Source organism: Alexandromys fortis, unplaced genomic scaffold, assembly GCF_014885135.2.
Source record: "Alexandromys fortis isolate MF-2015 unplaced genomic scaffold, M_Fortis_MF-2015_v1.1 scaffold_2_1_26212458, whole genome shotgun sequence".
Lineage (NCBI taxonomy): Eukaryota > Metazoa > Chordata > Mammalia > Rodentia > Cricetidae > Alexandromys > Alexandromys fortis.
In genome coordinates, this window is record NW_026067930.1 from 1,264,029 (window position 1) to 1,325,581 (window position 61,553).

The following is a 61,553-nucleotide window of genomic DNA, read 5'->3' on the forward strand; positions in this document are numbered from 1 at the left end:
CCCCCCCCCCCCCCCCCGCTCCATCCCTCAGTCCTTCATCTCTGGATTCTACATCTCTGGATTCTACATCGTGTTTCCTTGGTTTCTCTGTACCACTTTTGTCAGTCATCAGTTCTCAGCATCGCTCTAATTACTTAACATGTCTCTTCTTTCCCGATAATGTGTTTCTAAATCACCACCTTCGTTCAAAAGACTTTACCTGCACCTTGCAAAAGATATGTGATATTTTCATTATTTGGTCCTCATTATTTAAAAATTTTCTTTATTGAGACTCTCAAAAATAAATTAAAAAGTTTGCTTTATAATTCCTGTGATAACGCAAGAGTTATTTGTGAGATGGTGTCTAGTTACTTTTTTTTTTTTTTTTAATGGAAACAGGATCTCGCTATGTAGCCCTGGCTAAAACCTAGAACTCACTGTATAGATCAGGCTGGCCTTGAACTCACAGAGATTCGCCTGTATGCCTCTGCCTCCCCAATGCTGGGATTAAAAGCGTGCACCACCACTGCCCTGATGGTGTCTAGTGTGTGATATGTCAGGTGGGACCTGGGCTGAACTGATGCTACCGAGAGACCCCTGAGTGTTGGAGCTTAAATAGAAGGAAGTCAAGCCTCCAAAGCAGGTATGCAGGGAAATGGGGCTGCCCCCGGAGTGCCTCAGAAGCCGGGCCTCTGGTCTGTTGTCCTCTCCTTCACTGAGTTGCTCTCCTCCTGCCACAGTTAAAGCACTGGCCGCTGCTGGGCTCGTGGCTTAACTAATGGGCTGGCCAGAAGGAGTCTGAGGGTAGTGGGCGGCAAGCAACGTTTTGACTCACACCTCGTTGTATTTCTTCAGCTTACCATGGGAAGTGTGTGCCCACACTCAGGTTGGCATTCCTGCTGATGAGGGAAGACAGGATGTGTGAACACAGCTATAGACATTGCTCTGCAGCTTTCCTTGGTAGAGGTTGGTAATAATATTAATGTAACTCGGCTGTTGCCTTTTGTTGGAGGTCAGTCAGTGGTACTGGTGTGTGTGTCTGTGTGTGTGCGTGTCTCTGTGTATGAGGGCCTCCCTACGCAGTTCTGGCTGGCCTAGGAACGCACTATGTAAAGCAGCAGACTGGCCTCAAACTCACAGCAATCTGCTAGGATTAAATGTGTGCCCCTCCCCCAGTTGGTATTGACCTGTTGTGACTGAACATCCTTGTGGCCCTGATAAATGCGCAGAGACAGCAGCCTGTGTGCTGCACCTGTGGCACGTTGGTCCATCAGTATCTGGGAAGTCATGTGATTTCCCCAAAGCTCAGGTGATTAGCGTGGCTCTACTTTGTGTCCTGAGTTGTAGCCTTTTGCTTTTCCCAGAGACTGGGAAGGAGAGGGCGGGGCTGAGTACTCCCTTTTAACAGCCGTAGGACACCTCTCCTTCCCTTTATGACCCCGGTAACTACTTAACCATAAAACAGTCCCTGAAGAAGACGAGGTTGGTTAGGAGGGTATCCTGTACCCTCAGGATGAGCACCATGAAGGCTCCCAGAGCAGAGGAGGAAGCTGGGGCAAGGAGCTCTTTTAAAGTCGCGGCTTTGAAACAAAGCTCCTTAGTTCATCGCAGGACCCCACGGCCACTCATCACTGACAGCCTGTTGCTGGGAGCTGTCTCCAGGGAGCTGCCTGGCTGGAATTCCTCGGGGGTTTCAATCTGTGTTCTCTGCAGAGCATGGGTGTGTCAGGACCCAGAGTCTGTGATAGCCTTTCTTGCCTGCAGCCAAAAGTACGAGCCTCCCCTCTTGGTTTTGTGGGTCCCCTCTTTCTCTCTCTCCCTCTCTCTCTTATGCATGTGTAGGTACATGCATGCATGATGTCTGGGTGAACAGGAATGTATAGGTACCCTTGAAGGTCAGAGGTCCCCTTCAGGCTTCCTTGGATATCTCTTCTCTCTCTCTCCCCACCCCTGTCGCCCCCAACCCCTATCCTTCTCCCCTCCTAGGACAGAGGTGTCTCTGCCTTCCAGAGCTGGAATCATCGCTGCACAGTACCACACCTGGCTTTCTCTGTGGGTGCTGAGGATCACAGCTCACGCTCACACTGCAGGTGATTTGATTGAGCGTTCCATCTCTCCAACCTTATTACTTTTCTTTGTTTACCTTATTATTTATTTCTTTTGAGTCAGAGTCTCATTATGTAACTCTGGCTGACCTAGAACTCATTCTATTATTAAATAGAATTCTGTGATGTTCTGTGATTAAACATGTGAGCCACCATGGCCATTTTCTAAGTCGGACTCCAACAACTCTCTAATGTAGTTGATCAGAATTATCTAAGGGGGCTGGAGAGATGGCTCAACAGTGAAAAGCATTGCTGCTCTTCCGGCGGTCCTGGGTTCAGTTCCCAGCACCCACACTCCAGCTCAAGGGGGCATGAGCCCCCCTTCTGACCTCCATGTGCACCAGGCACACACATGGTACACATATACATATGAACGAAACACTCATACATACAAAATAAATAAATCGCCAGACAGTGGTGGCACACGCCTTTAATCCCAACACTTGGGAGGCAGAGGCAGATGGATCTCTGTGAGTCTGAGGCCAGCCTGGACTACAGATCAAGTTCTATGACAGTAAAGGCTCTTATACAGTAAAACCCTGTCTCTAAAAACCAACAGCTAAATCTTTAAAAATAATTTAAAAAGAAGTAAAGCCATTTCCTTTCTGTTCGTATGCCTTTTTTCCATTTTAAAAGTATTCTCAGGGCTGGAGATGTGGCTCCGTTGGAAGAGTGCTTGTTTACTGTGCACAGGCCTTGAGTTTGGTTCCCAGCACCATAGAAAGCAGGTGTATGACTAGGGAGGTAGGAACAAGGGTAAAGCTCCTGCCTCACACACCTGGGTTCACACCCCAGAATCAACACGAAGCAGGCTACTGTAGATTTCTCTATAATCTCCAGCAAGATGGGAAGCAGCGGCAGGAGGAAGTTTGGGGCCAGCTGGCCTGGTGCATGCAAAACAGCAAAGGCCCCGTGTCAGATAAGGTTGAGGGTGAGGACACACACTTGAGGTTGTCCTCTGACCTCCATATGTGGGCTGTCACAGGCACATACCTGCACATCTTCACACACACACACACACACACACACACACACACACCCAGAACTTGGGAAACAGAATAAAAGTTAGTTATTCTCGAAGCCAGCATGGGCTATAGGTGACATTGTCTCAAAATAAACAAATAAATAGAAGTAGGCCACGTGTTGATGGATATTATAAGTCATTTTCCCTGGGTGAAGTTAGTCCACTTCCCTGCGAGTCTGCTATGGGACTCGACTCTGCAAACCTGCTGTGTGATTTTACTTCCTCCCCTCTTTCCTTCCCTGTGGGTTTATCATGTTTTCTCTTGGGAGTTTAGTAATGTATAGTCTTCTGTTTGTAGCTTGGCTGCCCCTGAGGCTGATTCATGTTCTTGTCTGTTTCTCCGTCTTCATTTTTTCACCTGTGTTAACACCTCATGTTCCCCTTAAGAGGAAGATGGCCGCCAAACCCAAGGCTCTTCCAAGGCTGGTCTGTGTGCACACTCATCTCTGCTGTTCGGTTGTTCTGTCTGTTTTCCCTCCAGTCTTACGGGGACCCACCCCCAGTCTCTCATGTCTGCCCTTTTCTCCTCTTGTCACCTCCACAATGCTCTCGCCCTCGGAGGACTTGGAGTCGGGGGGGTATTGTCGTTATCCTGACATTGCATTGAATGATGTCTGAATGGCTGTGTACAGACAGTGAAGGCTGGAGTTCTTTCCTGTCTGTGCCTCAGAACAACACTCTATTGTCTCTCACGCTCAGTGCCGCTGCTATGAAACCCTCCACGGAGCCTGCCCTGGCTTTCTTCCCTTGCCATCCGTGCCCACACAATTTCCCTTTTGTCCTTGATGCTTTTCAGCTTCACCGTGGCCTCAGGGTGCAGCTCCATCTTCCCTGACTCTCCCAAACCTTGTCCTGTGATTTCTCCTTTCTCCAGTGCTGGGAAGCAGGCTTCCATCTTCCACTACTCCCTGCCTCTGAGATGCCTCTCACCTGGACATTGGCTTCTTACTCTGTTCTTCTTTTTAAAAGCTTATATTTATCTTTTTTTATTTTGTGTTATTGTTGCTGGCATGCATGCGTGTGTGTGTGTGTGTGTGATAAGTGTACATGTGGGCACATGAGTCCCACAGCACAAATAGCTGCAGGTTGGAGCTTACGTTGTCAGGCTTGCAGGACAAATGCCTTCACCTGCTGAGCCATCCCGCTGGCTCTGGCTTTTCTCTGTTTTGTCTGACCCCCAGGCTCACTCAGCCCCTGTGGCCCCTGTGCCCAGCCTCTCCAGGTCTCACGCATCAGTTCTTTCTCCCGTGAGATGTTCTTTGGAGCTCTCCATGTTCTCTAAGCATGTTCACTCCTATTACTGCTGGTGTGTGTTAGGTTTGGGTCGCTCACAGTCTTAAATTCCTTACTCACTGTGGTGCCTCTCCACCCTGTGTCTGGCAGAGCAGGGAACCCAGCTGGTTATGCATGGCCTGAGGGTGCCTGGGTTCAAAGAGGTGAGCACAGATTATCAGGGCCCCTAGAGCCCCTTTTAGGCATACTCAGGCAGAAATAAAGGGGCGCCCTGGAATTTAGAGGGTAGGGGACTGGGGGTGGGCAGTCAGCTACGCCTGTTGTCACAGTTGGGCACCCACATGAGTGTGTCTGTGGTCACGACCTTCCCAAGGGAAGGTCAAGGACAGGCAAGGGGGCAGCAAGCACAGAGGCAAAGGTTCCTGGAGCTGTTTATCGCCTTAGTTACTTGCCTCCCCCACTACTTCCCTGGCTCTCATTAGTGGTCACTGGATCCACAGGGCCCTCTGGCTGCTAGAGCCGCTTGGTAGTTGAACTGGTGGGTGGTCACGTGGGCTCGGGTTGGTGGCCTCGGAACAAAGTGGAGGAAAGAACACCACACCAGGCAAAGGAAACTCTCTATAGGCTCAGGTGCACAGCCATCTTTGCGGAGGGATCGCCCTGGGAGGCTCCACCCACAAGGCTGTCAGACTGCAGCCTGAAAGATACAAACTTGTATGATAGCGGTGACCACTGGGAGAGGCTGTCAGGGGCATCAGGACCCGTGGGTTCCTGTGGTCAGCTCAGCTCATCAGCTGTGGGTCCAGCAGCCAAAAGACATGAGGATCCCCGGGGGCCTGAGTGGTTCTCTAACAGTGGAGGACTTGCTAGAGATGGGGCCCATACTCAGACTGTGTTGGCCGCAGTCCAGTCTCCGTGTTGAGAGATGAGCTCTCAGGAGGAAGTGTCACACACAACCTCCAATGTTTCCTTTGTTCATTGTCCCATGGTGCGCTGGAGAGTCCCACCCAAACTCAGGACTCAGGTGACAGCTGCTCATGGCTGAGCATGTGGCATAGCCACCTGTGGGGGGCTGGAGCTGGTGGTGCAGTAGAGCCTGGAGCTCCTCTGACACCCAGAGCTAGGAGGTTTCACACCGCAGAAACATGTTCCCACATGCCTGAGCCACGTCTAGATGGAGGTCAGACATAGCTGGCCATGCTGAGGCTGACAGGAAATCTATCCCCAACCCTGTGGCTTCGGGTGGTACCATGACCCTGGGCATCTCTGGGCATCCCTGGGCACCCCCAGGCATCCCTGGGCATCTCTCTCTTGGCTTTGGATGCATTACTCATTCTTCCTGCTCTTACACGATGTCTTCACCTCTGTGTCACCACCTGCACTCAGCAGTATTTTTATAAGGACCCCAGTCACGTTGGATCAATGGCATATCCTTCGTGAGAGCGACCTCAATTCAGCTAATTACAAAGACCCTGTTTCCAAATAAGGTCACATCTGGAGGTGCCTGAAGGTTGGGACTGCATATCTTTGAGGAGTGGTTTCAAAATCAAACCCATTTACCATCAACATGTAACAAATGGAGTTTGGTCCAGATCCCCTCGCGTTTAGTGGCCCTGGGGGGTTATGAGCCAAACCGGGTTATGTCTACGGTCTTGGGATGGGTATAATGTCCATGTCATACTATTGACCTGAGCTGTGTGGGCTGTGTGAGCTGTGATAACCATCTTTACCAACTCAGCGTGGCAGAGACACAGTGGTTATAGAGAGTGACCAGAGACTGTCAGAGGTCTAACCAGGAGCTGCAGATGAGCCAGGCACTGCAAGTAAAATCCAGGCGCTGGGTAGAAGCCCAGGCACTGCAGCTGGGCCAAGGTATTGTAGGTGATTCAAGACACTGCAGCTGAGCCAGGGCACTGCAGCTGAGCCAGGGCACTGCAGCTGAGCCAGGGCACTGCAGCTGGGTCAGGGCACTTGAGATGAGCCCAAAGATATCACTGAACAATCAACGTTCAGCTATCGCGTCTTCAGCAAATATTGAGTCTTGGGTCCAAATGAAAATGGCACATGTATACCTTCTAGAGCTTTTAAAAGTGACCACTTGTTTATATTTCCTCCCTGGTGTGGTCTGAATGTTGACTCCAGGTATCTGGGAACATGGTCTTAGGAGTGTCTTTGTAACGGTAATCTGTGGGGAACAGACGAAGTCCTGAGTGAATCTGTGTTATTGCCATGAGTACGGCCATGTTAAGGACTACCAGTACCTGAGACTCATGGGAACAACAAGGCCTTCTGCAGTGAGAGTGAATGTTGACAGTGTGTACAGAAACTATCAGCTGCAGCTTCCTTCTAGATGACAGCCCCCTGAGACTGCTCCCCTACACAGACCCCCTGCTGAGATGAGCTAACCCCACTCCTCCTTGTTCATGCTGTGTATAATCAATAGACTGTGTTTGCTGGTGCATCTCTATCAGAGCCTCACAGCGCACCCAATCCCAGCTTTCCTGTATGTGTGTGTGTCTGTTCTCTCTTCATTCCCCATAGCCCCGGTCAGGTCAGTGCCTAAGGGGTGCGGTTGCAGCAGCAACTAGGTAGCATGCAGTAAACTGTAGGCTTACTAAAGGACACTGGTGGAGGAGAATTGTGAGGATGTGGAGCAGAGACCAGAGCTGGGCTCTCTTGTCCAAGGAACTTTTGGATCCACTGGGAGTCAGAAGAAGGCAAAGAAGTGTTCCCCCCTCAGAGGTTTGAAGGGATTACAGCTAAGGATACCTTGATTTTGTGATTCTGGCCTCCAGAGCCATGGAAGAATGTAGTTCTGTTATTTTAGGGATCAAGGCTATGGCTTTTTGGCATCCAGAGTGAAGAAAGTGCATTTCCTTCCCCATAAGTGTATCACAAGCTGTCCTGGAACTCCCTCTGTAAGCCAGGCTGGCCTTGAACTCAGAGATCCACCTGCCTCTGCCTCCCAAGTGCTGGGAATAAAAGTGTGTGCCACCACTTCCCAGAGAATCATGGCTTCTAATGAGCCCTGCCGGGGTCTGTGGGTTGTCTCTGGTCTCTTTTACCAGCCAGGGTGCCCTGATAAGCCATGCAGGACATCTGCTAGCAATGTAGTGGTCTGGTGGACCCCAGGACCAGTTCCATCTGAATGCTGACTTCATTAGCCCTGCCAAGTTATACTCTGGGAGGTTTCCTACCTCACACAGCTGGAGGGAGGTTTCTTTTCTTCCCATCTGGTTTGTAGACATGACAAGAACTCCTCAGAAGCCTTCTTTTGAGTGGTCGGACTGAAGCTAAACTAAGAATGGTGGATGAGAAACACAGACAGGGGAAGCTCATATGTACCCCCCCTCCCCCGCCGCACACACTCATGCTTCATCTAAAGGTAGGGAATAAACCTTGTATGGAGCCCTTCAGTCATGCATGGGGAGTGTCTCCTCTGAGGTGTCAGCTCTCGGGCTGAGGCCTCCGAGTAGAGTCCAGAGGAGCAGCTCTCACAGTGTCCTGTGTCCTGCCTGAAAGGATCTGTGTGGAGTCCCTATTATTTCCAGGTAGGAGCCCAGCACATCCTTCTCCTGTTCCTGGCCTCTGTAGAGATGAACTAGACAGCTGGAAAGCTAGGTCAGGCCTCTCAAGCCACCTGTCATAAACTATTGGCTTTATAAAGCTGGGTGGGGACAGGCACCAGAACTCCAGTGTATAGAGAAATCAACACTGCAGGTGCCAGCAGGTCCAAGGGAGCTTGCCCATTGAGATGAGTGGTGGCCACCTCCTTGTCACCTGCTTTTGTTGTCCTTTATGACCGTTCTCTGGAGCCTCGGGGCATAGGCATCACCAGGTGATGGAGATGGCAATTCAAGTTGTTTAAGCTCAACATATTATCCCCAGCTGGGAGGATGAGCCCAGGATCCCAACAGAGGTCACCAGGCACATTCACCCAACCAGCCAGCAGCATTAAATGCAGTAGGTCTGGGCGGCCACCATGGGCAGCAGCCTGTGCTCAGAAAGATGGTCAGAGGAACAGAGAGGGCCTGGCGATGGTGGCACACACCTTTAATCTCAGCACTCAGGAGGCAGCAGCAGGTGGATCTTTGTGAGTTCGAGGCCAGCCTGGTCTACAGAGCAAGTTCCAGAACTGGTTTCATTTCATAGCTACTGGGACTTCCTGTCTCAAAAAACTAGAGGTGGAGGGGGGAGGGAGAGAGAGAGAGAGAGAGAGAGAGAGAGAGAGAGAGAGAGAGAGAGAGAGAGAGAGAGAGAGAGAGGGAGGGAGGGGGTGGGACAAGTATGCAGGGGGGGGGAGGGCAAGAGGCTTGGGATAGTGAACACTTGGGTGGACACAGGTGTGAAGAAGGTCCCTATGCTGAGGGGGTTCCAAGGAGCTGGGGACATCTTTCCATGACTGTCACCCAGGGGTTGCTTATGAGGTCATGAAACTGGTAGTTTTGGTGGCGAGGACCCAGGCCTTGCTTATCTGTAGGCACAGGGAGCTGTCATAGAGTCTGGCTGAGCCCTGGCAGAAACTGAAAACCAGCCCGAGACAGCACCCTCTCATGGCATGTGGCATGGAGGCCTGTGTACAGGCTGTTGTTTCAGAGGCTGGAAGCCCAGGAACTGCCTGTCTGCTGCATTGACTTGTGAAGCCTCAGGAGCCCAAGGTGATTCCTCAGCCCCCACCCTATGACCTGTATTGGGGCAGTGTTAGTGCTGGGGTATGTTTACAGGAAGCTACAGCCTGGTCTATACTGGTTGGATTTCTGCTGCCAACTGCAAACCCTAGGCCAGAACTCCAAGTTCCTGGTCTCATGCTGGTAGAATCAGGCAGCTAGATTCAAAGCTGGGCCTTGCTCGCCCAGGCACTCGAATCTTCCTCCTCATGCAACTCGAGTCTCCTCAGATGCACCCGAAAATGGAGCAGTTCCTTTGGTGTGGAGGGCGTCAGGCTCCCTACCTGGCTTGGGCTCTGGTCCTCAAGGGGCATCTATGGGAACAGAAGGGAAAGCAAGCAAATCCTTGGCCTCGTGGGCGGTTCAGCTCTGTCCGCTGCTTGCTGGTCTGAGAAGGACTCAGGAATGGCAGAGGAAACATATCCCCTGCTCTCTGGGCATTTAGTGGCTGTAGTAAAGTGACAGTCACCGCTCACAGGGTCTGGCTCACCACTGGGTTTGTCCGTCTTGTGATTTTCCTCAACTCCCAGTGTGAACTGTAGCCAAGGGTTCGGAGATGTGCCGTTCTCTCCCTGTGTGGCTCCGTCTGGAGCGGCTCCTGCCCTCTTCTCCGACTCTCCGGTGCTGTTCTCGGGCCCATGAAGTCTTGGAGCTGAGGTGCACCTTGGAACCTTGTCCTGGGAGAGACTCTCCCTGCCTTTGGGCTCAGCAGCCTCACCTTGGGGAGGAGGCGCACCAGGTATGTGGGACTTGGTCCTGCTGTGGGATAGCTGGGGGTGGTGCAGCATCCCCATGTCTAGCGGGTATCTCCAGGGAGACTGAAACCACAGCTTAACAAGCAGGAAGCCGAAGCTTTGATGGGAATCTCTCCAAAGCCTGAATCTTGCTGGTTTGTTTGTTTTGAGATTGTGTCCAAGCTAGCCTAGAACTTCCCATGTCACCCAGGATGGCGTCAAACTTGTTAGCTTCCTGCCTTAGTTTCCCAATTATTGGGGTTATAAGCATGCACCCCTACAATTGGCTCAAGGTGTCTTTTCTTTCTTTTGCTGTGCTAAGGACCTAGGGCCCCATCCCATGAATACCTGACAAGTGTTCTACCATTAAGTTACAGCCCCAGACTGAGAGAGAGAGAGACAGAGACAGAGACAGAGAAAAGAGAAAAGAGAGAGAGAACGAACCTTTTTGTTTTGAAATAGGCTCTCTATAAATTGCCCAGCCTAACCTTGAGTTTGGCAGTCTACCTGCTTCTGTGTCAACATGCCTAGCATGTCTGTCTCCATGGAGCCTCTGGAGTGGGGAGACATGTTTTAGCCAAAGAGCTGTACAACTGGGTTAAAGGCGCCTCTTCCAAAGCAAGCAGCACCCGAGCATCTGGCGCCACCAGAGTAGAGGTGACGTGAAGCTCTGGATTTCAGTGAAAGCTCTTAGGAAGTGAAACCAGAAAAGCAGTGTCAGGGTGGGGGCAAGGGCAGGCAGGCACGGGAAGGGCGGGGAGGGCAACTTGAAGCACCTGTTGGTTGAATCAGCTCCAGTCCAGGGCTGGGCAGGGCTGGGAAACCTTAATCATCAGTTCTTTACCAACCGCCCCAGGGGACTTCCTTTTTTTAAATTAATTAAATAATTTTAAATGTTTAATTACTATCTTTATCGTTGTATGTGTCAGTGTTTCTATCTGCATGTGTGTCTGTGTACCATGTGCATGTCTGGTACCCACAGAGGCCAGATGATGCATCAGATCTCTTGGAACTGGAGTTACAGATGGTTGTTAAGTCAATATGTAGGTGTTGGGAGTAGAACCCAGGGCCTCTGAAAGAGCAGCCAGTGCTCTTTCTCTCTAGTCCCTATTATTATTATTATTATTATCACTAATTTGAAACAGAGTCCCCTTAAGTAGCCCTGACTGACCAGGAACTTTCTCCATAGACCAGACCACTCTCAATCTCACAGAGTCACCTGAGTTTTGAAGACAAGGTCTTTTATTAAACCTGAAGATCATCAATTCAGCTAGATTGGCTGGCCATCAAGAGACCCAAAATCCCCCTGTCTCTGCTTCCCAGTACTGGAATTTTTTTGGGGGGAGGGCAGTAGAGGTTGGAGAGAAAGGGGGTGCTGGGGTTGAACTCAAGACCTTGTAATTGTTTGGAAAGCACTCTGACACTGAGCTCTGTCCTCCCCGGAAACTTAAACCTAGGCACACTTTGTTACATCTGTATTCACCTGCCAAGCAAATCTCCAGGGCCTGAGGGTGTTACGAGGGCAGGAACACCAGGAAACAGTGTGCAGCCCCCAGGGAACTGGTTGTAGTAGAGTCCTGGCAGCCTTTACAGGCGTTCATGCAGTCTCCTCGGATCTACCTACTGGTCACTGACTCCTCAGAACTGTGGCGGCTGCCATGATTTCTGGAAAAATAGAGTTGACTTGTCCTTGTGGAGAGCGGGAGGGACGAGACATGCTGCAGCCGCAGCGCTACAGATGGTCCAGGTGTTGCTGGCACGCTCACCTTCTGTGTGCCAATTCTCTTCGTTGCCAGAACCTTGTGTGCTGGTCCTGGAGCCTAGCTTGGAGCCTTGAGCCCTGACCTGCCAGGTGTCTGTGTCCCCAAGTACAGTCTTTACTTGGCCCTCTCTGGGAACCTCTCCCCTCTCACTGCAGATGAGTTGCATGAGGTGGTAACGGTGCCACACCAGCCCCAAAGAGAGCCTGACTTGGACTAAGTCAGCGGGATGCCACCTGCCTGGTCATCATGACTGGCTCACAGCTATGCAGTCAGGTTGTCTTGAGGTCACCATAGCAACAGACCGTAGGTTGGGGGCTCAAAGCAAATGGAAATGCTCTTTCCCCTCAGTTCTTGGGGGTTAGTGTGTGATTCCCCCTGCAGTTCAGGTTGAACTCTTTCCGCTCCACCTCTGATGATCGCTTCCAAACCTGAGGCACCTTGCGGGAGGTTGCAGGTCTTCCCATTTCTGCTTCCTCGTGGAGTCATTTCTTGCCAGTGTGTCTCATATTCACACCGCATTCTCTCACAAGGTCACATTTGTATTGGACGGCAGCCCATTCTAGTGACCTCAACTTGATGACAAATGCAAAAAATCCATTTCCAAATAAGGTCACACTCCCAGGTTTGGATTACGAGTTGAACATAGGTAGCTTTTAGGACAGAGTTCAACCTGTAATAGCAGGTGCCCCAGCCAAAACCCCTGAGAGACCATGAGATTTTTCTAGAACTTTTGGGTAAAAGGTTGGTGGGTATCCTGTATCTTGGTCAGCCTGGTCTTGGGGATCACTCGGTTTCTAGCTCACCAGGCTGGAGGCTGGCTCAAGGTCCCTAGGTACTCACACTTCCTTTCCGCTTAGGACTGATCCGTCTAAGTTGCCCTTTTCATTTTTCTTTCATTCATTTATTTGTTTGCTTGTTGTCTTTGAGCCTTGTTTGCGTCTGTGATCAGTCAAAGGCCATATTCTGCCTATCCTTCCTGGGACCACAGTACTTAAGACTTAGCATGTGGCCAGCCATTTGTCCTCCAACTTGAAGAGCTAAGGAGCTTCTGCTGCCCAGGCTGGGTGTAAATCCCTGGACTCAGTTTCCCCAAACAGCCCAGGCTTCTCTATCATAAAACACACGCACTGCTAAATGTTGAAACTCTCCTCTTTGTCTATTGCTCTAAAGACACTCCATGGCCAAGGGCTCTCTTATAAAAGGAAACATTTAACTGGGGACTTGCTCAGAGGCTTTGTCTGTTATTGTCGTGATGGGGATTATGTTGGCACTTATGCTGGAACCATAGCCTCGAGCTACATCCTGATCCACACAGGTCAAGGGAGAGAGCTAACTGGGCCTGTCATGGGCTTTTGAAACCTCAAAGCCCACTTGCAGTGACACACTTTATCCAACAAGGCCACAACCCCTAATCCTTCTAATCCTCTCAAACAGTTCCATTCCCTGGTGACTGAACATTCAAATATATGAGCCTATTGGGACCATTCTCCTTCCGCCACCACACTCTTTTATTGTGCTTTCTTTCCTAGAAAGCTTTGTATCTTACAAAGCCATGCCACTCATGTCTATGTAGAGGGATCTCTGAGTCAGCTCTATTAGGGCCCTCCCCCTGCTATTCTCCTCCAGGGGCTTGGGTACCCTGATACTAAAGCCGTGCACAGGACAGTCCCTCCATCATCCATCCCTGGGCCACAGTTGTGCTCAGTTTCCCTGGCTACCTCAGCCTTCTTGCCTAGCAGAGATTCCCCCAAGGCCAGCATCACTGTTCCCTGGATCCATGGTCCCATAAGTGTATGGAAGCTAGCTCATCCCTATCATTGCTGTCCGGGCTGACCTCTGGCCACTATTAGAACTGCCATGAGTGTCCACTCGTAGGAATTGGTCCGACCAGGACCGGTTTGGGCTGTGTTGTAGACCCGCTGCAGCCTGTATTCCTCTCTGTAGTCTGGAACTATCTGAACTTTACCCTAGGTTCAGCATGCGGTGAGCCCTATGTGTGTCCCTGCGCTTGTGGCTACTTGCCCTAGTGACAGGGCTGTGGCCCCTGAGGGCTGGAACTAGCAGGGCAGGGGGCATTATTTAGGGGGTCCCTGGGTGGGGTACTATGATCTCAGTGTGAATGTACAAGGGAGGGGGCTTCTAAAAGGCCTATATGAGGTCCCAGAGGCAGAGCCAAGGAGAGGCTCCAAGTCACACAGCTGTGGGCTCTTGTCCTTGCCTGGATGTTCAGGAGTGTGAGCAGTTTGGTCAGCTCTACTCCTTCCTGGTCATCCACTTAGCTGCTATAGTTGGAACTTCATGTACAAAGGAGGTCGTGCGGTCACTAAGCTGCTAGGATCTCTGGAATGTGACTGTTAGAACCTTTGAATCAGAGTAGGGTGACAAGGTTGGAGGGTCCTGCTGGGGGCGTTGTCCTCTCTTGTCTAGGGGTGGTCCAGGCTCAGCATAGGATCCTGACCTGGGGCAAGTGAGAAAGGTGGCGGCTACCCCAAATAGGCTTCAGAACCTCCCCATATTTGGGCCTCTGCTGTCCCAGCCGTAGGCAGCTACAGGGAGATTTGTACAGAAATTTGACCTAGTTCTGCCTTGAACAGCAGAACAAGTCAGAGGCCAGGTATCAGAGGCAGGGGTCACCCTCATCCCTCTTAGCTATGGAGGCCCAAGGATGACTGCAGAGAAGGGGAGGGGGGCATTCCAGACTACATACCCAATCTGGGGTATGACCCAGAGACTGCTTGGCGCAGCTGCTCCTAGGAATGCCATGGTCCCTTAAAGAAGCAGGGTAGACAGGAGGAAGTGAGGTCTGCATGCCAGGTGTGGGCAGACTTGTGCTGGGACACGCCCTTCCAGCCCCCAGGAATGCATATACTCGGTGCCTGGCCTGGGGTGGGGGCTGAGAAAAGAGAGCAGGCAGGACAGGGTGGGCCGTCGTAGGGTGTGAGACAGACAAGCCCTCCTGGGAGAGGCGTCCACCAGCCATCCACCCACTGTGCGTCTATGGCCTGCCCTGGCCTGCCAGCCTGCCCACCTCACCCAATATTTTCCATGGAAAGTTCCCAAGGTAACAGCAACACAAACTCATGACAAAGATGAACCCAGGCAGGAACAGGTCTCGGGGTGGGGTGGGGGTGGGGGTGGTCACAGGCTTGGGGTGGGTGGAGGTGGGCAGGGCTAGCTTTAGGCCTGGGGACTCCTAAGTCACTCTGTCAGTAGAGAGGGAGGGCCTGGGACCAGCATGACCATGGGCACTTGAGGGCTTTTGGCTTGTCTGTTGAGCACAAACTCCACTCCTTGGTAGAAGATTCGATGATGGTTGGGTAGAGGGTGAGCGGTGGGCTCATGCTGGACTCCATGAATACACCCGCACCGGTGGAGATCCCTGAGCATCCCCACCCTCCTGCTTTTCTTTCTGGTGGGGATACCAGGACGGAGGAGGGCTAGGTCATTCCAGGCTCAGGTGGGGAAGGTACTGCAAGTGTGAGGTTTCTGGAAACAGAGCAGACCAGTCTAGGGTGCCAGGAAGTCTTGGGTGGGGGTTGTCTGAGTACCATGGAGTGGCCACGTGACTGGGAGAGGGTGTAGTTCCAGCACTCCCTGGGGGCCCGCATGGCTGTGGGAAATTTCTGTGACTCTCCAGTCCCCTCCTAAAGTGGGTATTGATGCCCCCATTTCCTATAATTCTTAGGCATCCCTAGGGCAGGCCTGGTACCCATTATAGAAGCCCCCCTTTTTTCGGCCTCCTAACCCAAAGGGATTGCAGCCCTATGGCCATGTGAGTGACTATTTGGGACTTGGGTGGGAATTGAGTTAATTGAATACCCCCCTCATTCCATACAGGAACCGAGGGGGGAGGGGCCAGATACTCCAGCTAGAAGCCCCTTCCTCTCCGCAGCCCTTCCCCCACCCACATGACTGAGGATGGGCACTGGGTTTCCCAGGAAACAGCAAGAAAAGTGCTGGAGCCAGACTGGCTGGGGCTGGTGGATCAGTGGCTTGAAGGAAGGTAGGGTGCACGGAGCTAGAGCTGTTTCCCGCCAGCCCCCTAGGCCAGGGCAGTCTACCTAGTCCCAGGGGGTCTCCCCAGCACCAACCTGCGCAAGGGTAGGGGCAGGTGGTCCTGTGGACCCCCTGGTCCTGACTTGGGTCCTCCTGCCCTTGTAGGGCTGCCCTTGCTGTCCTGGACACCCTGCAAACTGCTCAGCATCTACCATGGGAAACCCCGCTTCAAGGCTTGGTTGCCTGGGGGAGAGGAGGAACCGCTCACACACCAGCCCCAGGACCCACACCAGCCCCAGGACCCGAGAGGATCTCTCTCCATCCGCAGCTCCTCAGGGCCCACTTCCACCAGGGATCCCCTGGGCCTGGTGGAGCTCCCGTGCTGTCCAGGTGACAGAGGTCACAGAGACAGTGGTGACAGAGACAGTGGTGACAGAGGCCGTGGAGATGGGGCCCCGCAGTCAAAGAAGGCAGCCAGCCCAGGTGAGGAAGGACAGCTCTCGAGTATGGGGTGTCCAAGTGGAGGTCAGATGAGGTGAGTACATCCTTCTTGCAGGCACCCCTAGCCCCCCTGGGCACACTGTGCAGCTGGCTGGATGGTATGGAGGAACTGCAGGCCTCACAGGGACCCCTGGCTGCTGACGCCTCTTTGGCTGCATCCCAGCTGCGGGAACAGGAGGTACAAGGGCCACCAGGAGATAGGAACAGGAGTGGGGGGCACTTTTACCCCCTTGAACCTCAGATCAAGTCACTGGTAACTAATGGTCGTTACCATGTGCTTGAATACAATAGATCTGTTCCCTAAGGGTGGGCTGTATATCTATACCTGTTAACATTCCCACAGCCTGTAATCCCCCTTGATTAAAAAGAAATAAAGAGGGGGCAGTGGCGGGAGGAGGATGGGCAGGGACCCCAGAACCCTGCCCTAGCCCTCTGACCCCATGTCTGGTAGCTGCTCCTGCGTCTACTGAGGGAGCGCGCACCACACGTGGAGCCAAGATTACAAGAGGCTGGGAGCCCGGCAGAGCTGCGCACACAGTGGCACCGCCTGGTACAGCAGGCAGAAACCAGGTGAAGCCACAGGTGGGGGGACTGTGAGGGTTCTAAGGAAGAAGGGCACCATTGCCAGCTCCTCCATCTTCGCCCCAAGGTGGAGACTCCTGGAGCAGCTGGTCCCTGCGGCCCAGAGTTTTGAAGCGGCCTGCAAGGCTCTGCTGGTACAGCTGAACCCAAGTGAACAGCTCCTGGCTGAGCTACTGCTGGGGCCCAAGTGCCCTGAAGAATCTTTACCGTATTCCCAGGTACGGCTCAGGCTCGGGGCGGGCGGGTGTGGGCTGTCACAGGCTCAGTGTCTTGTGTGTGTTCACAGGAGATGTACAAAGGGGTTGGGGTATGTGCCAAGGACCTGGAAAGGGTTTTAGAAACGGGAAGGAGGCTGACAGAGCTCCTCACAAGTAAGTGGTCCCCACCCAGTCACCAGCATGTGCTCAGGGAGCCCACAGAAACGTCTACCCTTAACCCAGTCCCCGAGTCCAAGGCCTCGATGTCGTCACTGATGGTTCCCAAGGACCCTTCTAATGCCCTCATCCCTGCTGCTGGTCCCTCGGTTCCCCTTCAGTGTCGGTGTTTCCTCCCTGGCCTCTTGCCTCTGGCTGCAGGCGACCAAGCTCAGCTGGTGCGACAGCAGCTGGATCACTTTCAGGAGCGTGTGAGGCTGACTGAGTCACAAGTCGCCTGTGCCCAACAGAAGCTGCTGTATGCTCAGAGGACAGCGTCCTCCAGGGCCTCACCACCAGCAGGCTCAGAGGCCCAGCTTGGACAGGAAGGGTCTGCCTCAGCACACCCAGGGCTCAAGGATCAGAAGCAGGTGCTTGTACCCCCTGGATTTTACATAGAAGAAAGACCTCCAGCCTACCTACCTCATGCCCTTTGAGGAGACTGCAGCCCACTGTGGCATAGCTAGAGTGGCTGGGAGTACGTGCTTTCTGTCCCTGGTGAAGGCTGTCTAGAACAGTGCCGGTTTCCTCCTACAGCTGAGCGTCCAGCTGGCCCAGCTAGCAGAGCGGCTTGAACAGCTGGCACAGTGGGCAGAGACTTCTAGTCACGCAGCGGCACCCACAGTGACCATCTGGGATCAGAGCCCCTCGTCAGGTACATGGCCAGGGCCTTGGGGATACCTGGGAGTCTTTGGGAAGTCCCTGTCCGGCCTGGGGGCAGGATCAGGCCTATGCTCAAGAAACCAAGGTAGGCTGAGTGTGAAGGTCTTGCCAAGGCTGGGCTCTCAGGTGTTCATGTCTCCTCCTAGCTGTGCTTCAGGCAGACACGAAGCCCCTGGAGGGGCACTGGTTAGAGATTCGAGAGCAAGACACTGGGCTGAAGACCATATGGGAGCCAGCTGTGCAGATCTTGTATAGCCTCAAGGAGCGGGCAGCCATGAAGGAGCTGAGGCTGGAGGATGACTGGAACCTAACCTCGCAGGTGCCTTGACAAACTAGGGGAGGAAGGTATCCCCAAGAGTCCCTTGTGGGGAGAGGTGACCCACAGGGACACTCTGAGATTGAACTGCTGTTTGCTGTCAGAGGAACCAAGGCAGAGAACTCTGGGAGTGATGGGGGAGAGCATCGGGGAAGGGAAGTGGGGGCCACAGAGCCAGCTGGGGAGATTGCTGGTGATGACTTCGTGCTCACCTTCCAGCTTCTGACAGTCCCAAATCTCCATTTAAGGCCACAGCTTTCCCAGTAGGGCCAGGGCTGGAGATCAGACCATCCCTGACTGTTAGCAAGGGCAGCTCCTCTTTGGACAGCACCGTCAAGCCTCCAGGCTGTACGGGTAGGGGTGACCTAGTATCTACATGCCTTTTCCAGCAAGTGGAGAGCTATTAATTAAGATAAAAGCATGGCTGTGAATGAGTCCCATTTATGCAACAGCTGGAAAGAAAATTCGTCAGGAGCAAGATAGAAAGAAATGGACTTACCCATGACTCACAGTCTGGGATGGTCCAGCATTGAAACAAACAGGCAAGAGTGGGCTCTGCTTCCACTTAGCCCCCTTTTCTATAACACAGGAGTGGCTGGGATGCACGAGACCCTTCCTGAGATTTGCTGTCCACCCAGAAGTTCTAGGTTCCTTTGCTTGTTCTCAGATTTCTTTCTCATTCTCGGGACTGATGGTTTCCTGGGCCACTGGAAGCAGCTATCACCAATGGAGAAGTCGAAACTGTGGTTGTACCCTGGCTCAAAGTTCTGAAAGCTGACAGTTTGAAATGGATGGGGCTGGCTCCTGAGAGTCTGTTCTACCTCTCTCCTTGCCATGTGCACAGTGTCTTCTTTCTGTGCCCTCTGTGTATTTTGTGTCCAAATCTTAATCCCCTTTTGCATATGTACGTGTTTACATGTATGCATGTATGCACACTTGTGCAGAGGCCAGAAGTGGGCAATAGTATCTTTCCCAAGCATTTTCCACCTTATTGCTTTTGAAGATTTATTATTTTATTTTTAATTATGTATGTGTGTATGTGTGTGTGTGTGCATGCACACATGCATGTGGGTACCCACAGAGACCAGAAGGCACCAGATCCACTGGAGCTAGGGTTATAGGCAATCATGAATTGTCTAACCTAAGTATTGAAAACTGAACCAGGTCCTCTGCAAGAGCATCAAGTGCCTCTAACTGCTGAGCTATCTCCCTGCCTCCCCCTACCCTGCCTTATTTATGAGTCAGGGTCTCTTCCTGGACCTGGAGTTCTTACTCATCTAGATGGCTGGTCACTGAGTCCCAGGAATCTTACCTCTGCTTCCTTGGTGCTGGTTACCGGCGAGCTACCATGCTGATTTGTTTTGTTTGTTTTTTACATAGATGCTAGGGATCAAACTCAGGTCCTCATGCTTTGCAGCAAATTTTTTACCAACTGAGCCGTCTTTCCGCTCCCCAAATGCCATCCCTCTTAAGGGCAGCAGTCACACTGATGCCTCACTCTACAACTGCCTCTTTCTAAGTAAAGACTGGGGCTTCAACTTGGGAATGGTGGTAGTGGTGGTGGTGGATCCTATTTACCCACGGGGAGGATTTTACTGACTTTTTTCACCTTGCCCTAAACATCGGCACAATCCTGGGTGCAGCTGCCCCCCTCATACTAAGGAGGCTTAGGGGTAGAGGGAACTGGGCCAGCATGTGTGGTCTTCTTGCTAGTGTGGTGGTTAGTGTGAGGTATAAAGTGAAGGGAGGTGTCAGGAAGAGGGCTCAAGATGTGAGGTATACAGAGGAAAAAGGATTCCACCATTTAGCTTTTCCTACCTGGAGAGCCAACAGTACACCAGGCTGTTCTGGTGACAGGAGTTCCTATGGGGACAGCAAACTCTGGTGGTGTCATGGCTAAGGAGGAGAGGAGACACTGCCTATGGGAGCACCTGCCACTTGGGCCTGCTGCTGGAGCTGCTGGGCTACCAGGCTGCCGAGTCTAGCCCTTCCTGTGAGAGGTGAGCCTGTTTGTCAGCTGTCGCGCCCCACTCTCGCTGGCCCTCTACCCTGCTCACATCTGCCCATCTCGTCTCCAGGATGCACACCCTGGAAGGAATGTTGCTGCTTGTGGGCCACCTTGTAGAGAGACTGGTCTCGTACTCCTGTAGGCTGAGCCAGGCTGAACCCTCGGGGACCAAGGTGGGACCAGTGGCCGGAGACTTTAGTCTGCACAGTAACTGTGGACCAATCCAGGGTTAGCCTAATGACACTAGCTTTAGTGCCCTGGACCCTCTGTGAGACCGTTTGATCTCTAGGAGGAGTTACCTGGAAGGCCTAAGTGTTGGGCAGGACTGCTGAGAAGCTCTGGAGGATGGGGGCATTGGCTCAGGAGTGGTGGGCCATTTGGGGCATGGGTTCTTCCAGTTCCCTAACATTGCTTCCTAATACATAGGCGCTACAAGCCCAGAACTGGCCTCTGGAGGAGTTGCCTGGGGCCCTGAGCCTAAAGTGCTGGACTCAAGTCCCAAGGGAGGTACTGACACTGAGGAGTCTTGACCAGGAGTCGCCTGGGGATCTGAGAAGTAGAGCTAAGGCTTCCCTCCTGGGGCAGATTTCAGAACAGAGCTGGAGGCCTTGGTGGGCAGACGTCATCGCGGAGAGTTGGAATCGGAGGAAGCCAGAGCATAGCAAGAGGAGCAAAGAGAAAAGGGACCAGTGGGTACAGGTGGAACAGGGCCACCAGGGACAGGTAAGAGCAGATAGATACATATTCTGTTTACCCCGACACCTCACAGCAAGGGGCCACGGTACACTTGGGACTTGTCGGTGTTGAGGGGTACTACCTGTATTGCTTTGGTCATAGAATAAAGTGGTCTAGGGTGTTCTTAACACCCCAAGCCACAGACAGCACTGAAACATTCCCCAGTAGGACCTTGTGGACAGCTTCCTGGCAACTAGGCAGCAGGACAGGGATGAACAAGGCTGGCCGGGCTATACCTGGGGGAAATGTGGGCCTGACCACAAGCGCCCCACCGTGTTGGAGCGAGGGCTCCCCAGTAGCCAGAAACAGCCACACAGCACGGTCAGAACAAGGAACACGGAAGGGACAAGTGCGTCAGTGGCCAGAGGCAGGCTCAAGGTCCAAGGAGCCTTGGTGAGCAGGTGTGAGTGTGGGCCTGTGACAGTGGGGAGGACAGAGCCTCAGGAACTGCCCCCAGTCCCTACGTAGAAGGCTAGACACCCCTATGCTCAACAGGTGGCAAGAGGAGCCCTGATGGTCCGTGTTGGAGGTGGCTGGGCAGCTCTGGATGAATTTCTGGTCAAAAATGACCCTGTCAGAGGTGAGAGCTGGGGGTAGGCAGGGACATGCAAGTCGCCAGGCCCTGGGGGTAGGTAGGTAGGGGCCGTTTGGCATCTGTTTTAGCCCAGCAACCTGGAATCTCTGAGCAGCAAAGGGGAGGACCAGCCAGAAGATCCACGAGAGGTTCCTATGCTGGACTCCTAGCATGCCAGCCCCTGACGTGCTCACCCTGAGGCTCTGGACCTCTATCCGAATGGGTTCCAGCAGACCCCCGCCTCAGAAGGTGAGAGCTAGCATGGGCTTCAGAGCCAGGGGCCAGGTCCTCCAGATGGACTGAGAACCTTCTCTGAGCCCTGGTGGAGGAACTGAATGGTGAAGTGAAGCCTGGCCAGTCCTTTCAGACAGGGCTGCCAACTGGCAAAGAACACCGAGATCCCGGTTCCTACAGGGTCAAAACCTCGGAGCAGCCCACTGATGAGAAACCCTGAAGACTTCACGATCCAGCAGAGAGGGACAAGAAACAGTGGCAGAACTCGCTCAGGGACCGAGCGGGAGCTGGAGCCACACAGTCCCAGCACACAGGGCGGGGTTGTGGCTCTAGCTCTCCGCAATAAAAAGGAGTTTGGGGAACTGGACTCTCTCTGACAGGTCTTCATTTCCCTTGCAAACTCCATTCAAAAGCCAAGGGGCTGAAACAGGCTGCCTCCCCACCCCCACTTAGCGCCTGCCCGGCATTCTTTTTCAGTGACTTGTAATAGGGAGGGAAGAAGGGAGGGACTTTGCAACTCAGCAACCTCTCCCAGTTTAAGTTGCGCAGAGGTAGCCCTGCCCTGTGCCATAGTTTATGCTTACCTGCCCACTCCACCTGTCTTGTCCCTGTCCAGCCTGGCCTCAACCCCGCCTACCGCCCTCAATGGGGAAGGGACTTGGGTCACCATAAGGAGGGGCCATGCAGATTTAAATGCTTGTGGCGCGGTGCTCGGGTGTGGAGGGAGCCAAGAGACCGAGGACGCCGCACCAGCCCTTGTCACAGCAGGTGGGGACATAAGGGCAGGTTGGGGGAAATGAAACCGAAACACCTGTGGGAGCCAGGGGCCAGTGGCCCCAGGTAGATTTATTGAGAGACCCGGGGCCCCATTTACCACCCTGGGCAGTCGGAGCTCCGGGTTGGAGGTAGGAAACCCCTGAGCCCTTGGGACAGACGGGGAAACTGAGGTCCTTGCCAGGCTGCTATGCAGCTGGGGTGTATGGGGGGCTGTCTGGAGGTTCCAGCAGAATTTGTGGTGTGCTGTTTGGCCCTACAGGTGGGGTATTCCTTGTACCCCCTTGCAAAAAGTGAGGTTAGTGGTGAGAAATCTTATGACAGAGGCAATTACGCCAACTATCAAGAGGCTCCTGGCAGCCCTCTTTGGGTGAGGGAGGTGGTGCTGACCCAAGGAGGAGCTACCAGCTGTCCAGAGTAAGCAGCCACAGGGATGGCCCCTTGGCTGCTATCAGGGCCCCTGGGAAGAAAAGGAAGGGAGCAGGGCTGTGTCTCTACCCCCACTTGCTTGTCATGTCAATCTTACAAAAGGATCGCTGACTTCTGTCTTTTGGGCAAGGTACAGCTGATGCCCTCTTTCACGCTGCTCACGATGGGGCAGAGGCCAAGTTTTCTGTCTCCGTTTGTGCTGGGCTGAGTCTGTCCAGCCTGGCCTCCTCATTCTGTTCTGACCTAGCTCAGCGCAGCAGCGGTAGCAATAAGGCCCTTGCGCCTATCATTGTCACAGCCTGGGGTGAGGGCTTACTCTTCAGTGTGGTGACAGGTGGTGCGCTCGAGGTCTGAAGTGCTCGAGATGCTGACCCACCTGGCTCAGAAATGACCCTCTTTCCTCTTGGCGGCTAGAGCAGCCTGTCACTGGTCTCTTCAGAAGCAGGAAGGGCTTATCACTCTCTGCCAGAGGAGTGCCTGCTGCCTGCCTTCCCCAAACCTTTCCCCTAAGCCCTTACATAGGCTTCAGTCCCAGACCTGGGACCCTGATCCTTTACCCTTATTGACACTTCCTGGGACTCCTGCCCTCCTCAACGGAGCTCTGTATGCTCCTTAAATTCTTGACCCCCTGTGTCTGGTTGTTTTCCCAGGCAACCACTGCAGTTGCCAAGTGTCTACTCCTCCACACGCCTGGAAAGGGGCTGGGCCCAGAAAGAGTCATAGCAGGTCCAAGGTCACCCACCAACCGACAGGGAGTGGCTGCCAACTACTGGCTGCACCTCAGGCATCCCAGAACTCAGTCTCTCAGCCCCACCCCTTCCCCAGAGTCCCTGCTCTCTGGTTCTTCAGTCGCTTCCCACCCTGAATCTCCTCTTTGTTCAGGGAACTTGAGCTGCGTGCTTCAGCTTGTGTTGGCTTCTCACTCGGGCCTTGCCTTTCTGTATAAAGCGTGCTTGTCAAGGCTGGCTGTCCATGTCCAGGTCAGGAGCCACTAAAGACCATGTGCTTCTGGCAGTCTCCATCCCTACTCTAGTCCCAAGGCTCTGTGTCACACCTTTGCGGGACAGTGAACTGCTTGTCCTGGATTCCCCCTGCCCCACGCTCATCTAGCCATATGTCAAGGGACAGTACCCAGGCTCCACCTCCCTAGGGCCTCTCCCCTGTGCTCTGCCCTGCCCTGGGCAGAACCACACATGGTTTCCCCCAACTCAGTGCTTCACAGTGTTGGGAAGCAGAGTCTGGGATGAGTCATTAGGGGTGGTCTTAGGACACACACGGTCGTGGAGGGAACAGGAGGCAGGTTGGTGGGAGAGGCTGGTCTGCCATGCTGTCTAGCTTGTTCCTGAAAGTAGACAAGTCCAGACAGCCCTGTGTCTACTACAGTCACACCGTGCCTCTGAACCAGTCTCTTGGATACCATTGGGTACCTTCCTGAGGAAGTGCAGGAGGAGAAGGTCTGTGGGATGGGCCTGGTCTTGTTGTGGCTTTCAGGTCCTGTTGGTCATTTGTTACCTCTTCCAGTCATCTAAAAAAAAAAATGCCATTGATTCACTACAGCTGTCGGCTGGGATCACTGGGATGTGACCGGGCCCCCTTCCCCGGGAGTCTTCTCTTTGGCCAGAGTAGCTGTATTCTCTCACTTACTGTCAGCTGCCATGTGACTATGAGGACCAGTACATCCATGGTCCTCTGACAATCCCCCTGCCAATCAAGTCTGCCCTCACAAGTATTTCTTCTCTATGGACCCTGGAACTCGCTCCTCCAGTGTGAAGACCACTGCTCCTAGGCCTTGATTTCTGGGCAGGAGAAGACCCTGCACTGGGACCTAGCGTTAGGGATATCCATGGTTTAGAATTAGAAATACTATGTCCAAGGGATGGTGCCAAGACGGCAGGGTGTCACCTGGGAGCCGACATCTAGGCCGTGCCTTTAACCTTATCCCTACATCTGATCTGCCAGCAGCTTCTGTTGAACAGTGCACAGGGCCACAGCCAGCTTCACTAACCACTTTGCCTTCCCCCAGTGAGCCTCCATGGTCAAGGAACTCTTTAATTTGTTCTTCCTAAAGACATGAGGAGACAACCATAAAGTATCTCTGTGGCCACACCAACCTGATATGGGACCCCAGTAACTCTCAGGCTCTAGGAGCTGGTGGGTGTTCCTAGGGTCCAGGTCACTGTGATAGCATGGTCAGTGAGTGGCTGGCTGAGCTCTCCTCCACTAGAGTTGGGCTGCACCTCTTTCTTTTGACGTCCATTCTTGCCCAGGAGTTGGGGGCTGGTGGTACCTGTACCCCAGGCACTGGAATTGGGCTCTTGTTCTCTCATGGTCCTATCAATTGTCCTTCATATGTTTTAGGGACACCTGATCTTCTAACTCTTTCTGGGACTCTCTGTGGCTAGACCCCTCTGCCTCTCCTCAGCCTCCTTAGGTTGTCACTAGCACTTGGACTCTGTTGTTCTGTGTTTGGGCCATTACCACTTCCTTCCTAATGGATAAGTCAAGGCTTGCCACCCTCTTGGGTTGGTTCCTTACCTCCTTAGGCTAAGTTGTGGGAGACAGAAGGCATTGGCCCTACAGTGGGTAGGCTGACTAAGGAGGGACACTTTCACTAGTACAGGGGCATCAAGGGAGTCTACAGCTTTGAGAGTTTGGCATATATTAATCAAGATACTCATCCTAAATTAGAGCCCCGACCACCCTGACTTGGGACTTATTCTTGGCAAAGGGTGGTTCTGTTCTATTTGCGCTTTCCTGTTCTGGTTTGGGGCCCCTAACAATATAGCTGCTTGGGTCTTCGACCACAGCTGTTCAACTGGCCACTCCCAGTCTTTCATGGTCTTACTCCTGCCATCTGTGTCTTATATACTTTTTCCATGCCCCACTCTGTGCCCTAAAAGCACCTCCCACCCGTAAAGAGCTGTATGTTGGCCCTGAAGCTTGCAGCATGGGCCCTGGGCACTCTGCTGCAGGCTGGTGGTGGGCACTGCTAACTCTGTCCAGGTGCCTGCCTGCTTGTAGGCCAGAGGCCTGAGACTCTGAGCAGTGGGTTAGCAGTAGGATACCCCAGAAGGCTCAGGACCAGCCTGAGGGAGGGAATAAAGAGTGACATTTTTACCAAAGCTATGGCCGGATGCCATCTCAGTAGTAACGCTAAGGGTCATGGCTTTATAGCCTGCAGAGTCTCCCCCCAATCATGTCAAGGGGCTGAACCTGGCGCAGGCCTTCAGATAGGGCAATTCTCGAAGGCATCAGTGGGACCACCTGCCCGTTACCCTCACTAAGTTGGTCAGGTCTATTCTACTGAATCACGTGCTATCAAAGGCTCTTATCATTCACAGGATAGGCTATGCACCTGCCTTGGGCATGCTGCCCAGCCAGCCAACTTCACTCCCATTTCCCTGCCTTCTGCCTTCCATACGTGGTGTAGGCATTGGTGAGGAGCCTTGAGGTAGCTGATGAGAGTGTGGAGGGCTCCTGTGCACATGGGGCAGAAACCTGGGCCTACAGGAGCAGGAAGTCTGGCTGAGAATTGATGGGATGAGCTTCGAGGTGCCATGGCAAAGCCATGAGGTCTTAGATGAATGGGAGGTGGACCAGCGGGCAGCCAGCGTGCAGCTGGACCCGTTGACGCATCTTTAAGAACAGAGTAGAAGTGGGATTGTGACGTGTAAGGGCACGAGGTGATCTGTATCCAGAAGTACACAGAGCAGGTTATGACTTCAGGACTGGCTAGCTCAAGCTGCAGGTATAGAGAGCCGAGAACAGCCCGGGAATCTCTGGATTCAATGGACACAGACAGTCAGAGCAGAATCCTGGTACAGGAGGATTCTGTCTTCAGTGACCAGATTCAAAGTCTGTCTGCTAAGTTCCTCAATACAAATGTGTGTTGGGGAGGGGTAGGCAGGCCCCTCCCAAAGTTCACGCAAGGACCAGCCTGGATGAACTTCCGAGCAGAGAGAATGTTCCGGAAATACTCAGGCTGTGAATTAAGAAAGAACACGGCGTGCAGGCTCAGTCTGCAGGGTGGTTGGTTGTTTTCTCCCTGAGCAAGTCTGCCATCTTCTAGAGATGCCAGGTGCACTGGATTGGAGCCAGCAGGCCTCCGGGATGATCTCATCTTAGTTACATTTGCAGAGATCCTGCTTCCAAATAAGGTTACAGTCGTGTCCTGCAGGTTAGGACTTTGAGTTGCCTTTCTGGGCAATCAATTCAGCCCAACTCCAAAGCTCCAAGTCTTGGCAGAAGCTTAGAGACCTGGAGCCAAGTGACCCAGGACACACACAGGCATGAAGACCCAACATACGTCTTCTGAGTCTAGGGCAGGACTGGGGAGGAGGCCCCAAGCCCTATCACTAGAAGCCTGGAGGCCTGGAGTAGAGGCCAGATGATCCACAGGGAATCCTGAGAGTTGCTGGCCTCAGGTCCCTGTGTGTTATGAGTATGGCATGCCAGAAATGTGGACAAGCATGTCTGTGTCCTTCTACAGTGTCAGAATTTATTGAACAACAGCAACCTCACAAGGTTCAGCAGTTTCAAAATGCAAAGAATTTGCCAAGTAATCCCACCGACTCCAGTAATCTGGCCAAGGTGGAGGCAGTCAAGATGCTGTGCTCTTAATTACTAAAGCAACCTCTCACCCAGCACACAGTAAACGTCTTTATACATTTCTATGTATATGTGTGGCTTAGAGAATGAACACAACTCAAAGAGGCTGCAGCTGGATTCAAGAAGAGTCCTTGAAGTTCCGAGAGGCCATTGATAAGACGCCAAACGAGACCAGGAGGGAGCTGCTGCTGTCAGGATTTGAGAACAAAGCCATAGAGTCTGTGTGGGGAACAACCAAAGCAGGGTTCAAAACCAGGAAATGGTGGGTTCAGGTCTAGGTCCAGAGAAACAAAGTGATAGAGGAGCCCGGAGTCAAGCAGGGCACATCAACAACAGGGGACAGAGTCAAGCTAAAGCTGCAATGACAGTTGTGGGGTCCTCTGCTTGCCGGTCCTCGATGCACCACCAGGTGCCAGGTGGATGCAAGGCCAGGCCATCACAGTGTTAGGCGTCTGTGACTTTATAGGATCCGGGTGAGGGAATTGTATGCTTTTCTCAGACGGGTATGTCTGATAAGTTCTCTGGCCTGGTTTTCCCTGGTAATGGCTTTAATACGCCCATGTGTACCTACAGCCGCAGTTCACGCTGATAAATTTTTACGGTGCCTTCCTTTCTACTCCCGGGAATAAGTCCTTTCAGCCTGTGTGGAAGCTGGTGCCTGACAGACGGCTCTGTTTGTGGACCCGCCCAGGGCCTGCAATCTACTTTCCTCAAAATGGCAATAGCCAAATTGTAGAATGGCGTCTCCCAGGGCGAGGCGCAGCCTGGAAAGACACTGTTTCGTACAGTATGGTGTAATTTAAAGTAGGGTGCAGTCTGATTTCAAAACTGACCATACTGACTCTTGCATTGTCTGAGTTCTTTGGGCAGCTTGTCTTTGTCTTAATCCCTCTTAAAGGGACTTGCAGGTTGGGTCCTTCTCCCCCAAACAATGAGATTTGTTCATGCCCTTGGAGGAACCTTGATTACCATGAACCTCTGTGGCTGCCCAGGGGTCCTCCTGTCCTTACATCTGGCTGTAGATTCGGGACTCGCTCAGCTTAGATGAACCTGTATCCGACCCAATGATCCTATCTTTCCCACCTGCCAGGTCACTCAGGGTCCCTGACTGAATCTTTCTATCCCCTACAGGTCACACGTGAACCTTAAGCAAGTTCTGGGCTACCAGTTGTCCGTGATGAACGGCCAACCCCCTCCTCTTGATGTCGTGGTTGCCAATGGCACTGAGCAACCCATTGTCCCTAAGATCATGAAGCACCAGTTGGGACCCAGCACCCATTCTGGGCCCCCAGCGGAGGCTGTGCCACCTACCACAGCCAGAAGCATTGCTGGGGTGTATGTGGAAGCTTCAGGGCAGACCCGGAGCTTCTACGCTGCCATGAAGCAGGGCCTCCTGCCTACTGGGCTTGGGCTGGCTTTGCTCGAGGCCCAGGCAGCCACTGGAGGCCTTGTAGACCTTGCCCAGGGTCAGCTTCTTCCTGTGTCTGAGGCACTAAGGCGGGATCTGGTGGGACTGGAGCTAAAGGAGAAATTGTTGGCTGCCGAGCGTGCCGTTACTGGCTATCCTGACCCCTACGGAGGAGGAAAGCTGGCCCTCTTCCAGGCCATCAGGAAGGAAGTTGTGGACAGGACCTCAGGGATGAGATGGCTGGAGGCTCAATTAGCTACTGGGGGCCTGGTGGACCCAACCCAAGGAGTGCAAGTGGCCCCCGAGGTAGCCTGCCAGCAGGGCCTTTTAGACAAGGAGACATGGCTCAGCCTGGTGGAGTCAGAACCCGGCATGGGTGCCCCAGGTTTTTTTGACCCCAACACACTAGAACAGCTGCCATACTGCATGCTGTTGAGTAGGTGTGTGCAAGACCCCAGCTCAGGGCTGCCCCTGTTGCCCTTGAAGCCCACCTTTCGTACCCTGGGTGGCGCAGCTAGTGCATCAGCGCTGCTGGAGGCAGGAGTACTAGATGAGGAGACAGCTCGAGGCCTGCAGGAGGGCACACTGGTGGTGTCGGATGTGGCCACACGCCCTGAGGTGCAGCGCTATCTGGAGGGCACTGGAGGGTTGGCGGGGGTTGTCCTATTGCCTGGAGGCCACAAGAAGAGCTTCTTCCAAGCTACAGTTGAACACTTGCTCTCAAAGGGCATTGCAGTGCAACTCTTAGAGGCTCAGGCAGGCACTCGCACCCTCGTGCACCCAGCCACGGGCCAGCCTCTGTGGGTAGAGGAGGCGGTCAGGGAGGGTGTGGTGGGCCCAGAACTCCACGAGCAGCTCCTGGTTGCAGAGCAGGCAGTGACCGGGTATCATGACCCCTTCAGTGGCTCCCGCATCCCCCTTTTCCAGGCAATGAAGAAGGAGCTTGTGGACAAGCCACTGGCTCTGCGCCTCCTGGATGCCCAGCTGGCCACAGGTGGGCTTATATGCCCAGCTCGCAGGTTCCGGCTGCCCCTGGAGGCTGCCCTGAGCTTTGGCTGCCTGGATGAAGAGACTCGGCAGCATCTCTCTCAGGCTATGAGCTTTTCAGATCCCACCACACATGAGAGTCTTCACTACGAAAGGCTGCTGGCCCTCTCTGTCACCGACCCAGAGACAGGGCTTGCTTTCCTGCCTCTCCCGGGAGAAGCCCATGCAAATGAGCCCCAGGGACCCGCATTTATTGATCATTGCACTCGGCAGGCCTTGAGCAAGGCCACAACCTCCGTCTCTGTAGGGAGGTTCCAGGGCCGGCCTGTATCCCTCTGGGAACTGCTCTTTTCTGAGGCAGTGCCCATTAAACAGAGGGCAGTGCTTGCCCAACAGCACCAGAAGGGGGCCCTGTCAGTGGAGGAGCTGGCAGCTGAGCTGAAGGCCATTGTCGAGAAGGCTGCAGCCACTGCCAAAGTCACCTTTGCCGGGTTGAGAGACACTGTGACACCGGGAGAACTGTTGAAGGCTGAGATAATCAACCAGGACCAGTTTGAGCAGCTGGAACGTGGACAGACCTCAGCCCAGGATGTGGGGAGCCTGGACTCAGTGCAGAGGTACCTGCAGGGCACAGGTTGCATTGCAGGCCTGCTGCTGCCTGACTCCCAGGAACGCCTCCGTATCTATGAGGCCCGCAGCAAGGGGCTCCTCAGGCCTGGTACTGCCCTGATTTTGCTTGAGGCCCAGGCTGCCACAGGCTTTATCATTGACCCCAAAGAGAACAAGAGATACTCTGTGGAAGAGGCACTGAGGGCTGGCGTCATTGGGCCTGACGTATACGCAAAGCTGCTGTCTGCAGAACGTGCGGTCACTGGCTACACGGACCCCTACTCTGGGGAGCAGATCTCCCTCTTCCAGGCCATGCAGAAGGACCTCATCGTCAGGAACCATGGCATTCGCCTGCTGGAGGCTCAGATCGCCACTGGTGGTATCATCGACCCCGTGCATAGCCACCGTGTACCTGTGGACGTGGCTTACCAGCGTGGCTACTTTGACCAGATGTTGAACTCTATCCTGTTGGACCCATCTGATGACACCAAGGGCTTCTTTGACCCCAACACACATGAAAATCTCACCTACCTGCAGCTTCTGGAGCGCTGTGTACATGAGTCTGAGACAGGCCTGCACCTCCTGCCCCTTAGTGGTACACGACCCCAGCTGGTAGACAGCGCCACTCGGAAGGCCTTCCAGAGTCTACTGCTATCAGTGAGATATGGACGGTTCCGGGGGCAGAGAGTTTCTGCATGGGAGCTCATTAACTCAGAATACTTCCAAGAGGACCAGAGGAGGCAGCTACTGCAGCGCTTTCGGCAGCACAAGGTCACACTGGAGCAGGTCACTCAGCTGCTGGAGAAAGAGATGATGAGGTGGGCAGACGTCACAGTGCCTGCACTACAGGGCCACGTCAGTGCCTACCAGCTCTTAGAGGCCCACATCATCAACCAGGAACTCCTAGACCAGGTGCTGACAGGGGCGGTCAGCCCAGAGTCCCTCCTTCACATGGGTGACGTTCGCAGGTACCTTCGGGGCTCAGGCACCGTGGGCGGTGTGCTGTTACAGCCCTCCAATCGGCGAATCAGTCTCTACCAGGCCATGAAGCAGAAGCTGCTGGCGCCTGGTGTGGCCCTGGCCTTGCTGGAGGCCCAGGCAGCCACTGGAGCCATCACAGACCCCTGCAGTACGGAGAGCCTGACGGTAGACGAGGCTGTGTCCAGGGGAGTGGTGGGAGCAGACGTGTATGGCAAGCTGAAACGAGCAGAGAGTTCTATCACTGGCTACAGAGACCCCTTTTCTGGAGAAAAGGTGTCCCTGTTCAGGGCCATGAAGAAGGGCCTTGTCCCGAAGGAGCAAGCAACCCGCCTATTAGAGGCCCAGGTGTCCACCGGAGGAGTTGTTGATCCCACAACCCACCTCCACCTCCCCATGCCTGTGGCAGTTCAGCGGGGCTGCATTGATCAAGAGATGAAGGTGGCCTTGTCCAGCTCTCCTGAGACCTTTCCTACACCTGATGGCCGGGGACACACCAGCTATGCCCAGCTTCTGGAGCAATGTCTCCAGGACAAAGCCTCTGGGATTCACCTCCTGCCCCTGACAGAAGATGCTCCCGCTATCCCCACTGACACCCAGATCCAGGAGACCCTACAAGCATCAGCTGGCACTGAGGATGGTTTGTCCCTCTGGGATCTGCTCACCTCTTGCCATTTTACTGAGGAGCAGCGCAGGGGCTTCCTTGAGGAGGTAAGGGTTGGGAAGACTTCGGTGCCACAGCTACAGGACACCGTGCGTAGCTGGGTGCATGCAGCAAAGCTCCTGGCCCGGGCCCGCATCACCATGCCAGGCCCACGGGGTGAGGTCCCTGCCATTTGGCTACGAGATGCTGGTATTATTACCCAAGAGACCCTGGAAGCATTAGCCCAGGGCGTACAATCACCGGCTGAAGTAGCTGAAGAGCCTGCTGTAAAGGCCTGTCTCTGGGGCACAGGTTGTGTGGCCGGTGTGCTTTTGCAGCCCTCAGGGACCAAGCTGAGCATTGCTCAGGCTGTAAAGGATGGCCTTCTGCCCACAGGCCTGGGCCAGCAGCTGCTGGAGGCCCAGGTGGCATCTGGCTTCCTTGTCAACCCGCTAACCAACCAGAGACTGTCAGTGGAGGGGGCGGTGAAGGCCGGCCTGGTGGGCAGGGAGCTGAGTGAACAGCTTCAGCAGGTGGAGAGGGCCGTCATGGGGTATTCAGACCCTTACTCAGGCGGTTCCCTTTCTCTCTGGCAAGCCATGGAGAAGGGGCTTGTGCCCAAGAGTGAAGCTTTTCCTCTCCTCCAAGTCCAGCTGGCCACGGGGGGTGTTGTGGACCCTGCCCACGGAGTGCACCTGCCCCAGGCGGTGGCCTGCAAGCTTGGCCTCCTGGACGAGCAGACAAGCCAGGTGCTGACTGCCACTGAGAACAAAAACAAGCTCTTTTTTGACCCCAACTCCCGCGAAAAGGTGACATACCAGCAGCTCAAAGAACTCTGCGTGCTAGATGCCGACACTGGCCTGTGGCTGCTACCATTGCCCCAGGACACCGTGCTTGAGGTGGATGACCACACTGCGGTGGCACTGAGGGCTATGAAGGTACCCATCAGCATGGGGAGGTACAAAGGACACAGCGTGTCACTCTGGGACCTGCTACACTCTGAGTACGTTGGGACCGAAAAGCGGCGGGAGCTGGTGGCACTTTGTTGTTCTGGGCGGGCTGCTGCCCTGCGGCAGGTCATCAATATGGTCACCACTTTGGTGGAGGCTGCAGAGAAGCAGCCCCCGCAGGCCACCTTCAAAGGGCTCCGGAAGCAGGTATCAGCTGGGGACTTGTTTAGGTCCCAGCTGATCAACAAGCAGACACTGGATGAACTCAATCAGGGGAAAAAGACAGTCCAGGAAGTGACAGAGATGGACAGTGTAAGGAGGTCCCTGGAAGGAGGCAACTTCATCGCTGGGGTCTTTATTCAGGATACAAAGGAGAAGATGAGTATCCCAGAGGCCTTGAGAAGGCACATTCTGAGGCCAGGCACAGCGCTGGTGCTGATGGAGGCGCAGGCAGCCACCGGTTTCATCATTGACCCTGTGGAGAACCGGAAGCTAACTGTAGAGCAAGCCTTCCAGGCTGGGATGTTTGGCAAGGAAACCTATATGAAGCTGTTATCAGCCGAGCGTGCTGTCACCGGCTACACGGACCCCTACACGGGTGAGCAGATCTCCCTCTTTCAGGCCATGCAGAGAGACCTCATTGTCCGGGACCATGGCATCCGCCTGCTGGAGGCTCAGATCGCCACGGGTGGCATCATCGACCCTGTACACAGCCATCGCGTGCCTGTGGACGTGGCCTACCAGCGTGGCTACTTCAATGAAGAGATGAACCGCATCTTGGCTGACCCGAGTGACGACACCAAGGGCTTCTTCGATCCCAACACGCATGAGAACCTCACCTACCTGCAGCTGCTGGAGCGCTGTGTGGAGGACCCCGAGACAGGCCTGTACATGCTGGAAATTGTCAAGAAGGGAGAAACCTACACGTACATTGATGAGGCCACAAGGCAAGCTCTGAGATCCAGAACTGTGCAGATGTCCGTAGGCAAGTTTGCAAGCCAGACGGTGTCTGTGTGGGACCTGCTGTCTTCTCAGTACTTTACGGAAGGAAAGAGAAGAAAGCTCTTGCAGGAGTACAGAGCCCAGAACATAGGCCTAGACAAACTGCTGGAGGTCATCACCTCCACCGTGGAAGAAACAGAGAAGCAAAACCAAAACTTCAAGGTGCCAGGCATCCACGGTGACGTGACTGCAGCAGAACTGTTCAACTCTGGAATCCTTGATAAGAAGACCCTGGACGCGCTTCACAGTGGGGAGCGAGGGTGCCAGGATCTCCGCCAGCTGGAGCATGTCAAAACCTACCTGGAAGGCAGCAGTTGCATTGCTGGAGTGGCCACACCCCTCACCCAGGAGGTGATGAGCTTCTACGAGGCCAGCAGAGAAGAGCTCATCCCAGCAGGGTTTGCAGCTCAGTTGCTGGAGGCACAGGCTGCTACTGGGTACCTGATGGATCCCCGTACCCACCAGAGGCTGTGTGTGGATGAGGCCATAACAGCTGGCCTGGTGGGTGAAGACCTGCGAGAAAGGCTTGTAAATGCAGAAAAGGCAGCAAAGGGCTACAAAGATCCAGCCACAGGCGAGACCATTCCACTGTTCCAGGCCATGGAGAAGAAATTAGTTAGGCGGGAGGAGGCCCTGAGGCTGTTGGAGGTGCAGGTGGCCACAGGCGGGGTCATCGACCCACGGCACCACCACCGAGTTCCCCTGGAAACAGCATGCAAGCGTGGCTGTCTGAGCGATGACACCGTTGTGCTGATTGCTGATCAGAGGCACATGAGGAAAAGGTTTGTGGATCCCAATACACAAGAAAAGGTCACGTACCAGGAACTGCAGGACAGGTGCCAGAGGGGGGAGAAGTCAGGCTGGACACTGTTCCCAGTGGTTAAGGACAAAAAGGACATGGAGTATGTAGATGAGGCCACTAAAAGGGCCCTGGAGGCAGAGCAGGTGGAAGTGACTGTGGGGAGGTACAGAGGCCAGAGGCGGTCTGTGTGGGAACTGCTGAACTCAGAGTACGTGTCGGAGGAGAAAAAGATGGAACTGGTCAGGATATACAAAGGCGACACAGCCCGGGCACTGCAGAGAGTGGTAGAAGTTATTCTACAAATGATTGCAGACAAAGAGGGAAAAAGCAGGCAACTATGGTTCCGAGGACTACGAACTCAGGTAACAGCAGAGGAATTGCTCAGCTCAGCCATCATCACCAGACAGACTCTGAAGGACCTGGAAGAAGGAAGAACTACAATAGACCAGATAGAAAGAAACGAAGATGTGAAAAGATACCTCAAGGGGACCAGCTGCATTGCGGGAGTCCTGGTGCCTGTCCAGGGAGAGCCTGGCCGTCAGGAGAAGATGAGCATCTATCAGGCCATGTGGAAAGGCGTGCTGAGGCCCGGCACAGCCCTGGTCCTGCTGGAGGCCCAGGCGGCCACGGGCTTCATCATCGACCCAGTGCACAACCGCAGACTGTCTGTGGAGGAGGCCGTGGCAGCAGGCGTGGTGGGTGGTGAGGTCCAAGAGAAGCTGCTGTCTGCTGAGCGCGCTGTCACCGGCTACACGGACCCCTACACTGGGGAGCAGATCTCCCTCTTCCAGGCCATGCAGAGGGACCTCATTGTCAAGGACCATGGCATCCGCCTGCTGGAGGCCCAGATTGCTACTGGTGGTGTAATTGACCCAGTTCACAGCCACCGTGTGCCCGTGAACGTGGCCTACCAACGTGGCTACTTTGATAAAGAGATGAACAGCATCTTGGCAGACCCTGGGGATGACACCAAGGGCTTCTTTGACCCCAACACACACGAGAACCTCACTTACCTCCAGCTGCTTCGTCGCTGTGTGCGGGACCCAGAGACTGGGTTCTACATGCTGCGGCTGGCGGGAAAGGGCTCTAGTGTGCACCACCTGAGCGAGGAACTGAGACGTGCCCTCCGTGAGGCCAGAGTGACGCCAGGCACGGGCGACTACCAGGGCCAGAGCATCTCTGTCTGGGAGCTTCTCTTCTACCGCGAGGTGCCCGAGAGCCTGCGCCAGGATCTGCTGCGCAGGTACCAAGCTGGTGGGCTGACCGTTCAGGACGTGAGCACCACCCTCCTCTCAATGCTGGCTCAGACTGATGACAATACTCCATATGTGAATCTAGAGAAAGTCTTGGGCAAGGCTACCATGAAAATAGAGGTTGGCCATCTCCGGGGAAACCAGGTACCTTTGTTGAATGTGATGTTGTCCAGCTATGTTAGTGGCACTACCAGAAAGGAGCTGATGGGCCAGTTAAGCAGTGGGACACTAACTCTGCCCAAACTGACCCAAAGACTCACCACTATCATTGAGGAGGCAGAACACACACAGGAGGCTGAACAATTGAAAGACAGTGTGTCACTCCAAAGGGAAACTGAAACAGAAAGATCAGGGACCTTCCCAGACCAGAGCAAGAAGAAGGACAAGGCTGAGACAGCCAGGAAGAACCAGGAACAAGCCCTGCGAGCTGCAACCATGCGCGTAAACTGTGGGAAGTTCCAGGGTCAGCCAGTTTCGGTGTGGAAAGTCCTATTCTCCTCGTACTTAAGTGAGACCCGCCGCGAGGAGCTCCTTGCCCAGCACCTAGCTGGTTCCATGGCTCTGCAGGACCTCATCACCATTCTCACCAAGATCATAGAAGACACTGAAGAACAACTAAGCAAAGTGTCCTTCCCTGGCCTAAGACAAACGGTGACTGCAGCTGAGCTGCACACATCTGGAATATTAGACAAAAACACCCTACATGAACTGGCACAAGGCACGAAGACAATGCAGGAGGTTACAGAGATGGACTCTGTGAAACGCTACCTGGAAGGAACCAGCTGCATCGCGGGAGTCCTGGTGCCCATCCGGGGAGAGCCTGGCCGTCAGGAGAAGATGAGCATCTATCAGGCCATGTGGAAAGGCGTGCTGAGGCCCGGCACAGCCCTGGTACTGCTGGAGGCCCAGGCGGCCACGGGCTTCATCATCGACCCAGTGCACAACCGCAGACTGTCTGTGGAGGAGGCCGTGGCAGCAGGCGTGGTGGGTGGTGAGGTCCAAGAGAAGCTGCTGTCTGCTGAGCGCGCTGTCACCGGCTACACGGACCCCTACACTGGGGAGCAGATCTCCCTCTTCCAGGCCATGCAGAGGGACCTCATTGTCAAGGACCATGGCATCCGCCTGCTGGAGGCCCAGATTGCTACTGGTGGTGTAATTGACCCTGTTCACAGCCACCGTGTGCCCGTGAACGTGGCCTACCAACGTGGCTACTTTGATGAAGAGATGAACAGCATCTTGGCAGACCCTGGGGATGACACCAAGGGCTTCTTTGACCCCAACACACACGAGAACCTCACTTACCTCCAGCTGCTTCGTCGCTGTGTGCGGGACCCAGAGACTGGGTTCTACATGCTGCGGCTGGCGGGAAAGGGCTCTAGTGTGCACCACCTGAGCGAGGAACTGAGACGTGCCCTCCGTGAGGCCAGAGTGACGCCAGGCACGGGCGACTACCAGGGCCAGAGCATCTCTGTCTGGGAGCTTCTCTTCTACCGCGAGGTGCCCGAGAGCCTGCGCCAGGATCTGCTGCGCAGGTACCAAGCTGGTGGGCTGACCGTTCAGGACGTGAGCACCACCCTCCTCTCAATGCTGGCTCAGACTGATGACAATACTCCATATGTGAATCTAGAGAAAGTCTTGGGCAAGGCTACCATGAAAATAGAGGTTGGCCATCTCCGGGGAAACCAGGTACCTTTGTTGAATGTGATGTTGTCCAGCTATGTTAGTGGCACTACCAGAAAGGAGCTGATGGGCCAGTTAAGCAGTGGGACACTAACTCTGCCCAAACTGACCCAAAGACTCACCACTATCATTGAGGAGGCAGAACACACACAGGAGGCTGAACAATTGAAAGACAGTGTGTCACTCCAAAGGGAAACTGAAACAGAAAGATCAGGGACCTTCCCAGACCAGAGCAAGAAGAAGGACAAGGCTGAGACAGCCAGGAAGAACCAGGAACAAGCCCTGCGAGCTGCAACCATGCGCGTAAACTGTGGGAAGTTCCAGGGTCAGCCAGTTTCGGTGTGGAAAGTCCTATTCTCCTCGTACTTAAGTGAGACCCGCCGCGAGGAGCTCCTTGCCCAGCACCTAGCTGGTTCCATGGCTCTGCAGGACCTCATCACCATTCTCACCAAGATCATAGAAGACACTGAAGAACAACTAAGCAAAGTGTCCTTCCCTGGCCTAAGACAAACGGTGACTGCAGCTGAGCTGCACACATCTGGAATATTAGACAAAAACACCCTACATGAACTGGCACAAGGCACGAAGACAATGCAGGAGGTTACAGAGATGGACTCTGTGAAACGCTACCTGGAAGGAACCAGCTGCATCGCGGGAGTCCTGGTGCCCATCCGGGGAGAGCCTGGCCGTCAGGAGAAGATGAGCATCTATCAGGCCATGTGGAAAGGCGTGCTGAGGCCCGGCACAGCCCTGGTACTGCTGGAGGCCCAGGCGGCCACGGGCTTCATCATCGACCCAGTGCACAACCGCAGACTGTCTGTGGAGGAGGCCGTGGCAGCAGGCGTGGTGGGTGGTGAGGTCCAAGAGAAGCTGCTGTCTGCTGAGCGCGCTGTCACCGGCTACACGGACCCCTACACTGGGGAGCAGATCTCCCTCTTCCAGGCCATGCAGAAGGAACTGATTGTCAAGAATCATGGCATCCGCCTTCTGGAAGCCCAGATTGCTACTGGTGGTGTAATTGACCCTGTTCACAGCCACCGTGTGCCCGTGGATGTGGCCTACAAACGTGGCTATTTTGACGAGAAGATGAACAGCATCCTGGCAGATCCAGGTGATGATACCAAGGGCTTCTTTGACCCCAACACACATGAGAACCTCACATACCTCCAGCTTCTGCAGAGAGCCATTCCTGACCCTGAAACTGGATTATTGTTTCTGTCCCTCTCTAAGCGCTAAATATTTCTGGTTTTTTCTCTAAAATACTGCAGTGTTTGCATTGTCCTTGGTTTGGATGTTGCTGTCTTTGTATACTTTTTTACTCTTCTGAATCATGGTTTAATTTTAGGTTATTCTCATCTTTCTAGCCTCCCTGCCCCTGGTTTTTTTTTTTTTTTTTTTTTTGTTTCCTCATGTATGTCCTTCTTTTTTCTGTTGTTTTTCCTCCACAATTTTTTTGCTCTTTTTTTTTTTGACTCTTTCTGTGTTTGTTTTGGTGGGATCATGGACTTGGAAGAAGTGGTCTAATACAGTCTCTCCCTGTATTCTAGGCAGCCCCATGATCACCCACCATGTCATCCACACTGCTCTCAACCCACCTGTGATCTTCTTTCCTTGATCTCCTAAACCGTGGGAGTGGAGGTGGAATTGTAGGTGTAAGCCACCATGTTTGTCAACACTCTTTTATATTTTTAATACGGGCACTTGGCACGTGGTGTGCCCTGGTTTGCCTCTGTATTTAGACCAACATTGCTTATCTCCTCTCCATGCGCCTCCGAATCATCTCAGTCGTTCATTGTATTTCTGTCTTTAGTGCATACATGTCTTTTGATAATAAATGAATTTCTGACAATAAAATGAATTTTGCAGGGACTCATTTCTCCTGCGCTAAAGTCTCTCTTTCAGTAGCATTGGCTGCACTACCGTCACCTGTGTTTCTCTATCCTCATTGGGTGCTAAGTTTGTTATGGTCTTGCGCACAGCCCAGTCTGTGGGTCACCTCCGCCCCAGTAGTGACTAGCTAAGCAACTGCCCTGGCAGATAATTTGCTAGATATGTTTATATATGACTGGAATTCCCATTATCTGGAATGATTTGAGGCTTTGATTTTGCTTTATGGAGAAAATGGTTTATTTTGACTCCAAATTTGGAAGAGTCTAGGGTGTTGAAATAGGAAGCGGCGGGGCTGCGTCCCCAACACCCCGGCCACTTGGCTAGCTCATGCCCGAAATAACAACACACAAACTGTATTCATTTAAGAACTGCTTGGCCCATGAACTCTAACCCTTACAGGCTAATTCTCGCACCTGGACTAGCCCATTTCTAATGACGTGTGTAAGCACCCCAAGGTGCGCTTACCGGGAAGAGTCTAGCCTCCATCTATCCTGGTGTCTCTGCTCCAGAGAGCAGAGCTGTCCGGTTCCTCTGGAAGCAGAGCAGAGTCTGACCTCACTTCCTCTTCCGCCCAGCATCCTATTCTGTTTCCTCCTCCCATCTATCTTTTAACCTATCAGGGCCAAGGAGTTCCTTTATTGCTTAACCAATGAAATCAATAGATTGATATATGACACTCCCACATCACTAGGGCAAGGTTTTCCTCTGGTCATGACTTTTCTGCTGGCAGAATCTCAGCGTGGTGCAGGGTAGCCCAACAAATCGACAAGGGCTAAGTAGCAGGACCTGCAGAGACAGCTCTGAGAGAACTTGGCTGTTCTTTCAGAGGACCTGGGTTTGGTTCACCACATGGTGACTCATAACCATCCATAGCTCCAGTTCAAATGGGTTCAATGCCTTCTCCTGACTTCCAAGGACGCCAGGCTCACAGGTAGCACACATACAATCATGTAGGAAAAACATTCAAAGACATAAAGTGAGGTAAATCAGAAAAATAAAGCTTTTCTTTTCTTTTAATTTTATTTATTATCATCTTTATTTTTTTGTTTATTTTTTGTTTTTTGCATTTTTTTTATTGAGAATAAGAAAAAAAAGTTTCCGCCTCCTCCCAGCCTCCCATTTCCCTCCCCTCCCCCCACTCTTCTCCCATGGAGATAGAGACAGAGACCCACACTGGAGCACTGGACTGAGCTCCCAAGGTCCCAATGAGGAGCAGATGGAGGGAGAACACGAGCAAGGATGTCAGGACCACGGGGCTCACCAAGGCCAGCTGGACAGTGACTGAAAAAGCATGGGATAAAACCGGACTCTGATCATGGCGAACAATGAGGACTGATGAGAAGCCAAGGTCAATGGCAAGGGGTTTTGATCCTACATCATCTTTCAATTGTATATCATTACTTGCTTTTATTATATGGCTGTTTTGCCTTGCATTTATGTCTGTTTGCCACATGTGTCACTGTGGTGATCAGAAGAGGATATCAGATCACCCAGAACAGGAGCTGATGGCTGTGAACCACTGTGTGGGTGCTGGGAATCGAACCTGGGTCCTCCAGTACTCTTTGCTATAGAGCCATCTCTCCCCCCCACAAGCTCTTATTTTTATCTGAGATGTTTAAGGCTTCGTTCATAAAACTTTAATCCTTAATGCAGAGATTAAACTAGGGAGCCAAACACCCTGAAATTTGACTGAGCTCTGTAGGCTGAGTTTGCTAGGACTGCCTCAGAATGCACCGTGAGTCAGGTGGTGAGGGCAGGGGCTGTACTCTGGTACGGTCACTCATTCGGCAGTGTGGGTGCTGCAGTGACCTTGGGTGCCTCCTGTTTTGCAGAACCTCTACAGGCTTCCTGCAATGGTGTCCTCTGAGCTGATCCTATCCAAAGTGTGATGAAGTCCCTCGTACCAGAAATTTATAGATTTCATCAAATCTAGGACATTTTCGGGCATTATTGTTTCAAAGTGCTTTTCTTGTAGGCCTTTCTTCCTCCTTTCAGAGCTCCAATGCCGTGATCTTAGCTCTCGTGACGCTGTTTCACTGGGCTTTGAAGCTTTGTTTGTCTCTCTGAAGTTCTTTTCCACATCTGAGATTTGAGATTTGTGCATGTGTCCGCATGAGTGTGAGCTATAAATAATATAAATTTATATCATCCTATAAATATAATAGCTTGTCTGGCAGTTGACTGGCTTTTTTTTTTCTTGGTGACAGTGAGCAATAAACCTGACCTGCTATTTTGGACTTTCTCCTGATAATTCTAGTTCCTGAACTATCACAGCTTCTCTCTGCAGACCCTCCCACTCATTCCAGCACTTAGAATGTAGAGCCATTTTGTTGTTGTTTATCTTGTATATTTTCATGACCACCTGTGTCCTGTGTACTGTGTCCATGTTGGCCTTTTGTGCAGCTGGCCCTCCTTCTGGTTAGGTTTGGTCCGGGGGTGATGTCCACCTACTGAGCTGGTGGTCTTAGTACCCATTCCCTTTTGAAGCTTTTGCTGTACTGTGGGGACACTTTCTTCATGGGTGCCCCTCAGTTTGGAAGTGATTCTGAGGCTTGGGTGAACTGTGTGAAGAGCAGAGGGCCCCTCCTCTAGCTCCAGCTAGGTTTCTTGGACCCCCACATACTCTGGTCACCAGAGGTACTCTTGTGACCCTCCATTTAGAAGCCCACCTTTTGATTCCCTGTGCTGCCCACCAAGTCCATATAACCATGCTCAGAGCAAAACAGCCAGAGGAAAGAGGGGCCCTGCCGCACTGCTATGCCTACCAGGACTTGGTGCCTGAATCCCCTCTCCACAAAGGTAAAGGTTTTAAAGGCTCTTAGGTCCTTATAATGACACCCATGCCAACACCTCAGGGTGGAGAAAAATGAAGGAAATGGGGATTCCTGTTATACTCTAGATATAGTGGTTCTCAATGTTCCTAATGCTGCCCTGACCATAAAATAGTTTCATCGCTGTGTTACAACTGCCATTTTGCTACTGTTATGAACCATAATGTAAAAATGTGATATGTGACCCCAAAGGGGTTGTGACCCCAGGTTGAGAACCTCTGGGTAAGAGCTTACAGAAGAATGAGTACATTTCTTGTGGGACCTTAACTTGCCATTCCCACTGCCATGCTGAGACTCTACCATCCTCCAATCAAGGCCATAGAAACAACAGAAGAGTAACCGAGCAGACTCGCCACCGTACCAACTGTTCTTTGATCTGATGTTCCCATCCAGGCACCACTGTGAGCATTCCAGTCCCCCAGTTTCCCCAAAGAGGTAGCTGTTCATGTTCTACCCAGAGACATTAGCTGAGGCCCATTCCTCTGTCTTGGTCAGGCATGGGGAACTCAGTGATTACTATTCTGACTTGGAAAGTAATGACCTGCCAGGGTCCAGTGACTGGCTGCAAACTTGTGAGCATCCAGTACAGGCTACATCCTCACCCAGCAAGCTCTTGTCTGCCACTGCAAGGCTGTCTCTGGTTATATCCTGTGCTAGCAAATTCGTGGTCCTGAGAGGCAATCGAGCTTTGGACAGTGCATGCTAGTAGCCCACCTCTGCTGTCTGTGCCCAGTAGCTTCTGACTGTGCTAACAAGTAGGCACGAGTGTTCTGGAACAGTCAGAGGGCAGCATGCTGTGTCCGAAAGGGAGAAGGGGTGACTGTGGTCAGAATTCAAGAGGCGCAGCAGCCCCCCTGTGCACCTGCTAGTCTCTGTGCTTGCCACTCTTCAAAGCAAATCTAATTCTGAGATCCCTTAAAATGTCTCCCAGCTGTAGACACCTGTGTCACAGACTGACCGTGGCTTCCAGAAAGAGTGAAGCCAGGCTCCACGCTTCCGCTGCTGCCTTCAACTCCCAGGACCACCATCCACCTGCTCTTCTGCCAGTTCCTGATCTCCAGTTTCCTTTTTCTTCCTTTTTGGTTGAAGGAGGATAATAACAGCACTTGGCTCCAGAGTGGCCTTGTGTACAAGTCCAGGGTATCCTGGAAGGGATCCCAAAACGTCTGCAATGATAGTGCCAAAGAACAGCTTTTTAACATGCTTGTAGCTCTTCCCTTCTTAATTTAATAGAAGGCCCCCCAAAAAAGTCAGCCCAAGGCATCCTTCTAGCTCAGCACCAGAAGTTGAGGCAGGAAGACCATGAGTTTGAGTACAAAACAACAACAAAACACCACACACACACACACACACACATGAGCACACAAAGAGAGGGAGGGAGGGAGGAAAAGGGAGAGAGAAAGGGAAGGAAAGGAAAGGAGAGAGGGGGGAGGGGGAGAGAGAGATTTTCACAGAAGGTTAAAGGCTGAATGCCAGGTATTAAGCGGGTTCTGCTTGCTTTATTCCCTGTAGGTCAGACATGACTTCTTGTCCGGCTGCCAACATACCATCACACTATTTATTCATTTATTCCTTTTTCCTGGTGACATGAAGGACAGATTGGGGCAGTCCAATGCCTGGCCTCTTTCCCTCGCTCCACCCAGACTGAGCAGAGCATACCTGGGGCAAGGAGGATGTGAGAAAGAGGAGTATGCTCTCTGTTGGGTAAACCCCTCTAGGTTCCCTTGTGTGGCGGAGGCTGGGGTAGGAGCTGATTCATCTGATGCAGGGCCTAGATGGGGACCGATGGCTTCATAGCAAAGCACACGTATGAGCTTCCTCCCACACCAGGGCTGAGACACTGGGGCTCAGGAGACACCTAATTCCTATGTCCCAGGGACCTCCCACAAGTCACATTTACAACAATTTTAACTGTAATGGACCCAGAAGAAGCTGGGCTTCTTAGGTATCCGATTATCTTGGAGTAAGAGACCCTCCCCCATCAGCTCTTTAAACCCGAGGGCTGTATGTGGTGGCTCACACTAATAATCTCAGGACCCAGGAGTAGAAATAGGTATACCAACTCCCCTACTTAAACATACTCCCACCACTGGTGGTCTTTAGAAAATAACATTTTGAGTTTAGCTCATGTGGCTCCAGACATTCCAAGTTACAAACATGTTGAGTGGTGGTGGCACGCACCTTTAATTCCAGCACTCAGGAAGCAGAGGCAGGCGGATCTCTGTGAGTTCCGGACAGCCTTGTCTACAAGAGCTAGTTCCAGGACAGGTTCCAAAGCTATAGAGAAACATGTCTCAAAAAAGCAAAACAAAAAAGTTACAAACAACTTGCTCTGGAACCCATATAGAGACAATTCCATAACCCCACACCCTCTTCTGACCTCCCTGAACACCCCATGCACACAGCACATGCAGACATGCATTCAAAACCCTCTCAAAACACCGTGAAATAAATACATCTTTCTTAAAAAAAAAAAAGGAAAAAAGTTAAGACTCAGTCACTTACAGACAGATAACTGTTCAAGGACACGGGGAGGAGATTTGGTCCACATTATCAAGGGAAGAGCTGCCCCACTGTGGTCTTGGATTTCTAGCCCTGGGGTATAAGAAAATTAATTTCTGGTGTTCAAGTCACCGGGTCTGTGGAATCTGTTAGGACAGCTCAAATAAACAATATAACTTCTCTCTCGTTCAAAGAGAAGGAAAAGCTACATTGTGTCACTTGTTATACAAGTTAAAATAAATAGAACTTTCCTGTGGCATCTCGTAAGTCATCTCAAGAAGAGAAATAACTTGTATCTTCCCATCAGTCTCCCTCCAACTCCTCTAAATGCAGCTGAACAGCACTGAGCGTCTCCTGCGCTATGAATGCTGGGACTGCCGACATTCCACAGAGTTTGAAGCGCATCCACTGAGAGGTGTGCCCACCACCCGCCTTCATATTTATTTGCTTCTACTGTTCTATCAATCAAGTGCAATTTGATCTTTTCGGTAAATTTTGTTTAATAAATATGCAAGCATCCAAGTCATTCTTGAAGGCAAGTTGACGGGTGTAGTGGGGTTCCATCACTGAGGGCTTTGAGACGCACTTGGCCGTAGCATCCACGGCTTCTGTTTAACACTGCTGCCTCTGTTTCTTAGTAGTAAGTAATGATTCAATAGATGCTTATCCTCCTGAAATCCCTTAAGACAGCTGATCTTTTTTTTTTCTTAGCCGGTGGCTTTCAAACACTCACTAGGAACCTTTTCCAAACTTGAGAAGTCCCAGGGAAAGTGGTTTGTCCTCACTGACCATTATCAGGAAGTTTCCTGCCACATGGAGCTCCCCAGAGGCGCTCAGCAGATCAATGTCGGCTTCCTTGGGGCAAGAATGGAAGCCACAGTCTCACCACCCATCCCAAAGGGGACAGTCTCTCGCCACCGCTTTTCCCCTGGTCTTAGAGGCAAGTTTCCAAATCCAGTTTGCTCTTCTGGAGGATACTGCCTAAGAGAACAAAGCCAGGAGGCAGGGTAAGGCAAGGGGCCTCCAGGCCTCCTCTCTGTCTACCTGGATTGCTGGACCTCTGGGAATACCTGTCCAAGCCCTGAGAGCCACCTGGCAGGGGGAAAGGAGCAGCCAGGAATTATGAAACTAGATCACCTGCCTACCCTACAGTTGGGAGAGGCTCAGAGAGACCCTTAAGAAATCCAAGGATTTCTTTGTGTATCATGGTAGATACACAAGAGGCAGGAAAAAAAGCACTAGGTGCTAAAGCACTGGGCAAGATGTCAAGGGGTAGAGAATTTCTGAGAAGGGTGTAAGCAGAGTTTCTCTGTCCCAACTGCCTACTCCCAAATAACTGGCAGCCATTTCCCAATAAGTGACTCGGAGACCTAATATAAAATACAAATGCTCAGCCAATAGCTCAGGCTTGTTACTAATTAGTTCTTAGAACTCAACCCATTTCTATTAATCTATGTGCTGCCCCAAAGCTCGTGGCTTTTACCTCTATCCCATTTTGTGTGTCCGGCTTGTTCTCCATCTGGCTGATGGCTCCTCTGACTGGGCCGTTCTTCATCCCAGCATCCTCTTAGTCTGGTTTTCCTGCCTAACCTTCTCCTGTTCACCTATAGGCCAGTGAACTCTTTCTTAGCCAATGAGAGTAATACATATTCATAATGTACAAAGATTGTTCCACAGCAAAGGGATAAACCCAGAGGACATCTGATAAATAGCAAGGACTTGGCAGAATGTGAAGAAGGACAGGAGTGGAGGCAGGGACTGGAAGGCAACTGGATCTGGGACAGTGGTTGAGGAAGGTGACCAAGAACATACCTCCGGTTTCAGCTCCATGCTCAATGTTGGATTCCAGAGCCCTCCCTAAATCCAATGAGAGTTGTCTCAAATAATGTCACTTCCCAGGCACTAGGTTGGGTTGCACACATCTGTTTGATCTGGGACCGGTTAGAGGGCATAAAGGGGAAAGAATGTGCACTGATGTGCAGCTCAAATGTTGTCACTTCGAGGGTCTCTTGGAACCACCCACCTAACCCTTCATACATCCTCACATTGTAGCATCCATGAGGGCCTAGTGTGTAATGAATGCTGTCCTTGGCGCCAAGAGCAGAGACTCTACCACATTCAGATGAAGCAGGCAAACACATGCAGGTCAAGTGTCAAAGGTCATGGAAAAAATTGTGAGGCTAGGGAGGAAAGTGGGTGTGCAAGAATGGAGCCCAGGAAAGTCTTGTCTGAGATGTGACCCCAGAGTCAAGACCGGAAGGAGGCAGACTCAGAGGATGCATAAGACACAGTCAGAGCAAAGAGCCCACAGGGATGAGGCTGCCAAGTCCTGCAAACAGTCAGAGCCCAGGGAGGGTTTGGTCACCACACAGGCTGCATATGAAAACCAGTGGTGAAACTGGGCATAGTGGGGCACACTTTTAATTCCAGCCTTTGGGAGGCAGAGGTAGGCAGATCTCTGTGAGTTCAAGGCAAGACTGGTCTACAGAGTGAGTTTTACAACAATCAAAGCTGTTACACAGAGAGACTCTGTCTCGAAAAACCAAACCAACCAAAAACCAAAACAAACCCAAACAAACAAACAAAAAACCAAAAACACATTGGCAGAGGTCATGTGGGAAGGAGCCTAGGGGAAGCCTGTGAGGGTATTCAGATGCCCTCTCCCCAATGGTTCTTAGACAGCATGCATTTCTGCTAGCAATAATGTATGCACGCCACTAGTCTTGGTGCTGTGGCATGTTAAGATTTATTTTATATGCATGTAATAGTGAGCGACTGCATACATGTAGTCACTGTGTGTGCTGGGTACCATGGAAACCAGAAGAGGGCATCAGATCCCCTGGAGTAACAGGTAGCTGTGAATGGTCTTGTAGGTGGTAGGAACTGAACTTGGGTCCTCTGTAGGAGCAGAAGTACTCTTAACCGATGAACCTTCAGTGTTGTGGGTTTTTCATTGGATCCTGTCTGCAGTCTCTGAACCCTCAAGAGACTCTGCTAACACTGTGGTGCAGGGCTCCTCATCATTTTCTTTCTTAGTTCAGACTCTCCGGGGTGGCTATGGCACTGGTTAATAAGATATAAGTAGGGGGATCTAGGGACTTGGGAATTGTCTTCCAAGCTTTGGCCCTACTCTGGTTTCTGTGGCCAGCCCTGCTCAGGTTAGGCTGGGTAGGCCACCAGGGCAAGCTGCAGCATTCTGAGCAGGCGATGATAGAAGTCAGGAGCAGAGCGAGCAGAGCTGGTCAGGATCCAGCTGGGGGTTTAAATCGGAGGGCAGGCAGGCTATGGTCTCCCTATGGCAAGGGGCGGTGAAGGTGGGTGGGAGGGGCTTGTGAGGGTGAGGGCACAGAGGGTGGGTAAAGGTTTCTAGGGAATTCTGCTGAATGTGGCAAGTGAGAAATGCTCCCTCTTCGTGGTTCCACTGCTTCAAGGGAGCTCATAGTGGAAAGGAGAGGGTCACATCTGGGGAGAGAAGAGGAACTCGCCATTATGCAAAGTGGGCTTATTCACTGACAGAGAAGGCTGGAATTCTGGGCCGGGGGGAGACAGGTGGTCAGGATTTGAAGTGCATCCTGTCAGTTTTCCAGTGTGCTGGTGTGCTCATCCGCCACCTTTAGTGGTGCTCTCTTTGTGTTTCCCTGGCTACCGGAGGGGAGAGCTGGCCCCGTTTCTGAAACCATATGGCCTCCTGCCACTTAAGTGCCTGCCCCCAGATGCCCTTGACCCTTACTGCCCCATTCAGGCTCTCTACGTCGGGCCGAGTTCGGACGTGTGTGATAGGAGCAGGATCGGGATGCAGTGCAAGAACTGGCCCCAACAGTTGGCCAGAGTGGTTCCGGAGGAGGCCAGCCAAGGCGCGCTGCGCAGGGAGAGCACAGCTGCCCGGGGTAGCCTAGGAGAGGCCTCCTCAGGAATAGGCGGTGCCTTTGAGGGGCGCGTCTCTTCGGGGCGGAGCTTTTGGAGGAGCAGGAGTGGTCTGGGTGGATGGGGCGTGTCCGGGGCGGGGCTCTGCCGCCCTTGGTCGAGCTACACTCCGGCACCGGCCCGCAGAGGCGGCTCCGGAGGGGCGGGGCCGCTCCTCCCTCGGGTCCGCTGCGAGCCCGCACCTCCCAATTCCCGGAGCCGAGGAGGGCTAGCGGCGGCTGCTCCGCTGGGCTCCAGGTTGGGCTGCCGGGCGCTGGGCCAGGGCGGGCGGGAGCGGGGCGACGACTTGCGCGGAGGGCGGCGGCCTGGGCCCGCCGAGCCATGGCGGCCCCGGAGCCGGCGCCAAGGCGAGGCCGGGAGCGCGAGCGGGAGCGGGAGGACGAGAGCGAGGACGAGAGCGACATCCTGGAGGAGAGCCCGTGTGGCCGCTGGCAGAAGCGGCGGGAGCAGGTGGGCACGGGTGCGGGTGACGCCGCCGTCCCGAAGCCTAAGGCTGGAGGCCATGGGGCCCTTGGGGTCCGGGCAGCCTGATGGTCTCCCCTGACACCCTGGCCTCTGGAGGCCCTCGGAGCCCTTTGGCCCCACGCCCTGGTGAGAAACCCCCGTTCCTTGAACACCACTGTCATCCTGGAACCACCTCCACGTGCCTCTTGGATCCCCTGCTACCCCTCCGGGGATCGTCCTCAAGCTTCACATCCTGGTCCACCCCTGGACACCACCCCTATCCTCCTAGAGGGTAGATCCCCAGCCTCACCTACCCCCAGCTCTCCCTCTGAACTGGACAGGGCTGGCAGCACATTCATGGTTGGGGGAAGGTGGCAGGGACCTCGTCCACACCCTGACTCTATTCGTATTGGGACACACATCCTTCCCACCTAGGTGAACCAAGGAAACATGCCGGGGATTCAGAGCACCTTTCTGGCCATGGACACCGAAGAGGGGGTAGAAGTGGTGTGGAACGAACTCCACTTCGGGGATAGGAAGGCCTTTTCGGCCCATGAGGTGAGGCCTGTTCATACCCCCTTTGCTCCATATCGTGATTGCCCCCACGACCATCCTCCTTCCCTAGGAGAAGATCCAGACCATGTTTGAGCAGCTGGCGCTGGTGGACCACCCCAACATCGTCAAGCTGCACAAGTATTGGCTGGACGCCTCTGAGGCCCGCGCGAGGGTGAGCTAGGGGCGGGTGTAGGGCGGAGTGAAGCCACAGGCTGGGTGGGGCAGCATGGGGACCCACCCGCAACGGCGGAGCCCGCCTGCCCGCAGGTCATCTTCATCACAGAATACGTGTCGTCTGGCAGCCTCAAGCAGTTCCTCAAAAAGACCAAGAAGAATCACAAGGCCATGAACGCCCGGGTATGGGGAGTGGGCTAGGGACTGAAGGGAGTCCAAAAAACTTAGGGACAGTAGTGGGGTGGGGGGTTCAGAGTGACCTCGGGACAGGAGCGGGGTAGCGGGCGGGCTCCGCAGGCTCAGCAGCCTTTCGGTGCCCACCCGACGGAGTCGTGCGTCCGCTGCCAGGCCTGGAAGCGTTGGTGTACGCAGATCCTGTCGGCACTCAGGTGAGAACCCGGACTTGCCCACGCGCTTGTCCCCTGCTCTGCACCTTTCCGGTGCCCTCTGACCCGGTTCTTCCTGCCTCCCTTCCTCTATGCTTGCAGTTTTTTGCACGCCTGCAGTCCCCCCATCATCCACGGGAATCTGACCAGCGACACCATCTTCATTCAGCACAATGGCCTCATCAAGATCGGCTCTGGTGCTGGCGAGGCTGGGCGGGACAGGGGGAGGGAGGGTTGGGGAACCTGCGGGAACCCAGGGCAGAGATTGCCCAGTGTGCCAGCCTTCTGACGCCTGCTCTTTCTCTCCGTGTTGGCCATTGCAGTGTGGTACCGCATCTTCTCCAATGGTGCGTGGGGCCTCTGGGGTGTGGGGACCTTGGAGAAACTGATCTGCTCAGCCCCGCGCTCTTCCTTAGCACTTCCTGATGATCTCCGGAGCCCCATCCGCGCTGAGCGGGAGGAACTTCGAAACCTGCACTTTTTCCCACCAGAGTATGGCGGTGAGTCCCTTATGGGTCTCTAGGGCACCTGACCTGCTGGCACATCAGACTGACCAACCCTGCCTTGTTCTTCCCATTTCAGAGGTCAATGATGGGACTGCAGTGGACATCTTCTCCTTTGGGATGTGTGCACTGGAGGTACTGGCCACTCTCGACATAGCCTCTTCTCCTCTGGGCTCCAACCCATCTCACCATGTTTGATCTGTCCCTCTACCCAGATGGCTGTACTGGAAATCCAAGCCAATGGGGATACCAGGGTCACCGAGGAGGCTATTGCTCGAGCCAGGCACTCACTGAGTGACCCCAACATGCGGGTGAGGAGCTTACCTTGCTCTTCTGGGATGGGCTGCAGGTGCCTCAGCTTGCCCTTGAAGTGCTCTGGACAGTTGGAAGTCTAGTCTAATCAGTGCGTTTGGGAGTATACCAGCTGCTGCACTAAGGCCTACCTGGAAGAAAGGCTCCTAGGACTCAGATTTCACAAGGGTGACTGGAAGTAGAGCATGGGTATTCGGCCCAAGTTTACAGCATCAGATCCTGAGCTGCTAATGGGAAGCCTTCCTCTTCTCTGCATCCATACAGGAAGGCTTTGCAGCACCACTGAGGAGGGAGGATGTGATGATTGGACCCATGGGGTCTAGGGTCTTCAGGGACCTCTCTAGAGCAAGGATCTTCCACCCACCTCCCACCTTTCCTCTCCACCACCTAGGAATTCATCCTTTCCTGCCTGGCCCGGGACCCTGCCCGCCGGCCCTCTGCCCACAACCTCCTTTTCCACCGAGTGCTCTTCGAGGTGCATTCGCTGAAGCTGCTGGCAGCCCACTGCTTCATCCAGCATCAGTGTGAGGGGCACAAGGGCTAGGGTGGGCCAGGAGCCTGGGGTCAGAACGTGGCAGGGTCTTTGCAGGACCCTTGGCTTGGGTCCGTCTCCCTGAGCATGTTTTGTGATTCACAGACCTCATGCCGGAAAATGTGGTAGAGGAAAAGACCAAGGCAATGGACCTGCACGCCGTCCTGGCTGAGATGCCCCAGCCCCATGGACCCCCAATGCAGTGGCGGTGAGCAGTGACCACATAAGGTTTCCCTACTAGCTGCCTGGCTAGCCTTTAGCCTGACACCGCTCATGTACCACCCACTCCATTCTAGGTACTCAGAGGTCTCCTTCTTGGAGCTGGACAAATTCCTAGAGGATGTCAGGTGAGAGCTGGCATGAGACTGAGGAAAATCACTGTCAGGCCTGAGCCCCCAGCTATATACCCGCTGGTGTATCTCCAGGAATGGGATCTACCCACTGATGAATTTTGCGGCTGCCCGGCCCCTGGGACTTCCCCGTGTATTAGCTCCACCCCCAGAGGAGGCCCAGAAGGTCAAGACCCCAACGCCGGAACCCTTTGACTCAGAGACCAGGAAGGTGAGTCCTGACTTCTGTTGAACTGTGCTGTCTTTCAGAACTGTCCACAGCCAGATAATGGGTGCCTTTCTCGGGGGGGGGGGGGTAGGCTCTGTCTCCCCATCCCATTTCTCCTCCAGACTGCCAGAGACCAAACCCAAGCTGACCGCTTTATGGACACTGTAATCAAGCTGAGACACCCATTTCCCCAAGGCTTCTTGCTTTTGCAGCCCTTTCCCCGTCCTGTTGCACACCCCATTCCGGAGGCTTTGGCCATGTCCATTCCTCAGCAGGACCCAGAGCCATCACCTTCCTTCCTTCCACAGTGCACCCTAAGTTCAAATGCCAGTAGTCAAAGTGTCCTGGATCCTGGCTGCCCAGAGAGTGACTAGAAGGCATTGTGAGCCCCAGCCTCCTGGCCTCCTGGCATCTTGCTTTTCTGTGCAGTATGTCCTGGGACACAGCATTTCCCCTCCCCCACCCTTTTCAAGGCATTCTGTTCACTCAGTACTCAAACCCAAGCCTTCGCTGACACCTCAGTGCTGGTGCAATGGGATGAGCTTTCTGGGCGTCCCTTGGAGATGCTTAGTGTTTTTGAATCTCTGCTGATCTTTCTGGGTTCCTTTGCTAAGCGGTCCTGAGTGGCTAATGTAACTTCCCTGCCCTCAGGTGGTCCAGATGCAGTGCAACTTGGAGAGAAGCGAGGACAAGGCTCGGTGGCACGTGAGCAAGGGTGCTGGGCAGGGCTACGGGGGCTGGGGAGGAATCTGTGCTGGTGTGCTGACCATGCCATTGCATCCACAGCTCACTCTGCTTTTGGTGCTGGAGGACCGCCTGCATCGGCAGCTGACCTATGACCTGCTCCCAAGTAGGCTGACAGGGGACCAGGTGGCGGCCTGGGGCTCGGGCGGGCGCTGGCTGGTGCCACCACTCACTTGTCCTCTCTTCAGCCGACAGTGCCCAGGACCTCGCTGCGGAACTAGTGCATTACGGCTTCCTGCACGAGGTAGGCGGGGTGCACTGCAGGTTTGGAAAGGTGCAGGGTGGCATGAGCTGCCCACGACTCCCATGTCCCCTACCCATCCACTGCAGGACGACCGGACAAAGCTAGCAGCCTTCCTGGAGACCACCTTTCTCAAGTACCGTGGGACACAGGCTTGACCTTCCCAGTCCTGGCAGCCCAGCAGGGATACCAGGGCTCAGGGTTGTCCACTTGGCAAAGAGCGCCATACTGCTCAGAGCTGCCTTCTGCCTGTGTTTCCTGGAGCCAATGAACACAGGCCCTGCTAGTGAAGACCCCTCCCCCCCCAGCTTTCTGCAGCAGTGTGGGTCCTGGGGTGGTGATGGAGTCCCAAGCCTGAATGGGAGTAGAGGATACAGGTCATTTAGGGGAACTTCCCCATCTGGTATTGGACAACAGCCATACATTCAGGTGACATAGAAACCTAGGGAAGGAGCTTGAACTCAAAAGTAATAGAGCCCCTTCAGGTGTCAAATGCAATACTGGGCATCAGGCAGACCAGACTTGGCTGGAGACTCAGAGGCTAGAGAGCTTGGAGTTGGATCCCTGGTCCCACCCAGAGCAATCCCAATCCCATGCATACCTGTCCTGAGCCCCCTCTCACTGATCTTCCACACACTTGAGATCAGGACCTGTGTCCTCCCCAGAGTCCTCCAGCAGGATCAGCAGGATCTTTCTGTTCTTCATTCTTGAACTGCCTGTCTTCCAACTTCAAATTTAAAGTCTTAAATGTTTTTTAAATGTATGTATAAATTTAATGCACTCAAGTTCCTTCTTAAATAGTTCTTCATATATGAAATCAGGAAAGACACTACTGTATTATTAATAGTTCCACATTGCTGCTGTCACGTTTGTCACAAACCCAGTGGCTTGAGACAACACTAATACAGTTCTGTACATCAGAAGTTTGATACAGGCTCCCACTAGATTAAAACCCAGTCATCTGTGACTGAACTCCTTTCTGGAAGAGGGATGTAGAGTGGGGATGGGGCTCACCTCCTGCTCCTTCAAGCTACTGGTAGAATTCACTTCCTTGCCGTGGTAAGGCAGAAATTCCTACTTTTTTACAGCTGCCAACTAAGAACCCTTCTCAGCTTCTAGAAGCCACCAACTTTTCTTAATTCTCCTTCCACCTTCAAGACCAGCAGCGTCAGGTTGAATGTGTGTCATGGACTAGCTGTCTGGTTTTCCACTGCCTGGAAGGTTGGGGCCTTTTGTGAGTAGGTTGGACCCACCTAGATAATCTAGGATGATACCCCCTCAGGGCCTGTAGCTGAATCACACCTACAGAGCACCTTTTGCTACCGAGACTAATCATCCTGGGGTTTGGTGCTTAAGAGAATGGACGTGGGCACACGCAGGGTGGGGGTGTTGCTGTGTTGCCTACCATACCATCTTAACCAAAACCAAAACCTAAAATAAAGCAAATCTGTCATGGGACAGCTAATAAACGGAATGAACACTGATTATGCATGGTCTGACATAGTTTATTTGGAAAATTCGTAACAGACTGTACACGTGATTAAATTGAACTCAAAGGCGTCTGTGCTGTACTTTATCTTGTCTCTGTTCAGCTTATCTCTATCTCTAGAGATAAGATACAGTTTTGCTAGGTTGCCTGGCTTGCCTGGAACTCAGTATCCAGACCTGGCCTGTGCAGTGTTTATAGGTGTGAGCCACCGTGCCTTACTGCATATTGTTTTAGAAGTTGAATTGTTGGGGACACAGGGTCAATAGTAAAAAGCAAGTACAATCTTCTGCCCTGATTTCCCACAAATTTCAGTCTCTTAGCCTCAGCCTGGAGCTCACTCCATAGACCAAGCCTGCCTCAAACTCAGAGAACTACCTGTCTCAGACTCCCCAGTGCTGGGATTAAAAGTGTGTGCCACCATGCTATGCCACTAGCATGCTTTGGGTCCTGTTTATTGCTTTTTATATGTTAGGTGTTCCCACATGGCAACTTGTCAGGCTAGTCACCTGCCCACCCTCTGAGCCAGCATCCTATGAGTCTGATGGACATCAGAGCTGTCTGAGTATCAGTCTAATTAGTGCCGGTCTCAGCAAGGAACAAGGTGTCCCAAGCTATAGTTTCTTTCTTGCACAATTTTTTGTTTTCTCTGAAGTTAATAATTTTCTTTTTTTTTTTTTGCTTCGTTTTTTTAAAAGCATTCATTTGTCTGTGTGTGTGTGTGTGTGTGTGTGTGTGTGTGTACCATAGCACAGAAGAAGGTCAGAGGGCAATCTGTGGGAGTTTGTTTTCTTTCCACCATGTGGGTTCAATTGAACCCACTTTATCAGGCTTGGTGCCGAGCCCCTCGCCTGCTGAACCTCTCACCAGCTCTTCCCCTTAGCCTTAGCTTTGTGTTTGCCATTAATTCATCACTGGAGTCCTCTCAATATTTAGGACCAAGTACGACCGGCCACTGTTTCTCCTTTTACAGGCTCTCTGCTGTTCTCTTGTCCTGTGTTGTAGTTCAGGTAGCAGCATGTGTTGCCCTGCACCAGGATTCTATGGCATACTCTTCTCTCTGGGCCCATGCGTTCTTCTTCCTTCATTTATGGCACCTGAAAAGAAACAGCCTTCAAACTGTCCGAGAAAAATATATTGGAAATTATGGAACCTTTGTCTGTTTGTCCTTATTCTAGTCTTATACATGATTGAAAATGTACCAGGGTACAAGAAGTTTGCTTAGCTGAGAATCCTTTCTTCTCAAGATTCAAGGGTGTCAGGTTACATTCTTCTAGTTCCAGGAATTGCGATGCTTCTGAGTTCTGACCTTTTCTGTAAGAGCGCTTCTGTTTCTCCTGCCCGTTCTTTGCCCAGTGTTTTGGAAATTATCAGGAATTCACCACTGTAAACAAAAAAAAAAAAAAAAAAAAGAAAAATGACATTTTAGCAAATTGTTCATTGATTTCTCTATTTCCTAGATAAATTATTGAGATGTATATTTGTAGTCCCTATTGTTTTACATTTATTTATCATGTGTTTATGTGTATACACACGGATGCATGAGCTCATCATGAAAGGGCTTAAGGGCAGAAGTGAAGACTTCTTTTTTTTTTCAATATATCCCAACACTGCTGTTTTCCTCTTCCCTCCTTCTAATCTCCCCAGCCCTCCAGATCCACCACTCTTCCGTTTCCCTTCAGAAAAGCACAGGCCTCTGGGGATATCTCTGGAACACTGCATAACAAGATACAGTAAGACTAGGTACAAACCCTCATATAAGGGCTAGGTGAGGCAACCCAGTAAGAGAAAAAGGTCCCAAGAACAGGCAAAAAGCGTCAGAGACACCCCTATTCCCACTGTTATATGAGTCCCACAAAAACACCAAGCTAATAACCATAACATATATGCAGAGGACCTAGTGCAGACCCATGCAGGTTCTGTGATGGATGCTTCAGTCTCCTTGAGCCCTTAGGAGTCCTACTTAGTTGATTCTGTGGGCCATGTTCTCCTGGTGTCCTCCACCTCCTCTGGTCTCTTCTTCTCCCTCTTCCTCAGGCATTTCCCAGATTCCAAGGGGAGGAGCCTGATGGAGATCTCCAATCTGGGCACTCTCTCTGCTGAGTGTTTGTCTTTGGGTTTCTGCATCGCCTCCCATCTGCTGCTAAGGAAGGCCTCTCTGATGACAATTGGAATAGGCGCTGATCTGGGCTTCCGCCTGCCAGGGTGGCTTCTGGTAGAGCAGGGAGACAAGACTTATTTTCAAAAGCAATTCTGTGAAATTGTGAGGTTCAGGTATTTTACATGCGTAGGACTCAGGAGAGGGACATTCCCCATTGGTAACTCTAAGAACCTGGTCCAAGCTGGATGGTGGTTGTACACACCTTTAATCTCAGTACTTGGGAAGCAGAGGCAGGAAGATCTCTGAGTTGGAGGCCAGCCTGGTCTATGGTCTAGTTCCACGACAGCCTGGGACACACGGAGAAACCCTGGGACGCACAGAGAAACCCTGAGACGCACAGAGAAACCCAGTCTGGGGAAAAAAAACAGAAAACCTAATTCAGCTACCTCTGAAACAGTGGTGTTTACAGGCTGGACCATGCCATTATAAGTGAATACAGGTTCTTCGGAGTGAAAGTAAAGCAAGGACAGGAAAATCCGAGTGGGGGCAACCAGATGCTGGGCCATGTGTGGAGCAGGCATTCAGAAGCTGTTTTTGCTAAATCATTAGCTCTTTGCTGACTCATAAGATAGCTGAAGCCGGCCGGGCGGTGGTGGCGCACGCTTTTAATCCCAGCACTCGGGAGGCAGAGGCAGGCGGATCTCTGTGAGTTCGAGACCAGCATGGTCTACAGAGCTAGTTCCAGGACAGGCTCCAAAGCCACAGAGAAACCCTGTCTCGAAAAACCANAAAAAAAAAAAAAAAAAAAAAAAAAAAAAAAAAAAAAAAAAAAAAAAAAGATAGCTGAAGCCGTCAAATGCTGTCACCATGCAGTCTCTTCTGGCTAGTTCTTCTAAAGAAGACAAATTCAACATCTCAGTGAATTTAGAGGTTTTAGCAGCTTGCGAAAGACCTTTCTGAAAAGTGTTGTACGTTAGTATCAATGGAAGCTACCACAAGAGGGTGGTGCCTGAGGTTCCCCCTGGTGGAACCTGGTGGAACCCCTGGTGGTTCCCTGGTGGTAAGATCCAGCCTACTCAACACCCTGGGCTGGGGATTGCACCATTTTCAGAGGTTCTGGTAGGCCCATCTTGTTTTAAATCTTGGAGAATACTGACCAATGTGATTACAGTTTCTATTTTTTTTGGGGGGGGGGGACTTTTCAACTTTGTTTTGTTTTCTTTCTTTTTCTTTTCTTTTTTTTTTTTTTAATTTTGGTTTTTCAAGACAGGGTTTCTCTGTGTAAATAACCTTGGCTGTCCTGGAACTTGCTCTGTAGACCAGGCTGTCCTCAAACTCAAGGGTTCCACCTGCCTCTACCTCCTAAATGCTGGGATTAAAGAGGTGTGCCACCACTGCCCTCACTTGGCTGAGATAGGATCTATTTAATATCTGGCTATCAGAGCTAAACAACTTGGAAAGGAAGACTAGGATGGTATCCAGTTTACAGAGATCCGCCTTGCTCTTGCCCTGAGTCTGAGCGCTGGGACAAAGGTATGTGCCACCACATTCAGGTCAACTTTATTTTCCAATCTATTAACTTGCTTGTTTTCATATTTGCTTTTAGTTTTTCAAGACAGGGTTTCTTGGCTGCCCTGAAACTCACTCTGTAGACTAGAGTGGCCTTGAATTTAGAGACCTACCTGTTTCTGCCTCCTGAGTACTGGGATTAATGTGTGTGTCGCCATCACCTTTGGGCCATTTTCATTTTTTTCTTTGGAAGAAATTTCAGTCAGTGGTCTCTTTTTTGAGACAGGGTTTCTCTGTATAGCTTTGGAGCCTGTCCTGGAACTCACTCTGCAGAGTAGGATTAAAGGCGTGTGACACCACCGCCCAGCTCAGTTGGTGGTCTTTATATTCTTGTTTTTTGGGTTGCAACATCTTTTGGGTATCTTTGATTATACTGCTTTCTCAGGTTTGTTTGTTTGTTTTGTTTTGTTTTGTCTTTCAAGACAAGGTTTCTCTGTAACATTCCTAGCTGTCCTGGAACTAGCTCTTGTAGACCAGCAACTCAGAGATTGGCTTACCTCTGCCTCCCTCCCAAGTGCTATCATTAAAGGCCTGTGCCACTACCAACTGATTTCAATTACTGTTCTTATTCTTTTGCTTCCTTTATTGCCTTGGTTCTTCTGACTCTTATTTCCTCACCCTTCCTTGCTTGGTGATTCTGGTTGGCTGGTTGTGCTTAGGAATGAGATGCTAAACAGGGTGGTGGTCGTGTACGCCTTTAACCCCAGCACTCGGGAGGCAGAGACAGGCGGATCTTGGAGAGTTCGAGGCCAGCCTGGTCTACAAGAGCTAGTTCCAGGACAGGTTCTAAAACTAGAGCGAAACCCTGTCTTGAAGAAACCAAAAAATAAATAAATAAAAATAAATAAATAATGAGATGCTAAGCTGGGTCTCAGTGTTTCTTTTCCAGAGTGAAGCTAATTTGCAGCCACTGTTGGCAGAACCAGACCTTCTGGTAGGGGCAGAAGTCTTGGGGCAACTACGTTTTTGTTTTTTTTTTTTTTTTTTTTTTTTTTTTTTTTTTTTTTTTTTTTTTCCTATCTGCGCTTTTCCCGGAAATTCCAGACACAACCGTCATAAACCAGTCTGCAAAGGCAGCGCCCACCCTTCCCCAACTCCCCAGCAGTTCACTTCTCTGCCCTCTTAGGCTTTGTTTGTTTTCAGTATAGCTCTTGTGCTACCAAAGGGACTCCGTAAGGGGAGGAAAACATTCTGCCTTATTTTGCTAGAGCTCTCTATATTAAATTCTAAAATTTTCCGGGGTGCAAAGCAGAATGGCTATCGGGGGCAGCTAAAGGTGCCTGAGCTTATTTGGTGATGTTTTGTAGGCAGCTTTGGGACTCGGTGGAAGACAAACGTCAGAGCAGCTCCTCCGCACACAGCACAGATGAACATACAGGTTTAAACATACACAACTTAGGACTTGGGGACCAGCGTGCCCACAGGACTGTATACACAACTGGCTGGGGAACCATCTCTTGGGTCCACCAGCATGTCATCCGTTTTAAAAAGCTATTCGTTCACAAGGAAAGAGATTGTTTCCAAATAAATGCAGACTCCTGACTTCAGAGACGGACAAAACAAAGATGCATCAGTTCTTTTGTCTCTTGTCTCAGATGTCAACGGACGGAGTCGAGAAGGGATCAGCCGCACTTTTCCGCTGCTTCTGCGAGGGGATTTAACCAAAATAACGGTGCTGGTAAAATAGGCAGAACTGATTCAAGAACGCTACAGGCCGAACTCCGCAGGCCTCTCCGGGCCGCCACTCCCACACTCCCGCCCGCCCCGGCCCCGCCCCGGTCCGCCCCGGCCCCGCCCCGGTCCGCCCCGGCCCCGCCCCGCTCCGTTCAGTTTTAGTCCGGTGCGTTAACTGCCTGCTCCGCCCCGGAAATGCGTTCCGGTCTCCGTCCACGTAGCTAGGGAAAGGTCTATCGCGAGAATTCCGCGTCCTGTGCCCAGATCGCGCGAGACTGCGGAGGGAGCTGGGGCTTGTGGCGCGCGCGGCGGCCGCGACGGACGCAAGATGGCGACGGCGACGATAGCTCTTGTAAGTGAGTCCCTCGCTGCCGGGGGCGGCAGTCAGCTGGTGGGAATAAGTCGTAGGCCGGGCCAGGACGCGGAGGGCCCCTGGGTGCGTAGCGGCTTGACCGGGCCTCATACGGACCCTCTTGTGGCACGCGGGGCGGGGGCGGAGCGGGCGCGCGCGGCCGCTGCCGCGACTGAAGCTGTAGCTTCCGGCTCGAGGATTCCAGTTTCCGGCGGCTGGGCGGGGTGGGCCGACCGCAGGCGGCCCTAGCTGGGTCCCCCGTGGGGCGGTCCTCGCTCTGCTGAGGTTGGGCGACAGCTGTCTAGGCGGCCGGCGGCGTCAGGGAGCCGTGGCGCCTGCTCTGGGCCTCCGCGACTGCGCCTGTGTTAGGGACGCGGAAGGGGCGGACCCATGACATTTGCTCTGCGCCGTGGTGCACAGAGAAGCGGGTTTCCCATTTTGTTACCCCACAATCCTCCCACATCTTTCGAGCAATCATTCTTCCCCAGGCTCTGTTGGAGAACCCAAGAGTCAGTGCCTGCCTTGGTCGCAGGTCTTGTGGGCGTCCTAAGACTCTGCTCACCCCGTGTCTTGTGCTGGCGAGCCTCCGCCTGCTCCGCTCAGCTTGCTCCCTGGTCAGTCAGGAATATTCCGGGAGTGTCTGCCACATGTCTTCCCGCTTCAACCTTAGGAACCATGTATCTCTTGGACCTAACCCCACTGCAGCCCAGCCTTTTATTCACTGCCACCCTCACCAAGAAGGATGGAGCAAGGTCTGGGAAGACTTAAGCAGGATTCATAGGGCCAAGTTATACCCAGGCTGCCATTGCTCGGCCTTAGCTGGGAGCTGCACCTTCGTACTTGGGAAGGGGCTTTTGCCCCAGTTTGTGAGGGATAGATATAGTGTGTGCCACTCACATCGTGGCTAACTTTAAAAAAAAAAAAATGCTCTGCTGCTTGAAGCTACAGGAGCAAATGGGCTTTGTGGAGAGACAGATTGTTGAGTACTAGGTGACAGTCCTGTCAGATGATAGAAAGGAAAGAGACAAGGTATGAGATACTCTGAACAGCACTGGAGGAGAGTGGAGGCCTCGTTTCTGAGTAACCGCTGGCATTCATGCAGACTGAAAGGTTAGCGGGGGGGAA

The 61,553-nt window shown here is 52.6% G+C and overlaps 4 protein-coding genes and 1 long non-coding RNA gene across 11 annotated transcripts in view; 4 read left to right on the forward strand and 1 right to left on the reverse strand.

Moving 5' to 3' along the window:
- The first annotated feature begins 16,087 nt into the window (after positions 1 to 16,087).
- Positions 16,088 to 21,894, forward strand: LOC126503384 (uncharacterized). The gene is made up of 14 exons (XM_050145028.1): positions 16,088 to 16,180; positions 16,454 to 16,572; positions 16,652 to 16,802; positions 16,871 to 17,368; positions 17,535 to 17,652; positions 17,807 to 17,979; positions 19,834 to 19,976; positions 20,055 to 20,157; positions 20,411 to 20,491; positions 20,570 to 20,707; positions 20,888 to 21,112; positions 21,215 to 21,299; positions 21,409 to 21,542; positions 21,652 to 21,894. The coding sequence occupies exons 1-14, from the start codon at positions 16,103 to 16,105 to the stop codon at positions 21,745 to 21,747; spliced, it is 2,142 nt and encodes a 713-aa protein (XP_050000985.1). The 5' UTR covers positions 16,088 to 16,102; the 3' UTR covers positions 21,748 to 21,894.
- Positions 21,895 to 22,027: 133 nt separating this feature from the next.
- On the forward strand, positions 22,028 to 39,508 carry Eppk1 (epiplakin 1). The gene is made up of 2 exons (XM_050145027.1): positions 22,028 to 22,295; positions 28,470 to 39,508. The coding sequence occupies exon 2, from the start codon at positions 28,516 to 28,518 to the stop codon at positions 38,884 to 38,886; it is 10,371 nt and encodes a 3,456-aa protein (XP_050000984.1). The 5' UTR covers positions 22,028 to 22,295; positions 28,470 to 28,515; the 3' UTR covers positions 38,887 to 39,508.
- On the reverse strand, positions 23,509 to 29,371 carry LOC126503386 (uncharacterized). The gene is made up of 3 exons (XR_007592278.1): positions 29,247 to 29,371; positions 28,650 to 28,857; positions 23,509 to 27,557 (listed from the first exon to the last, which is right to left on the reverse strand). It is a non-coding gene; the product is annotated as an uncharacterized lncRNA (long non-coding RNA).
- A 9,380-nt stretch (positions 39,509 to 48,888) lies between the features above and the next one.
- On the forward strand, positions 48,889 to 54,730 carry Nrbp2 (nuclear receptor binding protein 2). Of its 3 annotated transcripts, XM_050145172.1 has the most exons (18): positions 48,895 to 49,247; positions 49,677 to 49,799; positions 49,867 to 49,968; positions 50,064 to 50,153; positions 50,319 to 50,359; positions 50,459 to 50,553; positions 50,680 to 50,703; positions 50,773 to 50,856; positions 50,939 to 50,994; positions 51,075 to 51,170; positions 51,563 to 51,695; positions 51,809 to 51,911; positions 52,000 to 52,050; positions 52,129 to 52,264; positions 52,913 to 52,966; positions 53,048 to 53,111; positions 53,194 to 53,249; positions 53,336 to 54,730. In XM_050145172.1, the coding sequence occupies exons 1-18, from the start codon at positions 49,119 to 49,121 to the stop codon at positions 53,402 to 53,404; spliced, it is 1,506 nt and encodes a 501-aa protein (XP_050001129.1). In that variant the 5' UTR covers positions 48,895 to 49,118; the 3' UTR covers positions 53,405 to 54,730. The 3 variants fall into 3 exon arrangements, 2 of the variants coding, with proteins under 2 accessions (XP_050001128.1, XP_050001129.1); XM_050145171.1 differs by having other exon boundaries at positions 48,893 to 49,247; positions 50,680 to 50,856; XR_007592304.1 differs by lacking the exons at positions 53,194 to 53,249; positions 53,336 to 54,730 and adding an exon at positions 52,570 to 52,689 and having other exon boundaries at positions 48,889 to 49,247; positions 50,680 to 50,856.
- A 5,544-nt stretch (positions 54,731 to 60,274) lies between these two features.
- Puf60 (poly(U) binding splicing factor 60) overlaps positions 60,275 to 61,553 on the forward strand; it is a 10,989-nt gene continuing 9,710 nt past the window's right edge. Inside the window, exon 1 of one of the 5 annotated variants that reach the window (XM_050145234.1) lies at positions 60,275 to 60,428. Coding sequence is in view for 4 of the 5 variants with exons in the window: in XM_050145232.1 (XP_050001189.1) it covers positions 60,405 to 60,428 (24 nt within the window). In the remaining variant the exon portion in view is untranslated. The remainder of the gene's footprint in view (positions 60,429 to 61,553) is intronic. The other 4 variants (XM_050145232.1, XM_050145235.1, XM_050145233.1 and 1 more) reach the window with 4 other exon arrangements.

Excerpts from the sequence above, each read along its gene's own strand:
- Eppk1 (XM_050145027.1), top strand. The coding sequence starts at position 28,516 with ATGAACGGCCAACCCCCTCCTCTTGATGTCGTGGTTGCCAATGGCACT.
- Nrbp2 (XM_050145171.1), top strand. The coding sequence starts at position 49,119 with ATGGCGGCCCCGGAGCCGGCGCCAAGGCGAGGCCGGGAGCGCGAGCGG. Across the intron at positions 49,800-49,866 it reads AGGCCTTTTCGGCCCATGAG|GAGAAGATCCAGACCATGTT; the intron begins GTGAGGCCTGTT and ends CTCCTTCCCTAG. Across the intron at positions 53,250-53,335 it reads ATTACGGCTTCCTGCACGAG|GACGACCGGACAAAGCTAGC; the intron begins GTAGGCGGGGTG and ends CATCCACTGCAG.
- LOC126503384 (XM_050145028.1), top strand. The coding sequence starts at position 16,103 with ATGGAGGAACTGCAGGCCTCACAGGGACCCCTGGCTGCTGACGCCTCT. Across the intron at positions 19,977-20,054 it reads TCTAGCCCTTCCTGTGAGAG|GATGCACACCCTGGAAGGAA; the intron begins GTGAGCCTGTTT and ends TCTCGTCTCCAG. Across the intron at positions 20,158-20,410 it reads CTGAACCCTCGGGGACCAAG|GCGCTACAAGCCCAGAACTG; the intron begins GTGGGACCAGTG and ends CCTAATACATAG.